General features: G+C 39.0%; 2 protein-coding genes across 2 annotated transcripts; both read right to left on the bottom strand.

Moving 5' to 3' along the window:
- Window positions 1–763: 763 nt before the first annotated feature.
- Window positions 764–19,542, bottom strand: LOC101395691 (olfactory receptor 1D2). The gene is made up of 2 exons (XM_014789810.2): window positions 18,599–19,542; window positions 764–884 (listed from the first exon to the last, which is right to left on the bottom strand). The coding sequence occupies exons 1-2, from the start codon at window positions 19,540–19,542 to the stop codon at window positions 764–766; spliced, it is 1,065 nt and encodes a 354-aa protein (XP_014645296.2).
- Window positions 19,543–55,345: 35,803 nt separating this feature from the next.
- LOC147914919 (olfactory receptor 1D2) lies at window positions 55,346–56,314 on the bottom strand. Its single transcript, XM_087440192.1, has one exon. The coding sequence runs from the start codon at window positions 56,285–56,287 to the stop codon at window positions 55,346–55,348; it is 942 nt and encodes a 313-aa protein (XP_087296318.1). The 5' UTR covers window positions 56,288–56,314.
- Window positions 56,315–61,369: the final 5,055 nt, after the last annotated feature.

The raw sequence follows: 61,369 nt of genomic DNA, 5'->3' as shown, positions 1-61,369 counted from the left end.
TAGGTTTTACAAGAACTTATCAACTACTAAGGAATCTGAAGAAAAATCCAGGGAAAGTGGACAATGAGGCCAAGATGAAATCCAGCGAGGCCACTTAGAGTGTAATAGTAAATATAATGGAAAAGAATTTTAACTTTTTTCATTATAGAACCTTCCACGAGGGAAGACAGTTCCCCAAAACTGGAAAGGATAAAATTCCAGCAGAGCCAAGCAACTGTAACCTATTACAAGGACTCGGCAATGACAGGATTATTATGTAAAATTTTAATTCAGTGATTTATTATTGCCGGCCTGTATTGATTAGGATGACTTTGTCACAGAGCTTGAAGCCAGCTCAAGCTAGTTCAAGCTGATAAAGAGGAGGCATTTATTCAAAAGAGACAGGAGTGTCTCCTAGAATCGAAGGGCAGGATGCAGCTGGGCCGCAGGAAGGACAGCAAAGATCACGAGGCCTCTTCCCTATCTCTCGCTTCTGCTTTTCTCTGTGGTTCTCTGTATTTCTTTTCTTTCTATTGCATTGTTGGTCTTTTCCTTATGGATTTGTGAAGGCTTTTGTTTAGCTTTATTCTCTCCCTGAAGACCAGCTGAGCTGGTCTCAGCACCCAGTTTTGCTTCACTGCCTAGACTGTGAAGTGGACCTGGGTCCTTTAAATGTTTCCTTTGCCAGCTGGCACGATGAGAAGCTTTGTCGGTAGAGGGTGCAAGAGAGCCACTGCAAGAGGAAAAGGGTTTTGCTTCAGGTTGCTTGGCAAACTCTTCAGGCTCACTTGGCAAACTCTTGGAGCACGAGCGCATGCGTGGTCTTCAGGTCCGGCTCCTGCAGCGCGGGCAGCTCTTCCAGCACCAGATTCCCACAGTGCCACAGCTTCCGCAGTGCCCAGCTCCTGCAGGGCATGACAGCCAGCACCCAGGGGCCAGTGCTTCTCCTGGCAAAAACCTCTTCTTGCACCCTGTTGGTTTGTAACCTCGGGAGTTTCCTGGGTGAAATCTGAAACTGGCCCCAGAACATGGAGGGCAAGGAGAGACCAAAGAAAGAGGCAGGCCACTCCAGATTGGTAGGTGGCAGGTTTAATAAGCAAAGGAACTTAAGAGGCTTGTCTTGGGTGGCCGCAAGACAAGTGGATCTCTGCATCTGTCCGCCAGAATCTTAAAAGTTTATACAGAAGCCTTAACTGGGTTCAGTCATGTATATGGTCCAGGTGGTCTCAACAACACATTCCTATCTCAAGGCTGTGTCCTTGAGGCAGCTTCTAGTGTGGGGAAGGCAGGTGGAAGGCACATTCCAAGGACAGAGGAGATGAGGAGCCTCTGATTGCCTCGGTCCAGCTTGAGGGTCAACTAGTGGTCCCGTCCTCTCAATGACCTCCTCCAACACCTGCCCTCACCCAGTGTCCAAGTGGTTTTATAGCATTGTGCCTCCAGTGAGACACCTCTCCGAGAATGGAGGGTGGATTTCCAGGAAGTTCCGCTGGTGTGGAACCACAGTGACTTCTTTTCTTTTTCCAACCAGTGACCCGAGGCCAACAAGTTCTGGATCTTAAACCTGGGAGGATCCTCTTCCTCGGGCACTGTATCTCAGCCCTAGGGGTGTTGGCTGCTCTTTATTTCTGCTATTCTTGTATTCTTTAGAGTTCTCTTCACTTCTTAGTAGCCAAACGCTCATTACTCTAATCCCCTGTTATAGTTAAGTAAACATTAAACCTTCCCTGTTCAGGTTACTATGAGGATTCTCTCTCCTGATTGGACCCAGACTGATGGAGCAGCTGTCTCAGCTTCTCTGGTAAAAAGCCTTTCCAGAACACACAAGCCCACATCTCTCGAATTGTATATATTTAAGGTATGCAAGTTGATGTTTTAATATATGTATATGTTGTGAAGTGATCACCACAATCAAGCTAATTAACGTACCCATCACCTCAGAGACTTACCATTTTCTCCTCCTCCTCCTCCTTTTTGGTGAGAATACTTAAGATTCACTCTCTTAGAAAATTTCAAATATACAATATAGGATTGTTAACCATCTCACTATGCTGTACATTAGATCTCTAGAACTTATTCATCTTGCATAACTGAAACTTTGTACCCTTTGACCAATATCACCCCATTAAACCTCTCCCCACCCCTTTGCAATCACCATTCTATCTCTGCTTCTATGAGTCTGACTATTTTAGATTTCACATGTAAGTGAGATCATGCAGTATTTGTCTTTCTGTGTCTGGCTTACTTCCTTTAGCATAATGTCTTTCAGGTTCATCCATGTTGCTGCAAATGGCAGGATTTCCTACCTTTTTAAGGCTTAATAATATTCCATTGTATATACACCACATTCTCTTTATCCATTCATCTGTCAATGGACATTTAGGTTGTTTCCAAATCTTGGCTATTGTCAATAATGCTGCAATGAACATGGGAGTACAGATACCTTTTTGAGATTCTGATTTCAGTTCCTTTGGATATATACCCAGAAGTGGGATTGCTGGATCATATGGTAGTTCTATTTTTAATTTTTTGAGGAAGTTCCATACTGTTTTCCATAATGGCTGCATCAATTTACATTCCTAACAACCGTGAATGAAATTGGACCCTTATTTCAAACCATATAAAAAAATCAACTCAAAATGGATTAGACTTAAATATAAGACCTAAAATCTTAAAACTCCTAGAAGAAAACATAGGGAAAAGCCTCTTGTTATTGGCCTTGGCAATGATTTTTTGGATATGACACCAAAAGCACAGACAACAAAAGTAAAAATAAACAAATGGGATTACATCAAACTAAAAAGCTTCTGCATAGCAAAGGAAACAATCAACAGAGTGAACAGGGAACCTATGGAATGGGAGACAATATTTGCAAATCACATATCTGATATGGGGGTTAATATCGGAAATATATAAGGAACTCATACAACTCAGTAGCAAAAAACAAATAAGCCGATTAAAAATAGGCAAGGGCCTGAATAGGCATTTCTCAGAAGAGTAGTTACAAATGGCCAACAGACATACGAAAAGGTGCTCAACATCACTAAACATCAGGGAAACGCAAATCAAAACTATCACCTTGCATCTGTTAGGGTGGCTATTATCAAAAAGACAAAAGATAACAAGTGTTGGCAAGAATGTGGAGAAAAGGGAACCCCTCCTACTGACTTTTAATACTACTACTTTACCCCATTATTTGAATGGTTGCATAGTATTCCATTTTATGGATGTACGAGTGGTTATTTAACCAGTCTTTTGCAACTGCAAGCTGTGCTACAAAGAATATTCTTCTACATATGTCTTTGTGTATACAGGCAAGTATATCTACAGGGTAAATGCCTAGAAGTGGTATTATTGTGACAAGAGAAATGTGCATTTTGAATTTTGATAAGTTTTGCCAAGCTGTCCTTCAGCTTGTAAATTTATCCCTCTGCAAGAATGTATGAAAGTACCTCATTTCCCTTACCCTCAATAAACTTTCACATTCTTGCCTATCTGATAGGTGAAATATAGTATTCCATTGTGGTTTTAATTTACATTTTTTCAAAACTCACGAGTGTGACAGAACATCTTCCCTATGTTTAACAGGTATTTGCGTTTCTTTTTCTGTGAATTGTTAATGCCCTTTGCCATTTTCTGTTCGGTTGTTGTCAGTCTTTTTCTTGCTGGTTTGATTTTTAAATATTAAGGAAATTAGTCCTTCGTCATTCACATTGGAAATATTCCTTCAGTTTGTTGTTGTCTTTTGGATCTTTTTATGACTATTTTATGCTGTGTAAAGTTTTTTTTTTTTTTTAAATGTAGTGAAATTTATCAGCTGTATCAGCTAGGACTATATTCAGCTACAGGAAATAAAAAGCCAACTAACAACGTCTTGAACAGATGGAAGAATATTTGTTTCACGCAACATGCAGGGAAAATTTTGTGCTTCAATGGAAAATTGCATTGTCTAGAGCACACCTTTCTGGGTTATCTGCTTCTAATTCTATGGGAGTTATTTTACAACTGTGTAAGTTTTAGATAATTGATAGCAAAGCAAAATAATTCTAGTCTATAGACATGCAAACGAATTATGTCCAGTAGAGGGACAACTCTCCCCCACTGTCTCTCACCCCTATGGAAAAATCAGTCTGCCTTTGTTTATACATTCATTTCAATATTCGTGATCTAAAATTGTGTCTGTTCTTTGGATTGTAACACCTTGGCAGTTTCCTCACTGATGCGTTAAATAAAATCTTTAACACATGTTCATGTTTATACTGTATGAGAACCATGATTTTACCTTATTTTGAAAATTATCTTTTAACAAATATGAAGTCTGGAGATAGGCAGTTCAGGGGCTCAGTGGTGCCATCAAGGGAATCAGGCTTTCTCAATTTTTCTGCTTCACTATCCTTAGCATGACTTCTTCATCACCCTGTTGGTCACCACATGGTTGCTAGATGGCTGCTGCACCTCCAGTCCTCACATCTCCATTCCAGATTGAAAAGGGTAAAGAATAAAGAGGTTGTGCTTGTATCAGGGAAGAAAAGCTGTCCCAGAAATCACTGTTTCTGCTTATATCTCATTGATCAGAATTGTGTCACATGGCTACCCCTGAGTACAAAGGAATCTGGAAAGAAGAATATAATTTCTGGGCACATGGTTCACTCCCTTCCACCATCAAAATCAGGGTTTATTAGTAAGGAAGAAGAGGAGAACGGATATTAGGGAGGTAACTAGCAGCACCTGCCAAATCAATCTTTTTTTTAATGGTTTCATAATTTAGTGGTTAATTTATAAAGCCTCCCCTTAATCTAAGATTGCAAAATTTTCTTTTTTTCTCCATATGCTCTTCTTAAACTTTTATGATTTTATTTTTTAAAACAAATTAAATCTTTGTTTTATCTGGAATTTGATATAAAGGGTAAGGTGAGGTTATGATTCATCTGTTTTTCTCCAGATTTCTAGCCAGTTTCCCAAGCACTATTTATTGAATATCCCAGTGTTTCCTCATTGATTAGAAATGTCACCTTTGTCATTTATCATATTTCCATACATAGGTCCATAACTGCAGTCTCTTGCCTTATTTTGTGCTAGTCCCAATTATTTAACGTACGGTAATTTGATAATATTTTTTAATGTGTGGCAAGGCTGGACTCTCCTCCCTTCATTTCTCTGATTTTCTTCAATTTTTTTCCTAGTTATTCTTTAGCTCATTATTTAAATTTAAATAAATTAATCATAGTTAAAGAATTTAGACACTACAAGTAGGTTTTAAATGAAAACTAGTCACCTGACATCACTCTTTTCCGCTCCTGGTTTTGCTACCCAGAGGCCGTCACTTTTACCTCCTTAAGCATTTTCCCTTCCTGGTTGTTAGAGACATATTGTTTGATAATATGCTTATACTGCTATTCATTGATTGACCAATTTTGGTCATATTTTTTATCTTCCTCTTAGGACAGATATGGAATTAGTTCTCTCAACCCTCCTCCCCTCCTCATCTTCCCAATATAACAGTATTTTCAGTTATGTGAGCCATCAAAGTGTACTAGTTATTATAATGATATACATTGTGCTCACTATAAAGTTGAGTAGAATTTCATTTCCTTTCTTGTACAGCTTATGTTTTCCCCAGGGAGAAGAGTTACCTCAATTGTAACTTACGTTCTCATTTGCATAGTCTCATTTCTTTCCTGAAGTTCTATTGACTGAACTTTTTTCCTGGCCCAGAGCCCTCTGTCTTTTTGTTCCCATTTGTCCTGGTTGCTCTCTAGGCTTACCTGTACAACCATTATCCTGGGACTTCTGTTTTGCTGCTCTCCTGCGTTAATTCTGTGGTTTTCTGGATCCCATGAGCTCCTTGTTCTTGATTTACTTCCTGATTTTGCTGGGGCTGAGCCCCCTGTAGCTTCTTAAGAAAGAATGGGAGACAAACTTTTTGAGTCTTTTCATAACCAAAAATGTCTCAATTCTGCCTGTACACTAGATTACTAGTTTGGCTGGAAATTCTGAGTTGAAAATATTTATTTCCACAGAATTTTGAAGGCATTGCTCCACTGTCTTCTAACAACCAGAATAACCATTCTGATTCTTGAGCTTTTATAGTTGATTATATTTCTTTTCTGGAAGCATTTATGATCTGCACATACAGTTAATATGAAAATTCTTGATGATATGTCTTGGTGTGAGTTTTAAAATAAATTGTTTTCATTGTTTTGGACACTCTGTGAACTTTTCAACTTTGATATCTGTGACCACAACATTAGGGAAATTTTAGGTTATTTCCTTGATTTTATCGCAAGTTTATAATTCTATATAAATTTAAGATAAACTTTTCTAGTTCCCAAAGCCTTTTTGGAATTTTTATTAGGATCACATTAAAGTTATAATTTAATTTGGGAAGATTTGACATCTTTACTATATTGAGCCTCCTATCCACGAACAGGGCATATCTTTCGATTATTTCAAGTTTTTTTTTATGTACCCCAGTGCCCTATGGAAGAAAATGAATATTCTCGTTAAATTTATTCCTAGTTATTTTTCCTTTTTTGCCGCTATTATATATGGGATCTTTTAATTCCTATTATATTTTCTACCAGATTCTTTGTATATGGAAATGTTATTAGTTTTTATATATTTATTTTGTACCCAGCCAAACTACATTATCCTCTTATTGTTTCTACTAGTTTTCAATTGACTCTCTTTATGTTTCCAAGTATACAATCATATCATCTCTAAATAACAAAATTTTTGCCTTCCCTCTTTTAGTGAACGAGATCTCCTTTCATCCACATCTTTTAAATCTTTGATGCTAGCATATAGGAAAGCTATAGTCTTCTTTCTTTTTATTTCTTTCTCTCTTTCTTTTTGTATACCCACACATGACACATTCTACACACAAATATATCTTTGTTCCAGATGCTTTACTGAATTCTATAGTTTTTAGCGAATTTTTCTGGATTTTCAAGTACAAATCATTTCACCCGAAATAATGATATTTTGTCTTTTTTTTTACTTTCCAATTTTCACCAGCCCCTCTAAGGTCTCCTAGCTTGGTCAGGCTCTCCAAAATATTAAGTGAAATCCGTGCGAGTAGGGGTATTTGCATCTGTCTTGACTTTAACAGGAATGCTTCTAGTGTTTCACACATTGTGAGATTCACTGTGGTTTTCTGAGTCTTTATTAAGGTTTCTTTGAATCCCTAGTTTATTGGGAATTTCATTTTTTTTTTGTGAGGAAGATCAGCCCTGAGCTGACATCCATGCTAATCCTCCTCCTTTTTTTTTTTTTTTTTTGCTGAGGAAGACGGGCTCTGAGCTAACATCTATTGCCAATCCTCCTCCTTTTTTTCCCCAAAGCCCCAGTAGATAGTTATATGTCATAGTTGCACGTCCTTCTAGTTGCTGTATGTGGGAGCGGCCTCAGCATGGCCAGACAATCGGTGTGTCAGTGCGCGCCGGGGATCCGAACCCCGGGCCACCAGTAGCAGAGGGCGCGCACTTAACCCTTAAGCCACGGGGCTGACCCTCATTTTTGTTTTTAAACTCAGTAATTGATGTTAAATTTTATCAAATCCTTTGCTCGCCTAACGATCCGATTGAGCATTGTCATTGTGCATTGTCTTTCTGTGTAAACCTGGACTTCATCTGCTAGTATTTCAGTTAGAATCCTGGCATCAAATGCCTGCCCATGTGAGAGCCCGGGCAGTGCCGGAGCGGGCGCCTGGGGGTCCCGGGACAGAATCACTTATTTTTAAGGAAGGGTAGGAGGGCCCCGGACTGTTTTGCTCCCCGGTGGGCGGGGAAGGTCGTAGGCTCATCCTTTCTTCTGAACTTTGGGAACTTGAGGAAGGTGAGAACAGCCGGATTTTAATTCTGTTTCTAATAACGAAGCTTTAGAGCTCTGACAGGCCTCCACTAGATGGCGCGCGCAACCCACGGAACCAGCGAGCGACGCTCAGCGGCGGTCGGGGAAGGGTAATTACAGCACCGACCTCTCAGGGCTTTTCGTTAGCTGGTTCTGCGGGAGTCCCGCCTTTTCGGCCTCCCCATTGGCTGTCGGCCCAGGACTAGTGTGCGTCTTTGGTCTGCCCCTCCAGGGAGCGGGAAATCGGTGTTGGACAGACTGAGAGGCCCGGCTTTACGAGGACCGATCACCAAGGCCTTCCATTGGTCGATCAAACAGGAGGCCCACCTCTCAGGCTTCCCATTGGCTGCTGCCCCGCGCCCGCCGCTCTCACTTTGGGGGTCGGGGAGCGTTGTACGTAGTTGTGGACCTGGCTCCTATCCCTCATTACGGCTGTCTGTCTTAGACCCCAGCAAACGGGGCTGGACGAGCTTCAGGAGGCAGCTGGTCCTGGGGTGGAGTTGGGGGCTCAGCCGTGCGGTCCCCAGCGGGAAACGGCAGGAGCGGGGGGAGCCGAGACTGGCCCTGGGCTAGAGGTCTGGGTGCTCTGCCGGGCCGAGCGGGGGGCTGGGGTCCTGAGTGGGGAGGGAGAAGACCCCTGTGGGCAGCACCTCCCCTTCTCCCGGGGCTGGGCGGGCGGGAGCCCACAGCTCTTAGCTGCCCAGTGTTGGCGGCCTAGCCCCACGTAAAATCAGACACATTAAAATGCACCTCCTCCCCACAGTAAACGGAACTGGTGGGGAGGTGACTCTGGAAGACTTGAGTGGCTGTTGACAAGTTGATGTTAGATTTTATAGACCTTGAAATAAATATTTAGTAATTTTAAGCTGACAGTTATACTATTTTGGAAGCAATAATACAATTTTTTTTTTAAGTCTCAAGCATTTTATTAATCCTTGGAAATTGTAGGCCCAAGGCATGGGTGCCTACTATAGTGCCTAGTGGGTAAAACTATAGGGCTCCCCCGCCCCCCTCCAACGCACACACGCTCCGGGTTTTCAGAAGTTTCTGAGAACCGGGCAGTGGTTGCTCACACACGGGGAGAGGTTGATGCAGCCTCCCTGCAGAGGCCCAGAGCTGGGTCCTGTTGAATACACATATATAGATAAAAGGTTGAAGGGACACGCATTGGAATGGGAACTGTGGGGGGATCCTTGCTAAACAGTGAAATCGAAAACAGAAAATGCCCTGTAAGCCAGCCTGGGACAGGTACCGGGTACTGAGGCAGTCAGTGGGCTTGGGTGGTGAGGCAAGGTGCTAGTTGCAGTGGTCACTGCCAGGTTGGCAGTCTGGCAAAAGTCCCTTCGGCAGCATTGCTCACTATGCCTCTGAGTCACGGTTCTGTCACTCTGAACTGTGAACCACAAAGATAACACAGAGCCTTATTGCTATGTCTAGGTAACTGTAAGTAGTTTATTCCATAATCTCATATGTAAACATAGACTTACTGTTGGGGCAGAAAAATCTATGGAGGAGAAGGAAGAATATCTGAAAGGATGCATATAAAAACTGTTAACAGTGGATTACTCTTGGTATATCAAAGCGGATATGGGGGGGTGGAGGGAGCAGACATTTTTTATTTTAATTTGACTATATTTTTAAAGTAATACATATATATGGAAAAAATATTAGCTGCACAAATGAGTAATTAGTGAAACGTAGGTCTCTCTCCTACTCTGATGTCTCTGTTCCCATATCCAGGGAGAAGTTCTAGGTTTCTTGAGTATCCTTCCCAACAGTTTATGCAAATAGGCATTTATGTATACAGACTCCTTTTAATTTTATGCACATTTACATTGTTTGCTTTTGGAAGCAAACCAATTAAAAAGCTGATTAAAAACAAGTCAATGGGGACTTAATACATGATATTATGAGTTAGGATGGAATTATGCTTTTTATTTTCCAATCAAATGGCATCTTAGGTACTTGGCCTAGGGTGCTCAGAATATGCATTTCTAGTCGTTCTCTTGAGAGCTGAGGTCTGAAATCTATTTGTGTGTGTGTGTGTGTGTGATTCTTAGGCCAAAAGGATGGTTTTGGCCCAGAGGTAAGTGGGTAGCATGCCTGATGGCGGAGGGATTGCAGTCTGGGGAGTGTGGCCAATAGTCTTGGAATGAAAGAAAAAGGCCTGTGCTCCATTTAAAATTACAAGTTGTTTTATTCCACTGGATCTGCTGCATGAAAGGGTTCATGTCCGTTCATTTTTCAGCTGCTGTTAAACCAAAACTAGGTTGTGCTACTGTGTCAGCCATCTCATTGTTCTGAATTTCACCTTGGGTGGTTGTGTGAATGTGTAGACTCCAATTTGATAAGGTTTCTGAAGATTTACGTGACCAGGAAGTAGCAGTCCACATCTTGTGTCAGTTGACTGGGGTCTTGGTCCTCTCACACATCGATTCATTTGATAAATATCTACTATGTTCGAGGCAGTGCCCTAGATTCTGGGGAAACTGGTGAACAAAAGCAGACGGATGCCTTTAATCTGCTGAACGCAGGCTGGTAAGGAGCGAGGGTAGATGCTGAGAGGTTCTGCTTTTGAATATTTGATACCTGACTTACCTTCCAAAAGTACACAGTCTTGGCTTGGCTCCCTGCGAGTTTAACCTTCTAAATTCTTCTCTGATCCAGCCACTCCTGTATACTTCTGTTAATCCCTTGTACAGGTCCTTCCTCTCACTGGGGACAATTTGGTAGTCTCCTAATGGGTCTCTGTGTTCACTTTTCACCCCCAGTTTCATATCCATTATTCAGACTGTCACTTAACACAAAACTGGGCATGTCATTCCCATGCTTGAAACTTTTCATGGGCTCTTCATTGCCCATGGGATAAAATCTGAGCTCTCTAAGTAGCTATAGTGGACCCTTGATGACATTGACTTAACGTGTCTGTGAAAAAATGGAGATACACTGCCCAGATCCCCCTTCAAGGACAGACTTGCTGTCCAGCTGTGGGGAGTGCAGCAGTCAGCAGAGAGCCTCCAGCTGTCAGTTCCTTGAGGATTTGCCTCAGCTGCACAGAGAATCCTTGCCTGAGGACACACATCTTTCCCGGGGTAGTCCACACCTGGTATAAAGACTGTCCATTATGGGCTGATGTGGGACTACTCTGATGGTCACTATTCACCTCAGATCTCCCTGCTGGGTTGGCCAATGCTTTGTTGCACTTGCTTGCAATTTGACTTCCTCCTCAGCCCAATCAAGCTTCTTCCCTTGTTCTTTCACAGGTGTTGATCCCTAATAAACACCTTGTACTCCAAACTCGATCTCAGCGCCTGGAGATCCCAACCTGTGACATTGCCTTGATAGCTTCATCACCTGCCACTCTAATTATTCCAAACTGCCTATAACTCTCTGCACATGCCCTGCTGTTTAAAGGTCCTGTGCGTTTATTTATGCCATTCCCTTTGCCTCAATTTTCCTTCTTACTTTCTTTTTATGGAAGTAACTCCTTTTTCCTGTCCTCCCAGACCCATCTCAGGGGATATCTCCTCCCTGGCCCCTGCTCCTTGGCTTGGTTTGCTTCTCTGTGCTCTCCCACCTCCCTGTGTTTACAGAATACTGCTGTACTTGATGGGTGCATTATGAAGTGTGTTTTTCACTCAGAAGTGGTGGACTCAAGAGCAAGAAGGGACCCAGGACCACCTGACATGGTAATTAATTGTGGTTCTGCAGTGGGAGCAGCAACAGCACAATCCCTTGGGTCAGGTAGCAGTGAAGGGGTTATTTGCCTGCAGGTGGGAGGGAGAGAGTATGGAAGGTTGATTTGGAGCCAGAGAAGGGCCCCGAGTAGCTAGTGAAATCTGGGGAAAACAGGAAACACTCATGCCCAGGAGACCAGCTGCTGAGGTCCCTCATCCTGGCTAAAATTCTTATCCAGACTCAGCTGTTACTGAGAACAGTGCAGAATGCGAGCCTCCATTTTAACTTACCCCCTCATCCGAGCAGGTGACACACAAAGAGACAAAGGACAGTTACAAAGGGAATCTCAGCTACAAACCTGAGTACGTACATCAGGAATCACCAGCCATTTCAAAAGCACAAGATTCATAGAAGTGTGATGATGAGCAACAGACAAACAAAAAGCATCCGGGGAAACAGACCTAACTGAACACAAGAACAGCGCTTTTAAATAAGTATAATATTATCTTCAGAGAAATACACAGGATGGCACATCCACGAAATAAGGACAGTGGTTCTGTAAAAGAACAGATTAGAGATCTTGCAAACGGAAAATATAATTGTTAAAATAAAAAAATTGTCCAAGTGTCAGAATGGACCCTGCTGAAGAGTGAAGTAGTGAGGTGAGAGGTCAAACTGATGGCTCTTCCTAAGACATGACACATCGGGATGAAGAGAGATGAAATACGAAAGGTTTGAGGGCAGGTGGTTCACTTCTGGCTACGACTCTGGGTCAGAGGGCGGAAACTTTCCAGGCTTTATTCGTGAATGAGACAGAGCTTTCTCAGCTCTTTTATTTTTCGTGTACAGGAAGTCCAGTTCTAGATTCTGTGGGAGTCCTGTGACTTCAGCTCCTGGCTCTATGGGAGTTAAAATTCCATTCCCTAAAGTTTCCAGTAGTCCCAGAGAGCAGCGATTCAACTCCTTACTGCTAAGGGTTCTTTTTCCCTTCTGGCATCTGGTGATTTTTCCTCCTAGGCTTTCAAGCTTGGCTATTTTATTTTATTTTTTTGTGAGGAAGATCAGCCCTGAGCTAACATCCATGCCAATCCTCCTCTTTTTGCTGAGGAAGACTGGCCCTCGGCTAACATCTGTGCCCATCTTCCTCTATTTTATAGGGCACGCTGCCACAGCATGGCCTAACAAGCGGTGCATCGGTGCGCGCCCGGGATCCAAACCTGGGCTACCAGCAGCGGAGCGCGCGCACTTAACCGCTACGCCATGGGGCTGGCCCCCAAGCTTGGCTATTTTTTTTAGCTTAAAATATATTATCCGGCCGGCTCCATGGCTTAGCGTTTAAGTGCGCACGCTCCGCTACTGGCGGCCTGGGTTCGCATCCGGGCGCGCACCAATGCACCGCTTCTCCAGCCATGCTGAGGCCACGTCCCACACACGGCAACTAGAACGATGTGCAACTATGACATACAACTATCTACTGGGGCTTTGGGGGAAAAAAAGGAGGAGGTTTGGCAATAGATGTTAGCTCAGAGCCAGTCTTCCTCAGCAAAAAGAGGAGGATTAGCACGGATGTTAGCTCAGGGCTGATCTCCCTCACTAAAAAAAAAAAAAAAAAAGTATATTATCCAGGGGCTGCGCGGTGGCGCAGCGGTTAAGTGCGCATTCCACTTCAGCAGCGCGGGGTTCACGGGTTGGGATCCTGTCGCGGACCAACGCACTGCTTGTCAGGCCATGCTGTGGCGGTGTCCCATATAAAGTAGAGGAAGATGGGCACGGATGTTAGCCCAGGGCCAATCTTCCTCAGCAAAACAGGGCAGGATTGGCAATAGATGTTAGCTCAGGGCTAATCTTCCTCACACACACACAAAAAAGTATATTATCCAGATTTTGTATGTGTTTGGAGGGGAAAGAAGTGTGTTTCCCACATCTGATCAAAGCCAATGGCAAATAAAGGTTTCAGATCATTTAAAGATTAAACAAATTAATTGTGGATAATTTCAAACATACAATAAAATATGGGAAATAATTTTAGATACAGATGTACTCCCTAAAAAAATTAAATGATATTTGTTACCTTATTGTGTCCCTTCTCTCTCAAAAAAACATTTAAAATGTTATAAATACCACTAAAGCATTATTCCAATTCATTTTCCCCATTCTGTCCTCTTTCTCAAAGGAAGCATTTTCCTGAATTTGATGTGAATAGTTTTCAAGTATGTTTGTATTTTAGGAGAACCGTTCTCAAACTTTTGGTCTTAGGATACATTTATATTCTTAAACATTTTGAGGACCCCAAAGATCTTTTGTTTTTGTGGGTTATATCTATCAATATTACTGTATTATAGAAGGACATTTAAAAATATTTGTTTATTACTTTATTTAAAGGACAATAAGGTGCCCATTTCATGTTATCAAAAGTAGGATTTTTAATGAAAAGTAATATATTTTTCAAAACAAAAATTTAGTGAGAAGAATGGCATTATTTTACCTCTTTTTCAAAGCCTTTTAATATCTGGCTTAGTAGAAGATAGCTGGATATTCATATGTGCTTCTGCATTTATTCTGTAGTGATATGTTATTTTGGTTGAAGTAGATGAAGAAAATCCAGCCTTATAAAAATACGTGCAGGTTTCCCCCAATATCCAAAAGTAGAGCATTCCTATGAAACCTTTCTTAAGCAGAAGCAGCATAAAGCGAAGAAGCAATTACCATTAATTTATCTGGGAAAAGTTTTTGAGTGTTCTCAGACCCCCAAAATAACCTGCCAAAATAAATCGAGATAAAGCATAGATGCTCACTGACAGTTCAAAGCTATGGTGGCTCAATGCTGAGTATAGTTCCCAGGGAAGGAGCTTGGTGGCGTCACTCTCAGGGCTTCCAGGGTGCGCTGCCTCTATAATGGCTTGCTGCAAAACAAACACTGTAGGCTATTTTTGCTTTTTGTCTTTTTTTGGTAAAAGCGAAAATCCTCTTTGGATTTCCTTTGTTTAGCAAAAACAAGTACTAGTGTAGGTCTTTCATAAACGCAAAGTGGCATAAAGCAAACTTTTGGATAGCAGGGGAAACCTGTAATTGGAAAAGGGAGGAGTATTTTAATAGCTTTTTCAGTTAATTGAGGATGTTCTTTGATACTACATCAAAACTTGACAAATCGTAGTTTCTTAAAGGTCAGCGGCAATGTGGAATTTGATACCATAGCAGTGAACTTTTTATCGCCTATGACATTAAAATCCATTGGCTTATCTTGCCATTTTGAATTGATCTTTTACCCATATGTGATTTGTTATATAATGCACTGATTATTTGGAAAATATCAGCTCACTGAGTTAAATGAGTCATGCGTATCTTCCAAATGGCAAATTTTCCAAAATTCCATATTTGCATGGGAGCTCAAACATTGTTACTGGAAAGAACACTGTCAGTTGTTTTCCTTACGGGGATAGGCTCACTTCATTTGTTTTTGAGACAATATCTGCCAAATACTCAAGTCTGAATAACCATTGTTTATCAGTCAATTGTTCTTTCAAATAAAAATGGCGCTCCATGCAGTGGCTAGTTCAGCTCAGACTCAATCCTACAGGGACTTCCTCTCAAGATGACCACTGAACTCAGGATGCAGAAGAGCTGCATGTGAGCTTCCCACTTCACTCAGAATAGTAAAAAAAATATATGTCAAGACCTGAGATTTAGTAAAATAATGTTACTGCTTTGTATCAGAGATATTCTTTTGTTTAGAATTTTATCTAACGCTTTCTCTGCATCTATTGAGATGATAATTTTTTTCTTTTAACCTGTCAATATAGCGAATAACATTTATGGATTTAAAAAATGTCAAATTATCTTTACATACCTGTGATAAATCCAAACTAGTCATTTATCATTATTATTATTTTAAAAATACACTGTTGTATTCAATTTGCTAATATTTTGTTTAGAACTCCTTTATCTATATTTATAAGGGAAATTAACCCCTGCAGTTTTTCTTTCTTGTGCTTTTTTCTGCCTTTGGTATTAGGTGATGCTGTCCTGATCTCATAGAATGAGCTGGGAAGTTTCACTTTCTTTCCATTTTCTGGAAGGATTTGTAAAAAATATTGGATCATCCAGAACTTGCTAAAACTTGCCTGACAAACTGTTGGGATCTGATATTTTCTTGGTGGAGATATCTTTAACCATTTTTTCAGTTCTTCTAATGGTTATAGTACTTTCTATTTTTCCATTTTTTTTTTCTGAGTCAGCTCTGGCAAGTCACATTTTTCCAGAGATTCATTTGATTTGTCCAAATGCTCAAAATTGTTGGCATATAGATGTCAATAATACTCTTTTAACCAATCTAATCTCAATTTTATCTTTAGTTTTATCTCTCTTTTTTTCCATTGTAGTGTTTGTTTTTCCCTTTTTCCCTTGGCTAATCTCCCAGAAGTTTGTCCACTTCATTATTTTTTTAAAGAACCATACTTTTCTGATTCCATTATATTGTTTTATTGATTTCTACTCCCAATTTCTTTTTTGTTAAATTTTTTATTTATTGCAGTAACATTGGTTTATAACATTGTATAAATTTCAGGTGTACATCATTATACTTCTATTTCTGCATAGATTACATCATGTTCACCACCCAAATACTAATTACAACCCATCACCACACACATGTGCCGAATTATCCCTTTCGCCCTCCTCCCTCCCCTCTTCCCCTCTGGTAACCAGCGTTATTCACAATAGCCAAGACTTGGAAGCAACCTAAGTGCCCCTCAAGGGACGAATGGATAAAGAACATGTGGTATATATCTACTCCCAATTTCTTTATCTTCTTCCTTCTATGTCCCCTGTGCTCATTCCATTGTTTATTTGTTCCAGAATCCTAAGAGGACATGTAGTTCAAAAACATGAAGCTCTCCTTCTTCCTGATATAGATGTTTAAGAATGTAATTTCCCCTCAAAGCACCATGTTTGCTGTGTCCTACAAGTTTTGACATGCAATGTCTTTATTACCATTCCGTGCTAGATATTTTCAAGTTTCCATTTTGATTTCCTTTCTAACCTTGAGTTAGCTAGCAGTGTGTCTCCCAATGTCCAGAAATTTGGGACTCTCTGTTTACCTTTCTGTCCTTAACATCCAAACCAATTGGGTTGTGATCAGAGGCTGTGCTTGGCCTATTTATTCCTTGAAATTTATTGAGGCTCTTTTTTTGTGTGTGGCCCAGTACATGATTGATTACTGCAAATGTTCCGTGTGTGACCATGAAAGCATTCTCTTTCTAATCATTGCATGTCAACTCTGCATGAGTCCAGATCATGCACATCAACCATGCTATTCAGATTCTCCACATTTTCACCATTCCTCTGTCTATCGGGGCCACTAATAATAAAGAGTGGCCTGCCAAAATTTCCTTTCATGATGGTGATCGTATAAATTTCTCTCTGTGATTATATCAGATTTACTTCATATATTTTGAGAGGATTTTTTTAGGAGCATACATACTTAAAATTACTTTATCTTAGTAACTTAAGAAGGGGCAAAGCAGATACAAGATTTTTGGGGACTGAAGTTATACACTTTAGGGTCCTGTATAGGAAAAATAATACAAATCATAAATTAAAAATTAGATAGGGGCCTTGGATAGGGTCCCTGCAAGAGAGGGATGAAGGAGTTTAAAGAGCTTAAACTTTATTTGCTTCACGGAGTGTCATGATATATTTCCAATTTGCCTTGGGTAGTGACAATCTCCCTCCATAATAATGCTTTTTGCTTTGAAGTCTCTTTTATCTGATGTTAATATAGCTATATTCAGCTTTCTTTTGATCAGTGTTTTCCAAATATGCCTGTTTTTATTCTGTTACTTTCAAGTTTTATGTTCTCTTACATTTTTGATATGTCTCTTTTAAATACATATACCTGTATATGATTTTTAAATCAATCTGTTAAACATTGCCTTTTAACTGATGAGTTTGGTCCATTTACATTTTCTGTAATTCTGTCTACTTTTCTTGGTAGACTGTGACTCCTTATCATGATTGGAATCCAGTTTGAGGCCTGTAATGGACATTCAGCAATTATCAATTGAGTGAATTAATGAATGACTGAATGAACATAAAATCAACTCAACTCTACCTGTCTAGTCTAGGTTAAATGTCTCTGCTGATTCATCTGTAAAGGATTGCTCCTTCTTTCAAATCACCACAAACCAGTGACTAACCTTCTCATTAGCTACTATTCACTTTCTATTCATTGCATTTTCACAAAGCAGGTTGAACCTAGTAGAGCTTGGATCTTACAATTACCTCCCCTGCCCACCCTCCCCCGTCTATGGCATCCCCCTCTACTGCTGTTCACGAGTGCGTGTTGATATGTTTGAGAGTTTTATTTAGAGGGAATGATGGAGTTGTTGCATGAAGCAGAGATGGGAGGTGACGAGCCATGGAAGTACACGACAAGATGGACTTCCCAAGGAAGAGGTCTGACTTATTTCAAAGAAAAGGAATGCAGGAAAAAGGCAAGAGAGGCACTATTGCTTTGGAGCCCAAGGGATAAGAATAAACCCAGAGCAAAAGAGAGTAATCTTCTTGCCATTTCTGCCTGGACTGCAGGGGCTGTGTCCAGAAGGACTGTGGGTCAGTATTGAAGCAGGGGTCTCCACCTGGGAGTACCTCAGGTAGGGGGTGGCTGCACTCAGGACACCTGCAGTGGGGTTAACACAAGATGTCTCTATAAATGTCCTACAGGCAGCAGACTCCTTAGAGAAGGCCAGAGCTCAGGAACATGAGTGGATGTGTGTTAGAGAGCATGAATGACCTCCCTAGGCTATAACTGGATATATCTGGATAAGGCTGGGACTGTGGTCCTGTGGTCAGGCGAGTGGAAGGATTTGATTCTGAAAACTTCTAGTATTAGTGTTAATGAGACCTTATTTATTGCTAAGGCTGGCAAGGTCTGGGGGACATTGGGTTACACATATATTTCTTTTCTTTACCACAAATCAGTAAACTCATTCTGATCTGTGTCTTAATCACTCCTATGTCACCCCTAGGATAATGCCTTGCACATGGTAGAGGAAATTCCCAGTCTCCACTTTAATGCCCTTTCCAAAATTACCCTCGCGTTGACCTTTGGAAGGCTTTCCCTAGGAGAAGTCTTCTCAGTGCCCTGTGCATGTCTTTGTTCCTCAGGCTGTAGATGAAAGGGTTCATCATGGGGGTCACCACAGCATACATCACTGTGGCTACTGAGTCCTTCATGGAGTAGGTTTGGAGGGGCTGCAGGTATACCATACCAAGTGTCCCATAGAAAAGGGAGACCACTGCCAAATGGGAGGCACAGGTGGAGAAGGCTTTGTATTTGCTAGAAGCTGAGGGTATTTGGAGGATGGCTCTGACAATCCAGACATAGGACATGATCATTATCCCTAACGGGGTGAAGAAGATGAAGGATCCCGTGGCAGTCAGCACTGTGTGGTTGACTTGGGTGTTGGAACATGCGAGCCTCAGCAGGACATACATCTCACAGAAGATGTAGTGAATCTTTCTGGACCCACAGAAGGTCACCTTGGTCATAAGGAGGGTGTGGATGAGGCCATAGAGGATAGAAAACACCCAACACAAGGTGAGCAGCAAAATACAGAGCCCAGGGCTCATGGCCGTGGTGTAGTGGAGGGGGCGGCAGATGGCCACATAGCGGTCATATGCCATCGTGGCCAGGATGAGGTTGTCCAGGGCCACCAAGGAGACCAGGAAGTAGAGCTGTGTCAGACACCCTGCATAGGAGATGGCTTTGTTCTGGGACTGAATGTTCACCAGCATCTTGGGGATTGTGTTGGTGACAAAGAAGAGGTCGGTGAAGGAGAGGTTGGCCAGGAAGAAGTACATGGGAGTGTGCAGGCATAGGTCAGAACTTATGGCCAGGATGATGAGCACATTTCCCACCACTGTGACCAGATACATGGACAGGAACATCCAAAACAGGACCTGCTGCTGCTCAGGACTCTCTGAGAGCCCCAGGAGCAGGAACTCGGAGACTCCACTCTGGTTGCCTCCAAGCATTTCCCCAACCACCTGCAATATTGACACCAACAAACATTTATTAAGTGTAAGGAAAATCAGGTAAGCAAAATCAACTATTTTCTCAGCATTAAAATATCTTAGATTAAATTTTATAATTTTAAAAATATAAGCAACAACGTAACAACAGAAAAAGGCATAATATGGAAAATCTTTATGCAACCCAATCATTCCTGCAACTTGTAATCTGGCATACTCTTAGTATAGAAATAATGTCAATATCTTATTTTAAATCCTGTCTTCTTATAACACTCTTGAAGTGCTTAAAGATTAGTATGTTATATTTTGATACTGCATAGATTTTAAAATGGTATTTAAAACAGGTGTAGGCATTATAGTAGATAGATGTTGTACAATTGGACAAAGGGAGGAAAAGTAAAAATACTGGAAGGGAAAAAAATTATCATTATTTGCTGATAGAATGGTCTATCTGGGAGATCTAAGAGAACTGAAATGCCATTAGAAATAAAAAGGAATTTCAATAAAGTGGCCAATCACACAATGAATAGACCCAAAACTGATGGTGCTCTCATAAGTCACATAGTGCAGTGATTAAGATGCTGCTGTCAGAGCACTGGAATTCAAGTCTGAGTGCTGCCATATTCTAGCTGTGAAACTCAAGGCAAGTTTCCTGAGCTCTTTAAGATCCCATTTCTTTATCTGAAAAATCGGTGAAGTGTGGATAAAATTAAATAGTAAACTTAGTTTAGTATTAAACTAATAGTAACAAGATCTTGCGTGCGGTGAGTACTCAACAAATATTGCCTATTATTATTATATGTAAAAAATAATCAGGAATAATAATGTTAAAATATAATGTGAAACAATCCCACCCACATTATCAACAAACAAATATATGCATATATGTTAACAAGAATCAGGCAGGACCTTCAAATTCCCCAGAGAGGCATAAAGTAAAAATTTAATGAATGGATAGACATACCATGTTTCCCAATAGAAAGCAGAGATATTGCAAAGGTGCAAATTCTATTAACCTATTCAAAGTCAAAGTTCTAACAGAGTTTTTAAGAAACAAAAGCTAATCTAAATTTCATCTAAAAATAAGGTAGGAAAATGTTGAAAAAGAGAATAACAAGGAGGCACTTCCTCTGCCAAATATTGAGGACTCTAAAACAGTGTGGTGCTGGTGCTGGAATGAACAGATCAATGGAACTGCGAGATTCAGTGGATTATTATGCTAACAGCAGGTAAAGGTTGTGTTATGCAATGAATGGCTTGGGATGACTGTCTAATTCTCTTGGGGAAAAGTTAGATCAACGTTTTGTATCTTATCACATTTCAAATTTATTAAAGATTAAAATAACTTATTGTGGTGTATACTTTAAATATCTTACAATTTTACATGTCAATTTTACCTCAATAAAGCTGAAATACAAAAGTAAATAGATAAAATAACTTACTGTGTCTTTTCCTTTTGAAAACTTAATATATATGTAATAAAAATTTTAAAAATCCCCAAAAAGGAGATATAGGTAAATTATATCAAATTCTACCATGTAGAGATAGATAACCACTGCTCACATTTTGGTGTCTTTTTAGTTGAGACTAGAAAGACAAAAAAGCCAATCTTGTCAAGCTCTGGTCAAGGAGCATTGCAGAAAGACAGCTGTATATGCAAAGGCCCTGAAGTGGGAAAGATCTTGTGTTTAAGGAACTAAATGTGGGCCAGTGTGGCTGGAGTGAAGGGGATGTCAGTGAGATATGAGGTTGCACAGCAAGCAGTGACCAGATCATGCAAACCTTGTGAAGATTTTTAAATTTTTATTCTATGTGCAGTAAAGAGTTTTAAGCAGCATGGCCAATGTAAACAGATTTAAGCAGAAGTGGATGTATATGTTTAGCAACTATCTTTCTCTTTGTATTTTACCAACAGTATTTCAAAAAACAGGTATGGCTGTTGCATTTTTAATCAAACCCTTTTCAGTGCTTATCAAGATATACCATGTTAATAGATTTCCTAGTGTTGAAACATACTAACATTCCCAGTATAAACTACTGAAATTGATTTTCTCATATTTTATTTAGACTTTTGTAGTCATATTTATAAATGAGGTTTATCTATAATCCTTTTTTGAATGTATCACCCTTATCATCTTTTTGGCATGATCAGGTTTACATTAGATTCTATATTAAACTTGTGTTCATTTATTGTCAGTTTCTAATATTTGGAATTTGTTGGAATTTCTTCAATAGCTTAAGATATAAATTTTAAGAGATATTCCATAGAAATGTTTTTCCAAATAAAAACAGCTTTTTAAAAAACTGTACTGCAATCTATTGACTAAAAACAAAAATTTTCCAGTGTGAATAATTTAAGAAATACAGAAAAATTAAAATTTAGTTTAACCAAGGCAATTAGTCAAGAAAAATAAGGAAAGGCATTCAGATTGGAAAGGAGGAAGTAAAACCATCTCTATTCACAGGTGGCATAATCTGGTGTATAGAAAATCATACTAAAATATCTTACTAAAAAACTACTAAAACTAATAAATGAAGTCAGAAAGGTTGCAGGATACAAGATCAATAAAAAATCAATTGTATTTCTTTATATTTGCCACAAACGATTTGGAAATGAAATTAAGAAAACAATTCCATTTACAATAGCATCAAAAAGAAAAAGATCCCTGGAAATAAATTAGCAAGAGAAAAGAAAAATTTATACTCTGATAAGTACAAACATTCTTAAAAGAAATTAAAGATCTAAATAAACAGAAAACAACCCTATGCTCATGGATTGGAAGACTTAATATGGTTAAGATGATAATAGTCCCCAAATAGAGTTACAGATTCACTGCAATCCCTATCAGAATCCCAGCTGACTTCCTGGTAGAACTTGACACAAATTGATGCTAAAATCCATGTGGAATTGCAAGAGACCCAGAATGGCTAAAACAATCTTGAAAAACAAAAACATATTTGGAAGACTTCCCTTGCAAATTTCAAAAGTTACTGCAAAGCAACAGTAATGAAGAACAGAAATGTGGTACTGGCACAAGGACAGACATATAGATCAGTGGAAAAGAATTGAGAGTCCAGAAATAAACCTACGTGTCTGTGGTCAACTGATTTTTGACCAAGATGTCAAGATCATTCGGTGGGAAAAAGATATTTTCAACAAACAGTGCTGGGACACCAGGATAGCCACATGCCAAAGAGGTGGGCGCTTACCTGTATACAAAATTTAACTCAAAATGCATCAATGACCTAAATGTAAGAGCTGAAACTATGAAACTCTGAGAAGAAAACATGGGCAAATCCTCATGATCTTGGATTTGGCAAAGGGTTCTTAGATATGACACCAAAAGCATGAGCAACAAAAGAAAAAAATAGATAAATTGTACTTAAAATTAAAAACACTTGCGTTTCAAATGACACCATTAAGAAACTGAAAAGAAATTGCACAAAATGGTAAAAAATATTTGCAAATCATATTTATGATAAGAGACTTGCATGGAGAATATATAAAAAACTCATAACTCAACAAAAAAGAAAAATAACCCAATTAAAAATGCACAAAGATTCTGAAGACATTTCTCCAAGGAAGATGTATAAATGGCCAATAAGCACACAAAAAGTTGCTCGACCTCATTGGTCATCGGGGAAATGCAAATAAAGGCCACAGTTAGATACCACTTCACACCCTCTAGCATGGATAGCATAAACAATTCAAATAAGTACAAGTGTTTATAAGGATGTAGAGAAATCAGAACTCTCATATATTACTAGCAGGAATGTAAAATTGTGCAGTCATTTTGGAAACAGTCTGGCAGTTTCTCAAAGGGCTAAACATAGAGTTATGACCCAGTAGTTCCACTTAGAGGTACCTTCCAAGAGAAATGAAAATATATGTCTACACAGAAACTTGTACATAAATGTTTATTGCAGTGTTATAATATCCAAAAGGTGGAAACAACCCATATGTCTATCTCCTAGGCATGGATAAACAAAATGTGGTATATCCATACAATGGAATATTATTCAGCCATAAAAAGGAATGAAGCAGTGGTACATGCTACCACATGGATGACCTGTGAAAGCATCAAAATCAGTGAAAGAAGCCAGTCACAAACACCACATATATGATTCCATTCATGTGAGAGAACAGAATAGGGAAATCTATAGAGACAGAAAGTCCATTAGTGGTTGTTTAAGCCTGGGAGAAGGGCGGTGGGTAAGAGGTGACAGCTGAAGAGTACAGGTTTTCTTTTTGAGGTGAGGGAAATGTTCTAAAGTTGACTGAGGTGATAGTTGCACATATCTGTGAATATACTAGAAACCAATGAAGTGTACACTTTAGTATGTGAATTGGATGATATGTGATTTATATCTCAATAAATTGTCAAAAAAGAAATCAACCAGGAAAAAAGTGTACATGTTGGAGTAGTGAAGAGTAGTTTGAATACTGAAGAAGACAGAATCTATTATTAGGAATATCAGTTTAAAAAGTCCCCACAACACAAAAGAAAAGAATAGCGAGGTAAAGATGATGAGTGACAAGACAAACAATGAGATATCAATTAGGAGAAACCGGGAGACCAGGCAGTGGGAATCCCATTCCTTTACCAGCAGTTCTTTCCTCTCCTCTCGGCGAGTGCTGATGCTGCTTGAAGGTCTCCCGGCCATGACAACTGCTCTCTGTCAGGGCCATCCTTTTCCTCAGTCCTCGTTGTCTTCATAACAGGGAACCATGGGATGAAAGCTACAGCCAGTTCCTCCTTGCTCTGAGCCCTGGGGCAGTTCCTGGTGTATTTCAAGTTGCCCTTCTCCCTGGTCCTCCGACTGCTCTTGTTCCCAGTCCCTGCTATTCCTCACCTGCTGGTTTTCTAGGACCCTGTTGAAAACAATCACCTACCCATTTTCTCCCCTGCAGTCCCTGGGGGGACTTTGTGGTGGGTCCACTGGCTCTTTTGGCACCTTACAGCTTGTTCCTCAATCCAACCCACTGCTCCCTGTCCTGCAGTAATTCCTCTAAGTTCCTGACCTATGATGTCACCCGTTTCCCAGAGTTGTCTTCATATTTTTAAATTACTTTTTACTTTTCTTTGGTCATTTTGACATGGGATATTTGCAAAGGAGGGAAGTAAATATCACTTATATTTTCTTCTATTACATTGTTTCATTTAAAAAAAAACGATGTGAGGACACTCTTTACAAGAATGGCATTGAAGACAGAAAACACAACGAAAAATTATGCCATATTTTACTTCATAAAAGTAAAATACTTGCCTCATCAAAACAAAATAATATGACAATAAAATACAAATAAAGAAAATGCCAGAAAGGAAAATACTTGCCATGTATGTGATAGACAAAGACTTAATATGCCAAATAGAGAAAGACCTACTATAAGCCAATAATAAAATTACCAACACCCTGTAGGAAAATAGTAACAGACACAAACATGAAATTCACAAAACAAGAAATTCAGTCAATAAACACATGAACAAACATGTAGCTTCACTACTTATCAAAAGATGAGATGAACAGGCAATTTTACATTCGATGAAAGGAAATAGTTACAGCTGTCTAGAGGGCAACTTGACATTCAATATCATAAGCTCTTAAATAGGATATCCCTTTGAGCAATCCCAGTTTCAGGGATTTATCTTAAAATATAATTGATAGAAACATAGATATGTAGGTATAGGATGTTTATCAGGGCCTCGTTAAAAAGAGTAGAAACAGTTAAAGAAAGTACACAATCCATGCAATTAAAGGCACACAATGAAGCCATTATAAATGGGTATGTACTCCACATCTATATGTTTTCATGATAATTATTGAATTAAGAATGTAATTTATTCTTACCTAGTAAGATAGAGGGAGCTGGACATGGGGAGGTCCAGCACTACCAAATGAGTGGAATCGTCATCTCAATGAACAGAGTCGAATTCCCAGATCTTCAGCGTTGGTGGTACAGTGGAAGGAAATTTTGAGTCGGAATTTTGAGTCCATTTTCCAGCTTAACACATACAAGTGTTTTTGAGCAAACAACTACTCTATACGGGGTACTTGGTTAGACAATGTGTTAAGTGCTTTATATATATTAAGATGCTATATTTATTCCACAAAACAGCACTATTCATTTATATTTTTCCACATTATCGTTGAGATGACCAAGACTTAGAAGGTTAATGACTTTCCCAAAGTTGCTCAACCAGTAACTCATGGAGCTGGGATTTGACCCCTGTTTTCTGCCTACTAATTCCATGCCTTAATGGCTCTGCTACACATTAGACTATTAGACTATGGTACCTAGCTCACTGTGGGTTTAGAGAAGACCTGAAATGCTGGATGTGGAAGCACTTTTCCAACCTTAAACTGATGTGTTAATTGAAGGTGCTGTTACAGCGATCACAAAGAGAGTTCTATTCTTTACCATTTTCCTGGGCTTCTGACTGTCTCCCAATCCTCTCCTGTAGGAAACCCTGCTCTCAGGACAAAGAGGCATCAGAGGCCAAAGTCTTGCCTCCATTGTGGGCCTGGCTCTGCCTACCACACGGACAGGGGCAGCCTCAGCCCACCTGTGTCTGCAGGGAATGAACCGGGATGTCCTAGGGAAGATTTGTTTGTGACTGGCCCTTGGTGCTGTCTACATGGGAGAGAGAGAGAAAGGAAATGTATCATTATGGACTTCCCATATAAAGGGATATGAATTAGCCAGGTCAGGAGCTAGAAAATAAAAGAGATACAGAAAGATGAGCCTGGCTATGTCCCAGAAGACTTAAGTGCTGTGCCAATGAATGGGGTTGGTGGGGGAAATGAATTCTCCATCACAGAAGGCATTTGAACAGGCTGCATGATATAGCGGGCTGAGTGATCTTTTCAGAGCTGATTCAAGCTTCTGGTGGAGGTAGGTGTTGGTTAAGGTCTCTTTTAACCCTAAGATTCCAAATTATAGATTAATCATGTGGTGGTCCTTTGACATTTGAATAAAAATAGGAGTGACTCTTAGCACAGGCTCCAGAGACTTTTGTACGTACAATTTCACACATCTGATAGTTGTTACCATATAATTCACCTATGGTTCTACTCCATGAATGAGGTCATTTATTCTCCCAACACTTAAGGGAAGGTTTTAGCTGAAGAGATCTGCCCAAGTTCACCGAGTGATTTGATGGCAGTGACGAGGTTTTGACCAGGGGTTCCAAGCTATGTGTTTGCTTTATGTTAGCCTAGATCTGTGAGGACATAGAAAACCTGGAACCAAGAGGTCAGCAAAGGGTAGGATGCTTGTCACTTAGGAAAGCGAAGAGTTTCAATGAGAATGGGAACTGATGGGCTCATCCCAGAGACCACTCCAAGACCCCCAAAGTGACCAGAGGTTGAAAAAGAGCACCATGGTGACTCTCTGAGTGACCCCAACCCTGAGCACACTTGGCCACCACCTCTGTTTCTGTCATGGAGACAAAGGTCTTCCACCTCCTTAGACCTCATCAGAAATGACTTCCTTACATACCTTGTTGCCTGGATTTAGGACCCTTTGGGACATGTGCCTGACAAGGTATGAGGCAGGTAAGAGGCCTGGGAATAGTCAGAGGATGCCAGAGGAATCGATACCTCATGCTTTCTTGCGCTCAAGGTAGGCGTCTCCCGCACTTTAATGTGCATCAGAGTCATCTGTGATGCTTTGAAACAAAAAGCTGTTTTTTTTTTGGCCCTGCCACTGAAATACTGGTTCTGTTCTGAGAACCAAGTTCTTTTCAGCAAGCACTCAGTGATTCTGATCGTATGCTTTGGGAAACTCTGTTCTGAGTCTGTAAGAGTCAATGGGTTCTGAAGACTTGTGTGGTCAGATGGCTTTGGAGACACAAACCCCTGTGCAGTGTGGCAGGGTGGAAGGAGAGAATGTGGGGGTGGTATGACAAAGGGCTCCACACTTGACATTGGAAAACTGGCCTCCTCTCCTCTGTTGCTCCCTAGCTACATGCACTTGAGGCTCCTCATCTCACCAGGAAGCCTTTCTTGCAGGTTTCAGAGTCATGCTCAACAGGGTGTGTGACAGCACTTTGAAAACTGCAGAGCGCTAAAAAGATGGGAGGAACTGTGATATTACCTTTAAATACTAAGGAGTTAGAGTATATGAAGACTTACATATGAGTGAGCATGTTTGTGAGAGGGAGTAAATGGAGAAGAGAGAAGACAAGAAAGGGAGAAAAGAGAGAGCATGAGCCAGGAATGTCCAGACCTTACCCACTGCTCTGTGCTGGTCTCAGAGTTCCTGGTCCTGCTGCCTCTACTTTTATCCTATATAGGATGAAGTTTCAGTCAGGGTATAAATGACCCTAAAACATTGTTTTCTGAATAGGACTTGACGACTCATCCTTTTCCCTAAAGGAAAGCAGAGAAGCAGGGCATTTGGCACCTGGATAAATAGTCCCTGCAAAAGAGGAGACAGAAGGTAAGGGTTTTTATGCCTTGAAGAGGATGTGGGATCTGAGAATTGATGGTTGGATCCTAAGCTCATAAATAAAGGGGACCAAATCAGGCCTATTTATCAGTTTGGGAGAGGCCTTAGGGAGGCAATCCCTAGATAGCTTGTTGAGATGAACCTGGATAATTGCTCCAATGTTGGCATCTGTAAGCAAAGGTCTTGGGAAATAAGTCGGTTTACAAGGAGTAAAGCAACTCCACACTGGGCAGTGTTCCTAAAAGGTGCCCTAGGAGTTAGATTAAGCCAGAAATAAAGAGGACTTCACACATAGTACAGCCTGGCTTTGAGTCATCAGACGTCTGGAAAACCTCAAGCATTAAACTTGGATTAGGATGATGCCAGATTGCTAGTAACTCCAAGTACTAGCAGTAAAAAAGCAATAAAAAATCATATTTCGAGGAAAATAACATCACTTAGACCTCAAATATTTCTCTTAATCGTATTTTCAAACACAATTTCAAGCACAAAACGAAAGATAAGCAGACACACAAGGAAATAAGATTCCAAAAGCAAGAACCAACAGCTGAGACTTACAGGGACTCCAGATAATATAAAAGTTAGACAGAATGAAAAATAATGATGGTTATTTACAGAATGAAGTGTGAAAATTTGGCAGGACTTATTACAAACTGAACAAATGTGAGTAACTAGCGGTCAGATAAAAATACATTACTATCTCTGCAGAAATCCTGTCGTGTTCTCCTCTAGTCACTATTCCTGCAAGGGCAATCATTTCTCTGACTCCTCATAGCATAAATTTGTTTTACCCATATTTGTACTTTATTGAAATGGAAGTATACCTTTTGTACTCTCTTTTTTTTCCGGCTGATTCTTTCACTCAACATTTTATATGTGAGGTTCCACAGTGTTGTATGTAGTTGTAGATTGTTCATTTTCATTGCTGTATAGAGTTCTGTTGTGTGAATATATCATTAAAAATCCAGTCTACCATTGAAGGGCAATTGTAGTTTCTAGTTTGTGGCTGTTACGAATAATTCAGGTACATGTTTGTCTTGGGCATCTATTTGTGGGTGGAATTTCTAGATGATAGGACAGGTGTTTGTTTAGTTTAAAGATAGTGCCAAACAGTTTTCCATCATACTTGTAACAATTACCCTCCTTCTAGCAGTGTATGAGAGTTCCAATTGCCCCATATTCTTAACATGATCTGGTATTTTTCCATCCTTGTCATTTGAGCTTTGTGATGAGTATATAGTGGTGTCTCATTGTGGTTTTAATTTTCATTTCCCTGCTGACTAATGAAGTCAAGCACCTTTTCATATGGTTATTCTCCATAGGTAGATCCTCTTGCATAGATTATCTATTCAAGACTTGTGCCCATTTTTCTATTAGGTTATCTGTCTCTTTCCTATTGATTTCAAATGTATTCTGGTTATGAATCCCTTGTCAGATGTATATAGTAACATCTTCTTAAACTTTGTGATTGAATTTCATTCAATTAATGGTGGGTATTGAGAAACAGATCTTTTTTTTTTTTTTTAATAAATTTTTTGTTTATTGCAGTAACATTGGTTTATAACATTGTAAAAATTTCAGGTGTACATCATTGTACTTCAATTTCTGCATGGACTACATCATGTTCACCACCAAAATACTAATTACAACCCATCACCACACATGTACCGAATTATCCCTTTCACCCTCCTCCCTCCGCCCTTCCCCTCTGGTAACCACCAATCCAATCTCTGTCCCTATGTGTTTGTTTATTGTTGTTATTATCTACTACTTAATGAAGGAAATCATGCGGTATTTGACCTTCTCCCTCTGACTTATTTCACTTTGCATTATACCCTCAATGTCCATCCATGTTGTCACAAATGGCTGGATTTCATCGTTTCTTATGGCTGAGTAGTATTCCATTGTGTATATATACCACATCTTCTTTATCCATTCGGCCCTTGATGGGCACTTAGGTTGCTTCCAAGTCTTGGCTATTGTGAATAATGCTGCAATGAACACAGGGGTGCATGTACCTTTGCAAATTGGTGTTTTCAAGTTCTTTGGATAAATACCCAACAGTGGAATAGCTGGATCATATGGTAGTTCTATCCTTGATTTTTTGAGGAATCTCCATACTGTTTTCCATAGTGGCTGCACCAGTTTGCACTCCCACCAGCAGTGTATGAGAGTTCCCTTCTCTCCACATCCTCTCCAACACATATTGGAGAAACAGAAGATCTTAATGTTAAAATAGTCCAACTTATCAATTTTCATTTTATAATTAGTGCTTTTTGTATCTGTTTAAGAATCTTTGCTAAATCTTGCCAACACTCTTCTATATTTTCCTCTAAAGGATTTATTGTTTTACTTTTCACATTTAGATCTGCTATCAGTCTAGAATTGATTTTCGTATCAGGTGAAGGAGAGATCAAGATACATTTTTTCTCTACAAGTGTGGATATCCGGTGGTCCAGTTCCAATTATTGAAAAGACCCTCCTTTCCCTGCTGCATTGCAGTGGAAATATTTATCATTAGTCAGGTGACTGTATAAGTGTGAATCTGTTTCTGGACTCTCCACTCCATTTGTCAGTTTGTCTATTTTTACATCAATACTATATCTTCTAATAGGATGGATATATGGTTTAAATCCTTTATTCTTTTCTTTATTATTTCATCAGCTATTCTTGACTCTGAATTTCCATATAAATTTTAGAGTAGGCTTATCAATTTCCTAAAAAAAGTCCTGCTGGGATTTTAATTTGTATTGCATTGAAATTAAATTAATTTGGGCATCTTTACAATATAGAGTCTTCTAATTCACAAATGTGGTATATTTCTCAGTTTTTTGGTTTTCTTTAATTTATCTCATTAGAGTAGTGTAGTCTTCAGTAGAGTTCTTCTCAATCTTTTTTAAATTTTTTTTAAATTTTATGTTTATTGCAGTAACATTGGTTTATAACATTGTATAAATTTAAGGTGTACATCATTATACTTCTATTTCTGCATAGATTACATCATGTTCACCACCCAAATACTAATTACAACCCATCACCACATACATTTGCTGAATTATCCCTTTCGCCCTCCTCCCTCCCCCCTTCCTCTCTGGTAACCACCAATCCAATCTCTGTCTCTATGTGTTTGTTTATTGTTGTTATTATCTACTACTTAATGAAGGAAATCATACGGTATTTGACCTTCTCCCTCTGACTTATTTCACTTTGCATAATACCCTCAATGTCCATCCATGTTGTCACAAATAGCTGGATTTCATCGTTACTTATGGCTAAGTGACCATCAAGGGAGGAATGGATAAAGAAGATGTGGTATATATACACAATGGAATACTACTCTTCCCAGGCTTTTGATTGAGACATGATAAGTGTTGGTCTCCTCAGCTCTAAAAGGTAGTGGGGGATTCTCTTCAGAGGTTTTTTGTTTAGCTCTTCAGCCTCTTCCTCCATGAAACTTCAAAATTTGACAAATAATCTTGAGGAAAAGACCAAACATGTGTTTGAAGGCTTCTTCCCTTGATGAGTCTTTGGTTCTCAATCCTGAAACACTACAGGACATTTTGCTCTGCCTTTTAGAAGACTAAGCCTAGCTCCCCAGAATTCCACTAGATTGAGCAAATGCCCCATGAGAAAAACACTTTATGTATTTGTGTCCCCCTAACTTTCCAGTTGGGTACCCCAGCCCTGAACAACTGCCACAACCTTTGATGCTTTCTCTTTCCCCAGAAGAGATCCTCTGTCTCAGTCTGTATCCAAGTCCAGCCAATAGCTCCCAACAAAAAAATATGCAGTTGTACTCACTTTATGTAAAAACAATTCTTTCTCTGAAACTTTAGTTTGTGTAGCTTCTGCAACTCTCTGATGCCTTTAAAATATGATTTAAAAATATCTGTTTCTTAAAAAAATAATTGTTTTAGCAAGAACTTTGTTTCCTGTAACCCACTACATTCTATATGGAAGCAGATGTTTGTCTCTTTTATTTCTAAAGCGACTGATGTTAAGAAATCTTAGTTTGATTACATCATTTATTGGCTATTTATAGGTAACCACATTCCTCAAATATATCCACTTTTAAACCATGTTGCCACTGCCTATATTCAGGTCACCATCATCTCTCACCTTGGGGTACTGAAGTAGCCTTCTAAATGATTTCTCTGCCTTTCTTATTTTCAATGCTAGTGCGCTCTCCTCATCTGAAATACAGTCCTAAAAATTAAATCTGAACACATAATTGCCCTTAAAACCATTTAGAGATTTTTTGCTTAGGATGAAGATGGCACCACTTACCACATCTTACATGGCCTTGCATCACCAGGCCTCTGCCTGACTCTCTCGCCCCATCCCTTGCATTCTCTCCCTCATACAATACCCTACAGCCATGCTGAACTTCCTTTAGTTTCTTTGGTATGCCATATTAACTCTTAAATCTTTGTGTGTGTTGTTTACTTAACTCAAAACACCATTTTCTTTCCATTTATCCTTTTCATCTAGTTATTTCATAGAGATCCAAGATACAGTTGTCAAATCTGGCTGGGAGAGATTAGGAAAGTCAGTCTGAAGGAGGTAGCAATTGTGCTGTGTTTAAAGACTGGGATGGGGGGGCCAGCCTGGTGGCGCAAGCGGTTAAGTGCGCGCGCTCCGCTGCGGGGGCGGCCCGGGGTTTACCAGTTTGGATCCGGGCGCGCACCAATGCACTGCTTGGCAAGCCATGTTGTGGCGGCGTCCCATATAAAGTGGAGGAAGATGGGCACGGAGGTTAGCCCAGGGTCAGTCTTCCTCAGCAAAAAGAGGAGGCTTGGCAGATGTTAGCTCAGGGCTGATCTTCCTCACCAAAAAAAAAAAAAAAACTGGGATAGGATTTCAACATTAAGTGATGAGGGATGTGTGGAAAAAACTCACACTTTTCCTAAATGTAGCAGGGATAAATTATGCGACTAAATGGTTGAATAAGTTTCTTTCTCAGTTTTCTGGATAATATTCCTGAAGCAATAATTGGGCTACGCAGAACAATTTGCTGTCACTCTTATGCACCTCAGAAGCCAAATAATTCTGGAGTGAAAGTAATGAAGTCAGAGAAGGAAGAGATCTTCTGGGCTGTGGTACCAGGGCAGCATTCCTGGTGGGACCAGGGCATGAGCTTGCTTCCTCTCCTGCCTGTTTCCCTACCCAAAAGATGGATAGTAACTAAGAAGTCCCTGCTCTAGACCTCCTAGGGGATTTGTCGCAGGAAGGCAATGGAATTTATTTTATTATTAATGAGTTTTTCCAAGACCTAGGTTTCATTGGCTGCCACTGTCCCTCAGGCCCAGGAAGGCAGAATGAGAGAAGTGAGAAGGGATGGTGTAGACTCAGGTAATGATTACAGAGGCTGTGTCTCCATGTGCCTATAGTGAATAAAGGAGTGAAGGATCCCGGCGAAAGCCCTGAAGACACCTTCAGATGCATTCGGTCAATTAGGCTGGAGAGCACGTGCCTTAGGATTCTTCCAATCTTAGAGTCCTGATTACTGGGGTTGTATGATGTTACTCCATGGGACTGTTCTTAAGGCAGTCTAAAAGAAAAAAAACTGCTCAGCATTCTAAAAATATCTCAATTAGTGTAACCAGATTTAATCTATTCATTTAAAGTAGTTTCATAAATATTTCATAATAGAGTCCTCTATACTTTGCAAAGAATTCTCAAAAGAGATTTCAGATTTACAGGAGCTTTGAGAGGTAGTCAGGGACAAGTCAGTATTGTCATTTTAGAGGTGAAGAAAATAAGATGTGAGGAAACGAAAGGAGTAGGTAAAGCTCTTATGTCTCCTCAATAGCAGCATTTGTAAGCGATGTCTGACGGACTTGGGCTCCCTAATCAGGCATTTTACACAATTTATGGATCCCACCTGGTTCCCAGGAAGGGCGATTCCTGAGGAGTCAGTGATACATCCTTCTCCCCACTAATACATAACAACACATCTTTCTTTCCTCTAAGTGGGAAAACACATTCATTTGTCTGGTTTAAACCTCACGATCTTGGTGACTATCCTGCAGTGAAGGTGCTGTTCTGTCTCTTCAGGGTTAGGAGACATTTCCCTCACCCTGAAATGCTCCTCCTAATGTTTTTCTGTCAATTCTGAGTCTCACTTTGGGAAGGGTACTAGGAGGAGACCAGGAATTAGATCTAGAAGACTGGAAATTATCCTTATTCTTTTTGCTTTTCCAACGATCTATAAACTTCCACATCGGTCTCATTTCTTCCCATATCAATACGACATTGTGTGGGCTGAATTTTAAGGAAAAAATGGCAGCATTGTTGCCTGGGTAGATTAGCATTAAGCCACACAGCAGTGTAGCTTGAGATGGGGTAGTATTCTGACCTCGGGAGAGAAATTCTGGCCAGTCTGCAGTGTGGTATCTGGAAATAAATACAAAGGATTTAGATAAGAGACATCTTGAATCAGAAAGGTTCAGTGTCAATAGATGTTTCAGCCTCCAATATTTTTGATGACTGTTGGAACAGTTCAGTAATCTCTTAGGTAGTATAATTTGTTTTTGCACCACACGTTGTTCTAGGATGTTGGAGTTCAGCAGGGAACAAGACAGAACCTTTCCCTATCCTTAAAGTCTAAGAAAGAGCAAATAATCCATATTTAATCATCTGGAGGATGAGTTCCTGCAAGAAGGAATGGAGTAGGGTGGAGACAGCCCATTCCAGGTAATGGAAGCATGATGTGATATGGTGAGTGAGAGCTGGATGCGTTTGAGAAAATGAGAGATACCTAGTACGCCTGGAGTAGAGAGAGGGTTAGGCAAGAGCAAATTCATTTGATGAAATAAATGTCTTGTGGGACATGTTAACCATTTTGGACTTTATCTTAATGGGAAGGGGAAACTTTTCATTAGAATAGTGACATGAACAGGTTTGAGTTATAAAAAGAATGATTCTGGATAAAGTTAATGGGTTGGAGGGAACAAAAAGAGGATGCAGGGAGAGCAAATCTGTAGCAAATGTTCAGCTGGGAAAAGTAGGTGAACTGAATTGTGGCTGTGGGATATAGAAAAGGGCATATATGAGAGATATTCACAAAATGAAATTGATAAGATACAGGAAATTGAATGAGGAGAATGAAGTGAGGGAGGAGTCAGGGATGTTTTCAGGGTTCTGGCTTGAGTATCTTGTAGACAGTACTGTCAATCACTGAGCTAGAAAATACTGGCTGTGGAGCACATATGGGGCAGGGAAGACAATAAACTAAAAATCAGAAATATTGGTTTTGGAGTGACAGTGAAACATGCAAGTAAGATGGTCATCAGGGAGTTGAACACCCAGGTTTGTAGCTCAGGTGAGTGGTGTGGGCGGAAGAAATACATTTAGGATTCACTGGCATATTTAGGGAAAATATAGAAGGACAGTACTCTGAGGAACACCGATATTCAATTGACTGGACAGGAGGAGCTTTCTGAGGACGGTGGGGAGGCATTGCAAGGGAGGCGGGAAAAAACAGGAAGGTGAGGTGTCACCACGACAAAGAGATGGGAGAGTTTGATGAAGAAAGAAGTGGTCATTAGCATTAAATGCAGTATGTTATTGGATTTAGAGATGTGGACGCCATTGGTAACTTCGATGGAGTAGTTCTAATAGAGCCACCTGCCATCTGTGCCTAAATTGTCTCTCACCCACCATTTGACAATAGGACATTTGCAATAGACAGACGTACTTATTTCTTATATGTGGATTTTAAGATCCCTTATTTTCTTCATAATAATTGATTCACAGAATAAGAAAGAGGAACCCAGCTGTCTTCTCAGAGTTTCTCCTCCTGGACCTGCCTATCGAGCCAGGACAGTGGAATCTGTTCTATGTCCTGTTCCTGGCCGTGTGTCTCACCACTGTCCTGGGGAATCTCCTCCTCCTCCTCCTTATTCAGCTGGACTCCCACCTCCACATGCCCATTTATTTGTTTTTCAGCAATTTGTCCTTCTATGACCTCTACTTCTCCTCTGTCAAAATGCCCAAATTGCTGCGAACATGCAGAGCCAAGTCCCGTCCATCCCCTATGCAGGCTGCCTGGCCCAGATATATTTTTGCCTTTTTTTTTTTTAAGTTCTTAGGGCTTCCTCCTTGTGGTTGTGGCCTGTGATCATTTTGTGGCCATCAGTTTTCCTCCCACTACAGCTCCCTCAGGAGCCCCAAGCTCTGTCTCTCCCTGGTGGTGCTGTCCTGGGTGCTGAATGCCATCCACACCATGTTGCACACCCTGCTCACGGCCAGCCTGTCCTTCTGTGCTAACAATATGATTCCTCACCTTTTCTGTGACACATCTACTTTGTTAAAGCTGTCCTTCTCTGACACTTGAGTCAACGTATTGGTGATATTTTTCAAAGGAGGACTCATTCTTCTCATCCCGTTCCTACTCATCATCATGTCCTATGCACAATTTGTGTTCTCCATCCTCAAGTTTCCTTCTGCTGGAGCTATCTGCAAGGCCTTCTCTACCTGTGGCTCCCACCTCTCTGCGGTGTCTCTCTTCTGTGGGACAGTTATTAGTCTCTACTTGTGCCCATCAACTAATAATTCTATTGTTAATGAGACTGTCATGGCTATGATATACACTATGGTAACCCCCATGCTGAGCCCCTTCATCTATAGCCTGAGGAACAGAAACACAAAGGGAGCCCTGGGAAGCGTCTTTTGGAAAAAGAAAATATCTTTCTCTCTGTAATGGTAAAAATTGGGATTTTTACATTACTTAATTCAGTGGGTGTAGTAATGTTGATAATGGAATATTACTCTAAATCAGTGGCTTTTTTTTTCAATTTTAAAACCATCAAACTTTTTGTTCAAACAAAGCCCCATGCTAAAGGCTGATATGAAAATGTTGACCACAGAGCTGTGTTTAAGGTAGAGTTGGGGACAGGAAAGCAGTCTGCTCATCATCCTTATTTCCCCCTTCCCAGGTGGACTTGAAGTTTGAAAATAAGATTTAAATATCTTTCTGCCAACATCCATTTTCCATATCAAATCAGGAATTATCTTCTTAAAAATCACTGCAATCATTGCTTTTTTCCTGCTCAAGAATCCTCAGTGACGCTCTCAAAAGAAGAAAGAATAAAATTCAACCTTTTCTGTCTCACAGATCACAGAGACTCCTGGGGTTCTCTACTTCCCATATACCTAAATCTTTACTGTTGAATAAAAGCATCCCCTATTTCCTTCTCTCCATATATATCCTCAGATCATTCTATCCTTTAATTTTTATTTTACTTTTTGGGCCCAGGTCAGAACAATCTTTCTTTAAAAGAGATAATAAATAGCAAACACTTGTTGGGTCCTTTTTTTATGTGTCAGGCACTTTTTCAATTTACTACTCTACCACCTCTGTGATGTTGGTTCTGTTACTATTCCAACTGTGTGGATAGAGTGATAGAAAGTTTGATTGACTGTCCAACATCACATAAGAAGTAAGTGGTGTAGTTAAGATGTGAATCCACGTAGTTTGGCTTTACAGTCCAAGATCCTCACGACTACACAGTACTGCATCTTGAGACTCTAGAATCTTACTCCCCACTATTATAATGGTGCATTCTGTTCAGTTCCAATCACTTGTCAGTGAATCATGCTAATTTTTTTCATATATTCTTTGTATTTCTCATTGTGGTCTTGAATTAAGATTTTCTTCATATGAAATCTGAAAGTATAGAACAGGAGTTGTAAACCTATATTCCCAGGGGGCCAAGCAGGTGATGTAGATGAGTGTAAAGTGCACCAGATTTAAGAAAAATCAACGGTATAAATATGATTGATGATATTTTATTTTATTAATTTATGGAGTATGCCTCTATGATAACTCAAAAATGTATGCTACTGGAGATAACATTTTAACTTTGATATTGAATAAATTCTAATTGAAAAATAGAAATACTTAATCGTTAAGTATATTATTGTATTTTGTTACTCTTTTGATTTGGAAGCAAAACCTGGCAACTTTTCTTCTAACCAAGATGTCAGCGTGATTTCTTTTGTTTTTTCTTGAATTATTTAGCAGAGAATTCAGGCTTGGGTCCAACAACTGGGAGTGCTATTTAGATTTTTTTTCTGTTTTTTTGCTGTTAATAGACAAGAGCTGTTCATAAACGCCTGCACTTTGAATATGGATCAAATCTTTGCACAAACATTTTTGTATTTAGGATCACTTTTCTGGAGATATAAGTAGAATTTTGATGTTCCAAAGCTGTCATAATATTTTTCAGTGTTATAATGCACTGTATTTCATTAAGTTTAATTTTTTCTCTTCATTTACACCACCAATATTAATAGAGAAGGGTGAACTAAAATGTTGAAATAACATATAATGTTGTTTTATTGTCAAAAATCAGAAATAAAGGAAACATTTATTTTTTATTTTTTTATTTTTTGTAATTTTATTTATTTTTATTTTTTATTTTTTTTTAATTTATGTTTATTGCAGTAACATTGGTGTATAACATTGTAAAAATTTCAGGTGTACATCATTGTACTTCTATTTCTGCATAGATTACATCACGTTCACCACCAAAATACTAATTACAACCCATCACCACACACATGTGCCGAATTATCCCTTTCACCTTCCTCCCTCCCCTCTTCCCCTCTGGTAACCACCAATCCAACCTCTGTCCCTATGTGTTTGTTTAATGTTGTTATTATCTACTACTTAATGAAGGAAATCATACGGTATTTGACCTTCTCCCTCTGACTTATTTCACTTTGCATCATACCCTCAATGTCCATCCATGATGTCACAAATGGCTGGATTTCATCATTTCTTATGGCTGAGTAGTATTCCATTGTGTATATATACCACATCTTCTTTATCCATTCGGCCCTTGATGGGCACTTAGGTTGCTTCCAACTCTTGGCTATTGTGAATAACGTTGCAATGAACACAGGGGTGCATGTACCTTTACAAATTGGTGTTTTCGAGTTCTTTGGATAAATACCCAGCAGTGGGATGGCTGGATCATATGGTAGTTCTATCCTTGATTTTTTGAGGAATCTCCATACTGTTTTCCATAGTGGCTGCACCAGTTTGCACTCCCACCAGCAGTGTATGAGACTTCCCTTCTCTCCACATCCTCTCCAACACATGTTGTTTCCTGTCTTGTTAATTATAGCCATTCTGACGGGCATGAGGTGATATCTCACTGTAGTTTTGATTTGCATTTCCCTGACAACGATTTTGAACATCTTTTCATGTGTCTGTTGGCCATCTGTATATCTTCTTTGGAGAAATGTCTGTTCAGGTCCTTTGCCCATTTTTTAATTGGGTTGGTAGTTTTTTGTTGGTAAGATGCATGAGTTCTTTATATATTTTGGAGATTAAGCCCTTATCAGAAGTATGGTTTGCAAATATCTTCTCCCAATTGTTAGGTTGTCTTTTCGTTTTGTTGATGGTTTCCTTTGCTGTGCAGAAGCTTTTTAGTTTGATGTAGTCCCATTTGTTTATTTTTTCTATTGTTTCTCTTGCCTGGTCAGACGTGGTGTTTGAGAAGATGTTGCTAAGACTGATGTCGAAGAGCATACTGCCTATGTTTTCTTCTAGAAGTTTCACAGTTTCAGGTCTTACATTCAAGTCTTTAATCCATTTGGAGTTAAGTTTTGTGTATGGTGTAAGGTAAGGGTCTACTTTCATTTTTTTGCATATGGCTATCCAGTTTTCCCAACACCATTTGTTGAAGAGACTTTCTTTTCCCCATTGTATGTGCTTGGCTCCTTTGTCAAAGATTAGCTGTCCATAGATGTGTGGGTTTATTTCTGGGCTTTCGATTCTATTCCATTGATCTGTATGTCTGTTTTTGTGCCAGTACCATGCTGTTTTGGTTACTACAGCTTTGTAGTATATTTTGAAATCAGGGAGTGTGATACCTCCAGCTTTGTTCTTTTTTCTTAGGATTCCTTTAGCTATTCGAGGTCTTTTGTTGTTCCATATAAATTTTAGGATTCTTTGTTCTATTTCTGTGAAAAATGTTGTTGGAACTTTGATAGGGATTGCATTGAATCTATAGATGGCTTTAGGAAGTATGGACATCTTAACTATGTTAATTCTTCCAATCCAAGAGCATGGAATATCTTTCCATTTCTTTGTGTCTTCTTCAATTTCTTTCAGCAGTGTTTTATAGTTTTCGGTGTACAGCTCTTTCACCTCTTTGGTTAAGTTTATTCCTAGGTATTTTATTCTTTTTGTTGCAATTGTAAATGGGATGGTATTCTTAATTTCTCTTTCTGCTACTTCGTTGTTAGTGTACAGAAATGCAACTGATTTTTGTATGTTGATTTTGTATCCTGCAACTTTACCATATTCGTTTATTACTTCTAAAAGTTTTCTGGTGGATTCTTTAGGGTTTTCTATATATAAAATCATGTCATCTGCAAATAGTGACAGTTTCACTTCTTCCTTTCCAATTTGGATCCCTTTTATTTCTTTCTCTTGCCTGATTGCCCTGGCTAGGACTTCCAGTACTATGTTAAATAGGAGTGGTGACAGTGGGCATCCTTGTCTGGTTCCTGTTCTTAGAGGGATGGCTTTCAGTTTTTCACCATTGAGGATGATATTAGCTGTGGGTTTCTCATATATGGTCTTTATTATGTTGAGGTACTTTCCTTCTATACCCATTTTATTCAGAGTTTTTATCATAAATGGATGCTGTATCTTGTCAAATGCTTTCTCTGCATCTATTGAGATGATCATGTGATTTTTATTCTTCATTTTATTAATGTGGTGTATTACGTTGATTGATTTGCGAATGTTAAACCATCTCTGCATCCCTGGAATAAATCCCACTTGATCATGGTGTATAATCTTTTTAATGTATTGTTGTATGCGATTTGCTAGTATTTTATTGAGGATTTTTGCATCGATGTTCATCAGTGATATTGGCCTGTAGTTTTCTTTTTTTGTGTTGTCCTTGTCTGGTTTTGGTATCAGGGTAATGTCAGCTTCGTAGAATGAGTTAGGGAGCTTCCCCCCCTCCTCAATTTTTTGGAAGAGTTTGAGAAGGATAGGTATTATGTCTTCTTTGAATGTTTGGTAGAATTCACCAGGGAAGCCGTCTGGTCCTGGACTTTTATTTTTGGGGAGGTTTGTGATTACTGTTTCGATCTCCTTCCTGGTGATTGGTCTGTTCAAATTCTCTACTTCTTCTTGATCTAGTTTTGGAAGGTTGTATGATTCTAAGAATTTATCCATTTCTTCCAGATTGTCGAATTGGTTGGCATATAGCTTTTCACAGTATTCTCTTATAATCTTTTGTATTTCTGAGGTGTCTGTTGTAACCTCTCCTCTTTCATTTCTGATTTTACTTATTTGTGCCTTCTCTCTTTTTTTCTTGGTGAGTCTAGCTAAAGGTTTGTCAATTTTGTTGATCTTTTCAAAGAACCAGCTCTTGGTTTTATTAATTTTTTCTATTGTTTTTTTGGTCTCGATTTCATTTATTTCTGCTCTGATTTTTATTATTTCCCTTCTTCTACTGATTTTGGGCTTTGTTTGTTCTTCTTTTTCCAGTTCCTTCAGGTGCATTGTTAGATTGTTTATTTGAGATTTTTCTTGTTTGTTGAGATAGGCCTGTATCGCTATAAACTTCCCTCTTAGAACTGCTTTTGCTGTATCCCATAAATTCTGGCATGTCATATATTCATTTTCATTTGTCTCCAGGTATTTTTTGATTTCTTCTTTGATTTCTTCGTTAACCCAGTCGTTGTTCAGTAGCATTTTGTTTAATCTCCACGTATTTGTGGCTTTTCTGATTTTCTTCCTATAGTTGATTTCTAGTTTCATACCATTGTGGTCAGAAAAGATGCTTGGTATTATTTCAATCTTCTTAAATTTATGGAGACTTGTTTTGTGGCCTAATATGTGATCAATCCTGGAGAATGTTCCATGTGCCTTTGAAAAGAACGTGTATTCTTCGGTTTTTGGATGGAATGTTCTGTATATATCTACTAGGTCCATCTGTTGTAGTGTGTCGTTTAAGGCCAATGTTTCCTTATTGATCTTCTGTTTGGATGATCTATCCGTTGGTGTAAGTGGAGTGTTAAAGTCCCCTACTATTATTGTGTTACTGTCTATTTCTGTTTTTATGTCTGTTAATAATTGCTTTATATATTTAGGTGCACCTACATTGGGTGCGTAGATATTTACAAGTGTTATATCCTCTTGTTGGATTGTTCCCTTGATCATTATGTAATGCCCTTCTTTGTCTCTTTTTACAGTTTTTGTTTTAAAGTCTATTTTGTCTGATATGAGTACTGCTACCCCAGCTTTCTTTTCATTGCCATTTGCGTGGAGTATCTTTTTCCATCCCTTCACTTTCAGTCTGTGAGTGTCTTTAGGTCTGAAGTGTGTCTATTGTATGCAGCATATATATGGGTCTTGTTTTTTAATCCAGTCAGCCACCCTATGCCTTTTAATTGGGGCATTTAGTCCATTGACGTTTAAAGTAGCTATTGATAAGTATGTACTTACTGCCATTTTTTAACTTTTTTTTTTTTCTCAGTGTTTTAGTAGTCCTTCTCTGTTCCTTTCTTCTTCTATACAGAATTGATGGTCACTTTAGTTTGACCTCTGTCTGAAAGTTCTACTCTTTGACTCCCCTCCTCCCTCATGTTTTTGATATCATATCTAACCTCTTTGTTGTGCATGTGTATCCATTATGTTCTAATCATGGAAATAGATAATTTTTCCTATTTGTGGTCTTTTCTTTTCCCCTTAAATCAGTCCCTTTAACACTTCTTGTAGCACTGGTTTCTTGGTGACAAACTCCTTTAATTTTTGCTTATCTGGGAGAATTTTGATCTCTCCTTCCATTTTGAATGATAACCTTGCTGGGTAGAGTATTCTTGGCTGTAAGTTTTTTCCTTTTAGCACTTTAAATATATCATGCCATTCTCTTCTAGCCTGTAAGGTTTCTGCAGAGAAGTCAGCTGATAGCCTTATGGGGTTTCCTTTGTAAGTAACTTGACATTCTCTTGCGGCTTTTAGGATTCTCTCTTTATCTTTAATTCTGGACATTTTGATTATGATGTGTCTTGGTGTGGGCCTCTTTGGGTTTATCTTGTTTGGGGCTCTCTGTGCTTCCTGTACCTGGATGTCTGTTTCCTTCCTTAGGTTAGGGAAGTTTTCATCTATTATTTCTTGAAATAGATTCTCTGCCCCCTTGTCTCGCTCTTCTCCTTCCGGGACACCTATAACACGGATGTTAGTGCGCTTGATGTTGTCCCAGAGGTCCCTTAGACTGTCCTCAGTCTTTCTAATTCTTTTCTCTTTTACCTGTTCACCTCGGGTAATTTCTTCTAGCCTTTCGTCCAGCTCACAGATCCGTTCTTCTGTATCCTCTACTCTGCTTTTGAGTCCCTCTAATGAATTTTTCATTTCCAGTATTGTATTCTTCATTTCTGATTGGTTCTTTTTTATATCTTCCATTTCTTTGTTGACATTCTCACTGAGTTCATCTATTCTTCTCCCCAGATCAGTGAGCATCCTTAACACTCTTAGTTTGAACTCTCTGTTGGGTAGGTTGCTCATTTCTGTTTCACTTAGTTCCTTTTCTGGGGTTTTGTCCTGTTCCCTTACTTGGAATGTATTCTTTTGCCTCCTCATTTTGCCTCTTTCCCTGTGCTTGTGTCTACGTATTAGGTAGGTCAGCTACGTCTCCTGCTCTTGGATAGGTGACCTTATGTAAGTGATGCCTTAGGAGGCTTCCAGTGTGCTTCCCTCAGTTCTCAATGTTCCAGGGGTGGCCCCTATGTGGGCTACGTGTGTCCTTCTATTGTGGCGTATTAGCTCTCCCTATAGGCTCCCAGGGAGGCTGAGTTATGCTCCTGGCCAGCTGTTGTAATGCTCAGCTGCTTGTAGTTGTTGTGGGCCCTTCAGTCTCTTTATCAGGTGTGGTGAGCCCCAGCACAGTTGGCTGTAAGTTCTAATACCACATTTGTGTTGCAGTATTTCTTTTAAGTGAGTAGGCCCCCAGTGTGGCAGGTTGTTAGCCTCAGGGCCTTACAATTGCTGTAAACCTCTAGCCTATTAGGTCTCTTGTCAGCTCTCTGAGGATTGCAGCTGGGTGGGGCTGCCCTCAGGCACAGGAGCACCCAATTGTTTCAGGCTTTGGAAGGTGGGGCAAACCTCCTATGTGGGTCTTTGAGAAGCACAAGTCTTCTGCTGCTGACAAGCCCTGTTGCCCACAGGTCCACACACACAGTCAACACAGTCCTGCCCCGTGTGAGCGCCCCGACCTCCCCAAGCGGACCCAGTCTCTCCACGGCGGGAGCCCCACACACTCCGCCACCACCCCACACTCTCCACCCGCTCCTTGTGCACACCCTACCCCGCTCAAGTCAGCTCAGTTGCCAGGCTGCAGAGAATCCAGTCACCAATCTATGCAGGCCCATAAGTTGCCTGAGGGCTTGTTGTTGGGTGGGGCCAGTCTCTAGGGTGGGCTGCCTGCCCTGGCTGAGCTGGATTAAATCGGTGCTCTAGCGGGTGGAGCAGACCCTGGGATAGCAGGCCTCAGGGAGAACTCCAATGGCGTCTGTGTCAGCACGCTCACACCAGGCCACAACAATGGCCACCGCCAATGTCCCAGTCCCTGGAGAGGTCTCACCCCTCACCGAGATGCACTCAGGGCCTATTAGGTGAGTCTCTTGTCACCAAAGCACTGTGTACCTTTCTTTCTGGTGATTTTAGGATGCTTTCTGGAACGGGTGAGTTTGTGCGTGGGCCCTTTAAGAGCCAGTTTTAGTTTCTTTGTGAACCAGGTTTTCTGGGGGTGCTACCCAATGCTTTAGTAGGAGGCAAAGTCAGATATTATGCCACTGGTGTCAATTGTGCTGGGTCCACAAAATGCCCACAGCGGGGGTGCTCCCCGGCTCAGGGCCCCGCGCCTCCAGGGAGGCTGCGTACCTGTGAGCTGCTCCCGGCGGCCGTGACGCTGGCGGCTTGTGAGGGCGGCGTTTTTCCTCTCCAGAAGGGAGTCTCTGCCTCTTCTACCCCAGTTAGGATTGTCCGTTGTTGCAGGAGTTCCTCTTATCCAGTTTTCAGTTCTGTCTCAGGGTAATTTTTCCACGAGTAGTTGTAAATTGGCTGTGTCCACGGGAGGAGGTGAGTTCAGAGTCTGCCTACGCCGCCATCTTGACTCCGCCTCTTCCTAAAGGAACCATTTAAAAGAATTCATCCTTCAACTGCATAATTTTATGTATGTAGACAGGTGATTATTTTCATTTCTGTAAATGTATTTTAGCTAGAGTGAGTCGTTTGCATTATTCTTTGCCAAATTAAGCTTTCAAAGGAACAGTTTTTTTTTATAAAAGGAATCAGTCAATTGAATGATGTGTATTTGTGCAATTATTTGTGACTACTTTTGCAGAGAAATATTGAGTGTTTACATGATTTCCAATGTCAAACCAAGGCCATGTATTTAATCAAATCTTCACAAGTAATATGAGGTTTTTTTTTTTTAAAAGTTATTGAGTGGGGCTGGCCCTGTGGCATAGCGGTTAAGTGCATGCGCTCTGCTGCTGGCGGCCCGGGTTCAGACCCCGGGCACGCACAGACGTACCACTTGTCAGGTCATGCTGAGGCCGCGTCCCACGTAGAGCAACTAGAAGGATGTGCAACTATGATGTACAACTATCTATTGGTGCTTTGGGGGGAAACATAAATAAATAAAATTATAAAAAAAAAAAGTTATTGAGTGACATGAGTAGCTCACTTTCTTTAAACATTTCCAAAGCCTTTTTGGCCCCATGCCCCACCTCCATGTAGTACCAAAGGCTACCATCTTGTATATTTAAGTTATTAAGCAGAGCACTGGACAACTGGTTCAATTTTTGGGAGCACAATCAGTTCATGGTATTAATCACTATTTTATGATGCACTTTATTCTTGACTTTTTAGCATTGAAAAAAATAGTGCAATAAATGAGCTTACTCAGCATCGTGCAAAATATTGCCACTTTGGATTTAATTTTTTGAAACAAGTTTGACGTTATTACCAATATGACTGGCATGCAGTTTGTAGTCAGACTTACTAATTTTGACCAGCTAACATTCAAATTTTGAAGGTATTTTTTCCCCAACAAAAATATAACTAATTTTTTGATTTTATGTCTGTTAGGAGAATCTTATCCAAAATTCCTTTGAAGGATCAAAATTTTCATCAACATCACAACAAATATGGTGAATTGAGTAGTATTAGTTATGTCTATATTCTCATGTGGCAACAGACATATGAATGCTTGTTTCTCTTTGAAGCACATAATTTTGCTAAACCCAGAGACCCTCATTTATATAATCAAAATCTCTAAAAGGTTTGATGCTGAGTCAATTATTTCACTTAATACAATAGCATTCACAATATCACTTTTCATTTTATAATCATGTTGAAAAACAAGTTTTGGAAAAATTTCAGTCTTATTTTCTGCTTGTTAAATTTTTTATGTCATAACTTTTTAATACACTGATCATTGTAAGATTTGTTTATTGTAAAATAATTTTGACACGGGTACACTTCGCTCGCTTATTAAACATGTTGGAATACTGTATATTTCCAGAAAGAAACATACTTTCTTACTTTTTCCTGAAAAACATAATTTCTTTGTTTATTTTGCCATTTTTGGTATCTACATGAATCCACTAAATGTTACTTTCCTTTGAGAAAAACAGTTCCAAGAGGGCAATGATAAAAGTGGGCAACTATGGTGAACTGGAGAGTTTTTGCCCTGTCTAAAAAAGACAAGTTGCTACTCAGCTATAGAAGGCTGCTCCCATGTGGAAATGCAGGCCCAGGATCACAATCTCTCTCAGATATTTGGCCTCATGTCTGACTTCTATTAGCACAGATGGCCACCTTCTTGTGTATTTAATTTGTTAAGCAAAGCATTGGACAACTGGTCCAATTCTTGGGAGTATATTTGGTTAAACTACATATTTTGATTAAACTATAATAATTATTATTATTTTTCGTGAGGAAGATCAGCCCTGAGCTAACATCCATGCCAATCCTCCTCTTTTTGCTGAGGAAGACTGGCCCTGGGCTAACATCCATGCCCATCTTCCTCTACTTTATATGGGACGCCGCCACAGCATGGCTTGACAAGCAGTGCGTTGGTGCGCACCTGGGATCCGAACCGGCGAACCCCGGGGTCACCACAGCAGAGCGCGCACACTTAACCGCTTGCGCCACCTGGCCGGCCCTAAACTATAATTATTAAACTATAAACTATACATTTGGATTTTTATAACAACATTGCCATTTCTGGTATCGGCAACGGTTAATATAAAAGTTAATACTCTTCAGGTCAAATAAACACGCCTGCCCTCTGGATACAGCCTTTGACAGAACTGCCCTTTATCCTGGGCAAGAAGTGTCCTTCCTCTGAGCCACGTGCTACACTTCGGCCCTGTTGCCACTTTGGGCTGGATAATTCTTTGTTGTGGGACGCTGTCCTGTGTACTGTAGGATGTTTAGCAACATCCCTGGCCTCAACCCATTTGTGCCAGTAGCATTACTCCCTCCTACCAGCTGTGACAACCAAAAGTGTCTTCAGACATTGCGAAATGGCCTCAGGTGGGGGTGGGGTGCATAATCACCCCCAGCTGAGAACCACTCCTTCAGAGAGCTGTTATAGACGACAAACACACATCAGTGCCTCCTTCACTGGGGATGTGGAGCTCAGCTCTGGCACAATATGATCCATAACCAGAAACACCACTCTTGCAACTGCATTCAGGAAAGACCTGATCACTTGTCTTGCCCAAGGTCTTGCAAACAAAAGGCGACTACGTCTTAATGTTGTGAAGTCTAGTGGGCTGTACTTCTGCTGATGTCGGTGATGGACAGTGCTTCAGGGTGTGGGGAGGGTTGGAGCAGTGGAGGCTCTCAGGTAAGAGAAAAGACAACTTGTCAAATTCTCCGTTTCATATTGCATGCGTACAATAGATTCTTGCATGATTGAAGTATTGTTTCCTAAAGTGCTGGGCATCCTTGTTTCTCCCCGTTCAGTATGCATAACGGTTGCATGTGGCCATTGAGAAACATTTTGAAATAGTAATATAATATAATATTTATACATGTAGGCCAATGTAACATGTATGAAATACAATTCTGACAGTTTACATTGGCAACTAGGTAAACCTTGAATGCTAAATTTCAAGAGAGTTTACTTTCATAATAATACATGATAAAGTTTAATTAAAATTTTAAGAGATCAAAAAACATCAGCTTTCTTTAATTTCAGTAAAAATTTTGTACTCATTTTTATCATTTCCTTTTGCTTTTAAAACATAATTTTAATATTAAAAAAACATTTTGCAATTATATGAAAAATAATTGTAACTTTTCAATGTTTCCATTTACTTTAATTTACATTTTAATAAAATTTCATACTTAAACACAGTTACATTTTATTTTATTTTTAAAAGCCACTTTATTGAGATATGTTTGATGGGTAAGAAGCTGTACATATTTAACGTATACAATTTGATGAGTTTGGGAATAAGTATACACTCATGAGACCATCACCACTATAGACATATCCCTAGGCAAGGATACTACCATAGAGAAGGCCACCGACATATCCATCACCTCCCAGTTTCCTACTGCCCCCATTATTATTGTTATTATTTTTTTTGTGGTAAGAATGTTTAACATAAAATCTTCCTCTTAGAAAATGTTAAATATCTACAGGCAGTATGCTGTATAGTAGATCTCTAGAACTTATTTATTTTGCATAACTGAAACTTTGTACCCTTTCAACATCACTCACTCCCCCCATCCCCTGGTAACCACTGTTCTACTCTCTGCTTCTATGAGTTTGACTATTTTAGGTTCCACATATAAGTGAGATCATACAGTATATGTCTTTGTGCATTTGGCTTATTTCACTTAGCATAATATCCTCCAGGTCCATCTATGTTGTTGTAAATGGCAGGATTTCATTTTTTTTTTTTTTGCCTGAGGAAGATTTGCCCTGAGCTAACATCCATTGCCAATCTTCCTCTTTTTTTTTTTTTTTTTTTTACATATTTGCTTATATATATATTTTTTATTGATGTATTAATGGTTTCTAACATTGTGAAATTTTGGGTTGTACATTTTTGTTTGTCCATCACCACATATATGACTCCCTTCACCCCTTGTGCCCACCCCCCACCCCCACTGCCCTGGTAACCACAGTCCAGTTTTCTCTGTCCATGTGTTGGTTTATATTCCACATATGAGTGAGATCATACAGTGTTTGTCTTTCTCTTTCTGGCTTATTTCACTTAACATGATACGCTCCAGGCCCATCCATGTTGTTGCAAATGGGACGATTTTGTCTTTTTTTATGGCTGAGTAGTATTCCATTGTATATACATACCACATTTTCTTAATCCAATCGTCAGTCGAGGGACACTTAGGTTGCTTCCACTTCTTGGCTATGGTGAATAATGCTGCAATGAACATAGGGGTGCATAAGCCTCTTTGGATTGTTGATTTCAGGTGCGTTGGATAGATTCCCAGTAGTGGGATGGCTGGATCATAGGGCATCTCTATTTTTAATTCTTTGAGGAATCTCCATACCGTTTTCCATAGAGGCTGCACCAATTTGCATTCCCACCAGCTGTGTATGAGGGTTCCTGTTTCTCCACATCCTCTCCAACATTTGTTGTTTTTTGTCTTGGTGATTATAGCCATTCTAACGGGCGTGAGGTGGTATCTTAGTGTTGTTTTGATTTGCATTTCCCTGATGATTAGTGATGTTGAGCATCTTTTCATGTGCCTATTGGCCATCTGTATATCTTCCTTGGAGAAGTGTCTGTTCATTTCCTCTGCCCATTTTTTGATCGGGTTGTTTGTTTTTTTGTTATTCAATTGTGTGAGTTCTTTATATATTATGGAGATCAACCCCTTGTCAGATGTATGTTTTGCAAATATTCTCTCCCAGCTGGTTGGTTGTTTGTTCATCTTGATTCTGGTTTCATTTGTCTTATAAAAGCTCTTTAATCTGATAAAGACCCACTTGTTTATTTTTTCTTTAGTTTCCCTAGTCTGGGTAGGCATGTCATCCGAAAAGATTCCTTTAAAACCAATGTCAAATAGTGTGTTGCCTATATTTTCTTCTATGAGTTTTATAGTTTCAGGTCTCACCTTCAGGTCTTTGATCCATTTTGAGTTAATTTTTGTGAATGGCGATAGCACATGGTCCACTTTCATTCTTTTGCATGTGGCTGTCCAGTTTTCCCAACACCATTTATTGAAGAGACTTTCCTTTCTCCATTGCATGTTCTTAGCACCTTTGTCAAAAATTAGCTGTCCGTATATGTGTGGTTTTATTTCTGGGCTTTCAATTCTGTTCCATTGATCTGTGTGTCTGTTTTTCTACCAGTACCATGCTGTTTTGATTACTATTGCTTTGTAGTATGTTTTGAAGTCAGGAATTGTGATGCTTCCTGCTTTGTTCTTTTTCTTTAGGATTTCTTTAGCTATTCGGGGTCTTTTGTTGCCCCATATAAATTTTAGTATTCTGCCAATCTTCCTCTTTTTGCTTGAGGAAGATTTGCCTTGAGCTAACAACTGTGCCAGTCTTCCTCTATTTTGTATGTGGTTTGCCGCCACAGCATGGCCGCTGACGAGTGGTGTAGGTCAGCGTCTGGGAACTGAACCCAGTCTGCCAAAGCAGAGCACGTTGAACTTAACCACCAGACCAAGAGGCCTGCCCCAGGATTTCCTTCTGTTTTAAGGGTGAATAATATTCCATTGTATGGCTGTATCATATTTTCTTTATCCATTCATCTGTGGATGGACATCTAGGTTGTTTCCATATCTTAGATGTCGTGAATAATGCTGCAATGAACATAGGAGTGCAGGCATCACTTCAAGATCCTGATTTCAGTTTCTTTGGTTGTGTACCCAGAAATGAGATTGCTGAAACATAAGGTAGTTCTATTTTTAATTTTTTGAGGAAACTCCATGCTGTTTCCTATAACGGCCTTACCAATTTTTATTCTCATCAACAGTGTAAAAGTGTTTCCTTTTCTCCACATCCTTGCCAACACTTGTTATCTTTGATTTTTGATAATAGCCATCCTAAGAGGTGTGTGGTGATAGCCTGTTGTGGTTTTTAATTGTATTTTCCTGATAATTAATGATGTTGAGCATCTTTTCATGTACCTGTTAGCCATTTGTATGTTTTCTTTGGAGAAATGCCTATTCAGATCCTTTCCCCAGTTTTTAATTGGATTACTTTTTTTTTTGTTATTGAGTTGTAGGAATTCCTTTTATATTTTGGATATTGATCCTTAATCAGATTCATGGTTTACAAATATTTTCTGCCATTCTGTAGGTTGCCTTTTCATTTTGTTGATGGTTTCCCTTGTTGTGCAGAAGCTTTTTAGTTGAATGTAATCCCACTTGCTTATTTTTTCTTGTGCTTTTGGTGTCATAGCCAAGAAATCATTGCCAAAATCAATGTCAAGGAAATTTTCCCCTGTTTTCTTGGAATTTTGTGGTTTCAGATCTTATATTTGAATCTTTATTCATTTTTAGTTAATTTTTGTGTATGGGTACAATTTCATTTTTTTATATGTGGATATCCAGTTTGTCCTAATATCAAAAATTTAAGAGACTATTTTTTTCCCCATTTTGTATTCTTGGTGTCTTTGTTGAAGAGTAGTTGATCATATATGTGAGGGTTTATTTCTATGCTCTCTATTCTGTTCTGTTGGTCTATGCTCCTGTTTTTATCACAGTGTTATATTGTTTTGATTACTGTAGCTTTGTAATATAATTTTAAATGACGAAGTGTGATGCTTCCAGCTTTGTTCTTCTTGCTCAAGATTGCTTTAGCTATTCAGAGTCTTTGTGGTTCCATATGAACTTTAGAATTGCTTTTTCTATTTCTGTGAAAAATCTATTGGAATTTTAAAAAATCAAGACTTTATTATTTTTTTTAGCAGGTTTAGGTTTACAGCAAAATTAGGGGAAGGTACAGAGATTTTCCACATACCCCTGGACCCTACACACGAATAGCATCCTCCATTATCAACATCTGCAATTGGAGTGATGTATTTGTTACAATTGATGAACCTACATTGACACATCATTATCACCCCAAGTCCATAGTTTACATTACAGTTTACTATTGGTGGTGTACATTCTGTGGGTTTAGACAGATGTATAATGACATGCATGCATCATTATGGTATCACACAGAGTATTTTCACTGCTCTAAAACTCCTCTGTGCCCTGCTTATTCCTCCTTACCCTCCTTCCAACTCCTGGCAACCACTGATATTTTTACTGTCTCCATATTTTGCCTTTTCCAGAATGTTATGTAGTTGGAATCATATAGTACATAGCCATTTCAGATTGGTTTCTTGCAGTTAATAATATGCATTTAAGGTTCCTCCATGTCTTTTCATGATTGATAGCTCATTTATTTTTGGTGATGAATAATATTCCATTGTCTGGATGTACCACAATTTATTTATCCATTCACCTAGTGAAGGACATTTTGGTTGCTTCCATGTTTGGCAATTACGAGCATAGCTGCTATAAATATCCATTTGCAGGTTTTTGTGTGGACACAAGTTTTCAACTCCTTTGGGTAAATAAAAAGGAGCATGATTACTGGATACTATGGTAAGAATATGTTAGTTTTGTACAAAACCACCAAACTGTCTTCCAAAGTGGTTGTACCATTTTGCGTTCTCACCAGCAGTGAATAAAAGTTCCTGTTGCTCCACGTCCTTGCTAGCATTTGGTGTTGTCGGTGTTCTAGGTTTTGGCCATTCTAATAGGTGTGTAGTGGTATCTCATTGTTGTTTTAATTTGCATTTCCCTGATGACATATTATGTGGAGCATCTTTTCATATGCTTTTTTGCCATCTGTATATCTTCTTTGGTGAGATATCTGTTACAATCAGTTTGTTTGTTTTCTTATTGTTGAGTTTTAAGTGCTATTTGTATACTTTGGATAACTATGTTTTATCAGATATGTCTTTTACAAATATTTTCCCCCAGTCTGGCTTGTTTTCTCATTCTTTTGACATTGCCTTTGGAAGAGCAGAAGTTTTTAATTTAAATGAAGTCTGGCTTATGAATTATTTCTTTCATGGATCATGTCTTTGGTGTTGTATCTAAAAAATTATCACCGTATCCAAGGTCATCTAGGTTTTCTCCTATGTTATCTTCTAGGTCTTTTATAGTTTTGAACTTTACATTTAGGTCTGTGATACATTTTTAATTAATTTTCGTGAAATATGTATAGTCTATGTGTAGATTCACTTTTTTTTGCATGTGGATGTCCAGTTGTTCCAGCACCATTTGTTGAAAAACTACCTTTGCTCCTCTGTATTGTCTTTGCTTCTTTGTTAAAGATCAGTTGACTATATTTATGTGGGTCTATTCCTGGGCTGTATGTTCTATTCCTTTAATTTATTTGTCTATTCTTTCTCCAGTACCACAGTCTTGTATACTGAAGCTTTATAGTTAAGTCTTGAAGTTGCATAGTGTCAGTCCTCCAACTTTTTCTTTGACTTCAATATTGTGTTGACTCTTTTGAACCTTTTGCCTCCCCATACAAACTTTAGAACCCATTTGGTGACATCGACAAAATAAATTGCTAGGATTTTCATTGGAATTGCATTGAATTTATAGATCAAATTGGGAAGAACTAACATCTTGACAATATTGAGCCTTTCTATCCATTAACATGGCTGTGATATTGTGATTTATGATAAATATATATTTGGTCTTTCTGTTTCTAGCATAGGGCTCCTAAAACCTCTGGAATTTCATAAGTGGTAAGATTGATAAAGGAGTCTTGATATTCCTAACGAAACCCTTTCAATTACACCTGAGTTTATGTTAATGAGGTGACTTTTGGAAAGTAAGGTGGGGCTCGTTGCCAGGGGAAGCAATCATGTGATTGGAGGGTTGAAACTTTCAGTCTCACCACCCTCCCCAACCTCTGAGAGGGGTGAGGGGCTGAAAGTTCAATCAATAGCCAATGGCCAAATTTAATCAATCATGCATATGTAATTAAGCCTGTATAAAAACCCAAAAGGATGGTGTTCAGAGAGCTTCTGGGTCAGTGACACATGGAGATTTTGGGAGAGTGATGCATCCAGAGAGGACATAGAAACTCCATGCCCCTTCCCACATACCTTGCCCTATGCATCTCTTCCATCTGGCTGTTCTTGAGTTATATCTTTTACAATAAACTGGTAGTCTAGTAAGTAAAATGTTTCTCTGAGTTCTGTGAACCACTTCTAACAAATTAATTGAACCCAAAGAGGAATTTTTAGAACCTCTGATCTATAACTGGTCTGTTAGAAGCACAGGTGCCTGGACTTGCGATTGGTGTCTGAAGTTTGGGGTGGGAGCAGTCTTGTAGGACTGAGCCCTTAACCTGTGGGATCTGATGCTATCTCCAGGTAGAGAGCATCAGAATTGAGTTGAATTGTAGGACACTCAATTGGTGTTGGAGAATTTCTTGGTGGTGTGGAAAAAACACACACATTGGAATCAGAATTATACAACCTAAGTGGAGGTTAGGTCTCACAATGACCTCCTCCTTGTCTACTGCCTCCACCACCACTTCTGTTCATGAGCGTGTGTTGATGGAGAGTTTTATTTCGAGGGAATGAAGAAAAGATGGGAGGTGAAGAGCCATAGAAATAAAGGACAGGGTGGACTTCCCAAAAAGAAAGTCTGACTTCTCTCAGAAAAAATGAATACAGGAAAAAGGCAAGAGAGGTAGTGTTGCTTTGAGACCCACAAAAAGAACAAAAATCTCCCCAGAGCAAAAGAGAGGAATCTCTTGCCATTTATGCCTGAACATCAGGTGCTGTGTCCAGAGGGACTGTGGGTCAGATTGTAGCAGTGGGCGCTGTGCTTGCAGAACATCAGGAAAGGGGCAGCCTCACCCAGGGTACGTGCAGTGGGGGTAGTGCAAGATGTCTTCTACAAATGGCTTATAGGCAGCAAGCTCCTTAGAGAAGTTCAGTGTTCAGGAATATGAGTGGGTTTGTGCTAGAGAATATCAGAGACCCCATTAGGCTATAGCGGGGTATATCTGGATAGGGCTAGGACTGTAGTCTTGTGTCAGGCAAGTTGAAGGATTTGATTCTGAAAACTTCTAGTATTTAGTGTTATTGTGACCTTAATTATTGCCAAGGCTGGTGAGGTCTGGTGGACACCGGGTTACACATACATGTCTTTTCTTTACCACAAACCGATAAACTCATTCTGACCTGAATCTATGTCCTATTGACTCCTGTATCCCCCACAGGATAATGCCTTGCACATGATGAGAGAAATTCCCAGTCTCCACTTCAATGTCCTTTCCAAAATTACCCTCATGTCGACCTCTGGAAGGCTTTCCCTAGGAGAAGTCTTCCTAGTGCCCCATGCATGTCTTTGTTCCTCAGGCTATAGATGAAAGGGTTCATCATGGGGGTCACCACAGCATATATCACTGTGGCTACTGAGTCCTTCATGGAGTAGGTGTGGAGGGGCTGCAGATATACCATACAGAGTGTCCCGTAGAAGAGAGAGACCACAGCCAAATGGGAGGCACAAGTGGAGAAAGCTTTGTACTTGCTAGAGGCTGATGGTATTTGGAGAATGGCTCTGACAATCCAGACATAGGACATGATCATGAACCCTAAGGGGGTGAGGAAGATGAGGGATCCAGTGGCAGACAGCACTGTGTGGTTGACTTGGGTGTTGGAACATGCGAGCCTCAGCAGGACATACATCTCACAGAAGATGTAGTGAATCTTTCTGGACCCACAGAAGGTCACCTTGGTCATAAGGAGAGTGTGGATGAGGCCATAGAGGATAGAAAACACCCAACACAAGGTGAGCAGCAAAATACAGAGCCCAGGGCTCATGGCCGTGGTGTAGTGGAGGGGGCGGCAGATGGCCACATAGCGGTCATATGCCATCGTGGCCAGGATGAGGTTGTCCAGGGCCACCAAGGAGACCAGGAAGTAGAGCTGTGTCAGACACCCTGCATAGGAGATGGCTTTGTTCTGGGACTGAATGTTCACCAGCATCTTGGGGATTGTGTTGGTGACAAAGAAGAGGTCGGTGAAGGAGAGGTTGGCCAGGAAGAAGTACATGGGAGTGTGCAGGCGTGGGTCAGAGCCAATGGCCAGGATGATGAGCACATTTCCCACCACTGTGACCAGGTACATGGACAGGAACATCCAAAACAGGACCCGTTGCTCTTCAGGACTCTCTGAGAGCCCCAGGAGCAGGAACTCGGAGACTCCACTCTGATTGCTTCCATCCATTTTCCCCACTTTCTGCAGTATCAGCACCAACAAACATTTACAAAAGGCCCTTAACTGTAGAACGACTTTCAAATAAGCAAAATCAACTATTTTCTTAGCAATAAAAATATCTTAGGCTAAATTTTATAATTTTTTTTGCAAGAACCAGTGTAATAACAGACAGAAAAATGGAACATGCAAAATCTCTCTGCAATTTAGTCATTCCAGCAACATCTAATCTGTCAAACTCAGTATTATAGAAATAATGTCTATGTCTCATTTTAAATCATATCATCTTATAATTCCCTTGAAGTGCTTAAAGATTAGTATGTTATATTATATTATTGTATAGATTTAAATGATATTTAAAATGAGTGTATGCAGTATAAGAACTTGATGTTATATAATTGGACGAAGGGGAAAAGTAATAAAATTGGAAAGAAAATGGAAAAATTACCATTATTTGCTGATAGGATGATCTATCTGGGAAACATAAAACAATCAACTGAAATGCTGATAGAAATAAAAAGAGATTTCAAAACACTTGAAGTCATGTCTGAGCTCTGACACTTTCTAGTTGCGAAACCTAAGGCCAGTTACTTGAGCTCTGTAGGACTCCATTTATTCAAGTGAAAAATGGGTTGGGGTGAGAATAAAATTAAGTAATAAAGTGCTTAACACAAAGAGCTTGCTTTCAGTGAGTACTCAAGAAATATTCTTTATAATTCTTATGTGTAAAAAATAATTAGGAATAATAAGATTAAAATATAACGTGAAACAATCTTATCCACATTATCAACAAACAAATCTGTGCATTAAAACGCTAACAAGAATCAGGTGGGTCTTCAAATTCTCCAGAGAGGCATAAAGTAAAACCTTAATGAATGGATAGACATACCAAGCTTCTAAAGGTGCATATTATCCTGAATCAATCTAAAATTTAACCTATTCGAAGTAAAAATCTAACAGAGTTTTTAAGAAAGAAATCTCATCTAAATTTAATCTAAAAATAAGTGTGAAAATAAGCTATGAAAATGTTGAAAAAGAGAGAACAAGGGGACACTTCCTCTGCCAACTATAAAGGACTCGCAAACAGAGTGTTACAGGTGCTGGAATGAACAGGTCAGTAAAATTGGATAGACACTTCAGATACAGAGCAAAGAACATATAGGATTTAGTCAACTTTTATGGTAGCCCTTTTATCTGGAGATAAATTTTGTATTATTCAATAAATGGCATTGAGACAAATGTCTAATTATTTTTGGGGATATGTGAGATCAATATTTTGTTTCTTTCCAAACACATTTTAAGCACACCAAAGATTAAAATAACTTAGTATATCTTTTTTCCTTTTGAAGATCTAGTATATAAGAAATAAAAATTTTAAAAATTCAAAAAAAAGGGCATATAAATAAGTTCCATTGAATTCTACTATGTGGTAGATATATTGATATATATCTACTATAGACAACAACTGTTCACTTTTTGATGTTTTTATTATTTGTGATGTGAAGGATGAAAAAAGCCAGTCTATGAAGTCTTGATCAAAGAGTGTTGCAGAAAGAGAGTTGCGTGTGCAAAGGACCCAAGCTGGTTGTATTTAAGGAATTAAACTTGGGTCAGTATGGCTGGAGTGAAGAGGAGAGTGGTGAGATATGGGATTGTGCAGGCAAGAAGGGGTCAGGTCATGCAGAGCCTTGCTAAAATTTTAAAATTTTATTCTAAGAGCAGTAAAGATCCTTAAATAGTTCAAGCAGAAGAGGATATATATATTTAGCAACTATCCTTCTATATTTATTTTATCAATAATATTTTAATAATTAGCTATGACTTTTCATTTTTAATCAAATGCTTTTTCAGTGCCTATTACATTAAAAGCTTTGATAATATTGAACCACACTTGCATTCCCAGTATCAAATTCTGAAATTGATTTGCAATTGCTTTATTTAGACTTTTATAGTCGTATTTATAAATGAGGTTTATCTATACTTTCTTTATTTTATATGCCATCCTTATTACATTTTGAGATGATTTGTTTGCATTATCTTCCATCTTAAACTTGTATTCACTTATTGTCAATTCCTACTATTTGGAATTTGTTGAAATTTCTTCAATAAATTAAGATGTAAATTTTTAAAGAAATCCCATGGAATTCATTTTCCCAAAATAGCTTTTAATACATCTCAATCTATTGATTATAAACAAAAAAATTCCAGTGTGAATAATTCAACCAATAAAGAAAAATTCAAATTGAAAGAAAGTAAATGTTACCCCAAATTCTTCCATGCAACCACTGTTAACATTTTGGTGAACATACTTTCAGTTTTTTTCTTTCAGTCATCTTTATTCACGCAACAATGTAACAGGAAACTTTCTCTAAGTCAATATTGTCATTTGTTACTTATTTTTTCTTCTTGATTAACCTTATATTTCTGCCTGCATGATTTTTTTAACCTTAAAATTAAAATTTACCAAGTTCTAGTCAGGAATTACATTGAATTCCACTATGTGGAGATAGACAACAACTGCTCACATTTCGGTGTGAAGAATGTTTCTCCTTCATTGATTTGTCTGACTTACAATGTCTTTTCCAATCTAAAAATTATGTCTCCCCTCATTTATGAGGATCTTCTTTCAGTCTTTATTTTTTCTGTAAACATTTCTTGGAATTTATACTATAACTATATTGGATATAAATTAGCCTTTCATTTTGGTGACTATATTCCATCTCCCCTAAAAAAAACTTGTAGTAAATGCCAACCTGCCTCTTTGAAAAAGAACGGACAGATTAAAATGGTGTTTTGAAGAGACTCAATAGTCTAAAAGAAGGGTAGCATTCCAAGTATTCAGATGAATAATCCTTTTATGCAAAAGACTTTCTTTGTGAAAAAAGAAAAAACTTAAAAAAAGTTAATTTGTGTTATCAATGGCAGGAGGATATTGCGTCTGTCAAAAGAGAGTGCTCCTCTATCAAGAAATTTTGCTTTTGGGTGAAAATTAAGATCATGAAGTTAAAAAATATAATGGATTATGTGATTGACTTTTGGCAGGACAGCGTGAGGAGCTCCATTGACCCAGTACCCAGTGACACTGGTGAAAATATAAAAATATAAGGATTTAAAACCTGTGGAAATGGTCCTAAAGGCAAAGAGCAGATGAAGAAATATCTATTCAAGAACGTCTTTGAAAATTCAGTAAGAAATGTTGAAAGTAAAAGAATGGGAAAATATATATCATGCAAACAGCAACCACTGAAAAACTAGAGTGGCCATACATTAGTCTTATATACAAAAGTAGATTTTAGAGATTAAAAATAGGCTTTAATTAAAAAATGTTACTAGAGATAAAGGGGGACATTTTATAATGATAAAAGGATATATCAATCAGTATGCTATAACAATTATAAACACATGTGCACCAAAATGTATAATGCAAAAACAAACAAATGAAAGGAGAAATTGATAATTCAAAAAGAATAGGTAGAGAATTCAATATCACACTTTCAATATTGGATAGAAGAAGTAGGCACAAGATCAACAAGGAAATAGAAGACTTGAACAACACTATAAATCAATTATACCTGACAGATATCTATGGAATGCTCTGCCCAACAACAACAGAACAAGATTTTTTTCAAGTGCCACTGGAACATTCTCCATGGTACACAATATGCTAGGCCATAAAACAAACCTCAATAAATTTAAAAAGATAAAAATAATACAGAGTATGTTCTCCAAGTGCAATGGAATGAAATTAGAAATAAATAGTTAGAAAAAATTGGGAAAATTCACATATTTGTGGAAACTAAAGAACACACCCCCAAATAGCCAGTAGATCAAAGAAAAAATAAGAACAAAATTAGAAGATACTTTGATATGAATGCAAGTGAAGATACAACATACCAAAACTTATGAGATGAAGCTAAAGCAGCTTAGAAGAAATGGTTTTGTTATAAATGTCTATATTATGAAAGAAGGAAGATTTCAAATCAATAACCTAGCCCTACTCCTTAAGATACTGTAAGAAGAGCAAACCAAACCTAAAGTAACCTAAAAGGAAGGAAATAATAAAGATTAGAGCAGAAATCAAAGAAATAAAGAACATAAAATCAATAGAGATTATCAATGGAACAGAGAGTATCAATGGACCCAAAAGTTGGTTCTATGAAAAGATCAACAAAATAGGCAAACCATTTGCTAAATTGACCAAGAAAAAAGGAGAAGACTCACATGACTAGAATCAGAAATGAAAGAGACATTACTACCTACGTTACAGAAATAGATAGGATTATAAAGCAACACAATGAAGCATCATATGACAAGAAATGAGATACCTTAGATGAAATGAACAAATTGCTAGAAAGATGTTAACTACTGAAACTGACTCAAGAAGAACCAAATAAAGTGAGTAGACCTACAATAAATGAAGAGAATGAATTAGTAGGGGAAAAAAATGACACAGAAAGAAAAACCCAGACCTAAATGGCATCATCACTGAATTCTACCAAGCATTTAAAGAATGGATCAATTTTTCAAACTCTTCCAAAAGAAAGAGAAGAGAAAGGAACACTTCCCGACTCGTTTCATGAGGCCAATATCACCCTGATGCCTAAACCAGACAAAGACATCACAAGAAAACTACACGCTAACATATCTTATGAATGTGGACTCAAAAATTGTCAACAAAATACTAGCAACTGTACAACTAAATCTAGCAACATATAAAAAGAATCATATACTGTGACCAAGTGGGATTTATCCAAAAAATGTAAGGTTAGTTCAACATCCAGATATCAATTAATGTAATACATCATATCAATACAATAAAAAACAAAAATCATACAATCACTTCAATAGAAACAGAAGAAGCAACTGATAAAATCTAACACTTTCATGGTAAAAACACCTAACAAACTAGGAATAGAAGGAAATTCCTTATTCTGGAAAAGGGTATCTATAATAAACTCACAGATAACATCATATTTAATGGTGAAAGACTGGATATGTTCCCCCTGAGATCAGGAATAATACAAGGATGTCTACTCTCACCACTTTGATTCAATATTGTACTGGATGTTCCAGCCAGGGCAATTAGTCAAGAAA

This window comes from Ceratotherium simum, chromosome 16 (assembly GCF_057802395.1).
Source record: "Ceratotherium simum simum isolate JZ-2026a chromosome 16, ASM5780239v1, whole genome shotgun sequence".
NCBI lineage: Eukaryota > Metazoa > Chordata > Mammalia > Perissodactyla > Rhinocerotidae > Ceratotherium > Ceratotherium simum.
This window is presented reverse-complemented; position numbering and strand designations above follow the sequence as displayed.

What these genes read in the sequence shown, in the direction of transcription:
- LOC147914919 (XM_087440192.1), bottom strand. Translation starts at nt 56,287, where the DNA reads ATGGATGGAAGCAATCAGAGTGGAGTCTCCGAGTTCCTGCTCCTGGGG.
- LOC101395691 (XM_014789810.2), bottom strand. Translation starts at nt 19,542, where the DNA reads ATGCTTGGAGGCAACCAGAGTGGAGTCTCCGAGTTCCTGCTCCTGGGG. An exon ending in TTCCAAAGGTCAACGCGAGG is followed by an intron (nt 885 to 18,598) that starts GTAATTTTGGAA and finishes CATGCCCTGCAG; the next exon opens with GAGCTGGGCACTGCGGAAGC.